The sequence below is a fragment of the Patiria miniata genome, unplaced genomic scaffold (assembly GCF_015706575.1).
Source record: "Patiria miniata isolate m_02_andy unplaced genomic scaffold, ASM1570657v1 HiC_scaffold_6, whole genome shotgun sequence".
Classification (NCBI taxonomy): domain Eukaryota; kingdom Metazoa; phylum Echinodermata; class Asteroidea; order Valvatida; family Asterinidae; genus Patiria; species Patiria miniata.
In genome coordinates, this window is record NW_024037073.1 from 25,994,461 (window position 1) to 26,066,549 (window position 72,089).

The window sequence follows — 72,089 nt, forward strand, 5'->3', positions numbered from 1 at the left end:
GAAGCAGGGTGCATGACAACTAACCTGTTGAAGGCTGATTGGATAGTATACATTTTAAGAAAACCGAGGAAATACATTCACTTTTTTGGGGTGTCTTGTAACTGGATTCCATTGCTAATGCATAATGTGCCGTGGACACCCTCTTTCAACACCACCTCAGTTTTCATCCACACGAAACAATTTCAGCTGGAATATTTTCAAAGGGTATTTGGTACCACTCCTATCTTGACTTTGAGCAGAGTTTTTGTCATTAAATCAATGCTTCTCCAGGTCATTGCAAATGATGCACATGGCTTTGAGTTAACAGTGTTTCAATTTTATCTGTGAATGTACATCGGTCCAGTGAATAATAGTTTCAGGTACTGTTGTCCACAAGATTTTCACACAAAATTTGAGCCCTGCTAACGAACTCATTGCACACAGTAAGATGTGACAATAGCTTGTACATTGACAACTAGTCTCTGTGGTTTCAGTAAAATATATAAAAAAAACATGTTTACATAATAAAATATGTATATTGCATTATTAATTTAGAGCACAAAATTGCATCATGACAAGTTCCATTTTAAGAGTACCGATTTCAACAATGAATTAATCATTATTTTTTTTTTAAATATAACACTGTCTCGTTATTTTGTTACAATTGTTATATTATAATAATGCAATATATTTTATAATGCACTAATCGTCGGTTTCCCTTTTTGGTTTATTGGAACATTTGTTTGTTTATTTGAACAATCCTTTGTACTGATCCAGTGTAACCGGCACAAATTTGGACACCATGCATTGGTTCAGTTGAGCTTGCCATTTGGGGTCGAGATGCATGTTGAGAAGATGCCTGGTGATAGATGTCTTGAGATCCTATGAGGAAAAAAATGACCAAAGAATATTCAAAATGAGATGAGCAAAATGGTGGTTAATCTAAACGCAGACTCAAAACGGCAGGCTCTTGCAGGCCATTTAAAGTCTGATACTGGCAAGCGCGTAGATTGTCAGATTGACCTATGATGCAGGGTTCAACATTATTTAAATATCTACAAGCGTACTAAATATCAGAATCATGAGGCCCTTGTATGTCCTCATGTACACGTGTCAGGTCAGATCTTCTGTTTAAACGGTGGTCCGACTGTCTGGGTACTTTCCTCTTCCACGCAATAAATATCTTTACGCAAAGTATGTACATGTGTATCACTAATTTTATTCAGTATTCATAAGATGGAATTTTGCGTCGGGGTGATGTAAATCAAATTAGGTTTTGCCCTTCACCGACGTATAAACGGTTGGTATAAACGGTCAGTGTGTTACCTCCCGAGTGAAAGTTGGAAAAAAATCACTCGGGTGGGACTCGAACCCACGACCTCCTACTTTCTAGTGCAGATGTCTTACCACTCAATCACTGAGCTAAGGGAATCAGTTGGCTGATTTGAATCTGATGTACATAGCAGCAGGTATAGCATTAACTATTCATAAGATGGAATTTTAAGTTGGGGTTATGTAAATTAAGTTAGGTTTTGCCCCTCGCCAACGTTTTTTTCCCAACTTTCACTTAGGAGGTAACACACTCATACAGTGTTTATACGTCGGTGTTTATACATTGGTTATTTGATTAGAGTTTTATTCAGCATGCAGAGTCCTGTGGTCAAAAGGTTCCTGTGTTTGACTCATACACGATGTTATGTTGAGTCGATCTTGACAGGGGACACGGTGCTGGTGTTCTTGGGCAAGATACATTACTACAATTGCCTCCATTGAGTACATGTACATGTGAGGGGGGGGGGGTGCAGACCAGATATTGCTGATCTCGAGCTTATAGCAGGAAAGTGTTCTCATGGCCTGATGAACAGGGGTAATAAGTGTGAGCAATCTGAGAGTGTTGTATAAGAGTGCTATATGAACACTGCACTATGATCATCAAATATCTTAACATCAGCACAAGGTGTTGGGCAACAATTCGTTCAAGAGTTCCACCTAAACCTTTTCTTAAGAGGGATTACTGGGCAGTGTTGTAGGACTCGAGTCTAGGACTCGGACTTGAGTTGGACTCTAGTCACATTGGAAAATGACTCGGACTTGACCATGACTCCTCGAACTCGATGACTCGCGACTCGAGTCACGTAATTTCATCAAAAGTAAAAACCTAACGTAGGGATGGGAAAGGATCATTGAGGAATACTGTTTGGATGATAAAACATGGAGGGAAGGGTTGGAGGAAGATTTTTTAGGGATGGGAATTAAAAGGAAAACACATTTTGGCTCTAAACAACATGTACAACCACAACTATATACACTGGGATTTACTTAAAAGACAGAATGGAGGATTAAAAAATAATTTTTAAAAACGATTAGTTCGGTGAACAACTAAGAACAAGTGACTTGTGACTCGGACTCGGACTCGAGGCTTATGACTTGAGACTTGGCCTCGGATTCGGACTCGACGTTGGTAACTCGACTACAACACTGGTACTTGGTCACAGAGTCCACTGCACCTACCAGGTAATTCTGGTTGACCACCCCAGGGTAGACAGGCAAAGGCCCCCATGAGGTGATGACATGAAGCTAGTCCCTCAGCTCAGGATGGCCCTTCATCTGTATGGCTAGGGTGTTGGAGTCGATGCCTGTACCGTCTGCTGTCTTATTAAGGATCATCTGGATGGACTTCAGATGGGAACCTGGGCAGGAAAAAAATAATTTATGAGATGTAAATTAGCCTTTTTTATATTTGATTTTTGTTTGCCCTTCGCTGACATATTTTGTAAACACTGTACACTTAGTGTTGTCCGAAGGCTTAGGTGGGACTCGAACTAATGACATGAATGACCTACACAAACAAAGTTGGGTTAAGCACTGCTTCATCAGACTCCAAACGGCCAGCTTGCCACAGCAAGCTCAGTGGTCGAGTGGTTAATGTGTCTGCACTAGGAAGCAGAAGGTTGGGGGTTCGTGTCCAACCAGAAGTAAGCTTCTTGCAAACCCTCGGACAAAACTCAATGTGTTCAGTGTTTGTAAAGGGCAACAAAAAAAAATACATATATGAAAAAGAAGATCAATAATTATATGGATGAAATCGAATAAAGTTGATTCCTACTTTCTAATTCACAATTTCGAATTTCACAACTATCCACATAGAATTGAGATGCAGACCAATGCAAATGAGTCTTCACAGATGTTTGTCTTACCTGACTGGATAATTTTACCGAAGAAACTGGCCTTGTTCTCTCCTATCTTTTCGAGTCCTCGATGGGTAATCCCGAATCCGCTCAGTGAATGGACGTAGTTGTAGGCCCAAACAGATCCACATAGGTCCTCAAACACTTTATATCTATCATTGAAATATCATCAATACAATTATGATTAGCTTTGAAATATTAACATAGAATCAGGGGCGGGGGGGGGGGGGATGTCAGGGGAAGAAAAGGGGTTGGGGATTATATTTCCCCCCCAAACAAAAATGGACAAACACACTTTCCCCTTCCCAATTGTCACATTTGTGGAAGACAGTGTTCTAGTGAAGATTTGCAGTTTGCAGTAACACCATGTAGGCATGCAGAGTCTCTTTTGGGAAGATGTGTGGTTCTGAAAAGAACCACACATCTTCCCACAAAAGACTTCTACATGGTGGTACCACAAACCTTTACTAAATCATGCCACCACGTAGTTAGACCAAGCAGTTAGCCCTTGCAAATTGTCTTGCAAAGATGTTCCATCAACAAAACTGAAAATATGACAACATCAACTTGATCGTCAGGCAAGGCAGAGACTGATTGCAAATGACAACAACCCCAGAAAGTGAAAAAAACTCTTATCAGATGACAACCAACATTTGCCCAGGAAAGAAAAAAAAGGCAACTGATGAACAGAAATCAAATTGTGATTTGTGAATAAAAACTTCCATTTGACTTCATTCCTTATCAGATCAAATTGAATATCAAACAGAAGGGAAGTACAGAATTGTTGTATGGGTAAATAAATCAACATCCAGGGGAAGAACACAATTCATTTTGGGGAAAAAAGACAACAAGGATTGAAAGAAAAGAAAATCTCCTCTTTTTTTGCTGTTGTCTACATCTACATATACCTTTGTACAAAGTAATATTAGTGCTTCAAAATGTTTTGAGTGAATGTTACTTTCCATCATCAGTAACATGACCAAATTGAAACCAACTACCAACTACCTGCTCCTCCGTCGAATAACATCCATATACTGTCATTATCCCCAAAGCCATTTTCAGGATGTATTCATCAAGTTTATTCCCACGTGACCGGTTGAACCAACTACAGGATGAGTCAAAAAGAAAGTGACCGAATTTGAAAAAAATGTTTAAGATATTTGGCTCGTTCTATGTTAATAAAAAAACACGGATAAAGTACATCTTATCAGACTTGTATGACTCGTGACTCGGACTCGAGTCCAACTCGAATCACTGGGACTCGAGTCACCTTGACTTACGATTCGGACTCGGGGCTACGGACTCGGACTTGGACTTGAACTGACTTGTGACTTGATGGAAATTACCACACTGCATACACGCACATATATAATTTGATCGTTTTCTTTACTGTGCAATACATGTACAGGGCGCTCGATGTGGTGCGTGCGTGGCCGTGGCCTGTTACCGATATATTGACTTATAGAAATCAATGTACTGAAACTTGTACCCCGCCATCAACACGCAATACTGCATTGGTGCAAGATTGATAGGGTAAAGTACCAGACTTTTCTTGTCAGAAGGCCTGTCATTCACACGTGTATTGCTGTCGCATCGCGATAACGCGATATGAATAGTCTGCTGATCTGCCCGTTTCGGTAACGTATGTATGCAAGTTGCAACGTACATGTACGTAGATCATGATGGCATCCACTCCAAAAATTGTCAATTTTGGATATCTTAACTTCAAGAGAAATGCCAATGGAAGATCAAGTGCAGAATGCAAGTTCTGCAGGAAGAAAATAGAGGAGCAAACCGGCACTACGTCCAACTTCAATCGCCACCTTTCACGTATATAGAAGTCTAAAAAAAGATATTTGAAATGCCTGAACTTTAAATGCAAAAGTTAGGCCAATACCAGTTTTGTCTGAACTGTTTTTGCAAATGAACTCCTCATTCCAAGAGAAAATTAGAGAAAAGCTGTGGGGAAAAATGAAAATTTACAGCACCTGAAATGTACGTATTTCCAATACTATATCAAAGGTGACTCTGAATCTCTGAATTCCCTAAAATGTACGTTTTTTGATACAAAGAGGTGACTCGTGACTCGGACTTGGACTCAAACTTTGTGACTCTCTGACTCGGACTTGACCTGGAGGACTCGGGACTCGGACTTGAGAAATGTGACTCGGACTCGGACTTGATGTTTTGTGACTCGAATACAAGTCTGCATCTTATTGACTATTAACTGTGAAAATTTCACTTAAATTGCAAACTCTATTCCCAATTCATGTCTATTTCAATAAAACGATCGCAAAACTTGGCTGTCCACCGCTTATCAATTACCGTGCTGCGAACTGATAATACATTTTTCAATGAGGATAATGAAACATCAATTATTTTCCCACCTCTATGAATGAACGAGAACTTGCAAAGGAAAAGATACAAAAATCACCATCGATATTTCAAAGAAAAAAGAGAGTTAACTTGCTTCTCATATTCAAAACACACAACCTGATAGTAAAAATTCTCTTGATTTCAATTATTAAAATCTCATTTGTATTTGAATACTTGTGTGTAATCTGTAATTCTCACTTAGCTCATTTAGCTTTCAATATTATCACATTCCTTGGACAGTTACACAAACGGGTTCTTTTAGTAAAAACATGCATAACTTTGGATGGCATGATCAAATTTAGTGATTGGTTTTGTTTAAGATGAGTGGAAGAACATGCTCTTTTAAGACATATTTCTTCGGTGTATCTTAGAATTTGATTGCTTAAGTAAAAAAAATCTTGAGTGCGGGTCACTTTTTTTTTTTATCACCTTGTATAAACACAATGTGAACATGCATCTCTCATACACACTAAACTTAATTGTCTTCATTTTCTATCATCCTCTTTCTTTTTCTGTCTTTCCTTCTTGTGGGGTAGCCCTCACATTGAGTGGCATTTATGCCTTGTAAAGGGCCGACTTGCATAAAAAAAAACAATTACATGTACACAATACGCATGTTTAATCTGGAGCCAATCATTAAAACTGAAATAAATTTAATTCTCAGATTTCATGTCAGTGCAAGTAGTGAAACTGACTTACATGCATCTGCTTTGGTTACAGGAACTGATACTACAAGATAGTCACATGCATTAAAATCGGACAGAAATGTTGGGGGAAAAAGAAGGAAAAGAACAAGAAACTTTCTGTTTCAATTCCACTTTGCTTAAGGTCTTACAATCCCTGTAAGTATAAATCTGGAGTGATCTTGAAATAGAGAAGAACATTCTTTGCTGCATCTGAACAACATGTGGCTCACGGAGCTCAATGCTACATTGTGCATGAACTATGGGTGATGGCTACCAAAACAGCTCCACTCCATCAACTGGGTGGAATACTGAAATTGAAAAGCATAGTGAGAACTTTTACATGAGTAGAGAAAGAACTAATCAAATAACATGGTTAAGTGTTGAAATCATTGCACCAATCGGCCTCTGCTTAAACTTTGTCTTTCTCTTCACAGTCATTCGAGTGAAGTCCATGCGTACAATCATCAACATCTACTTATCCAATCTGGCTGTGGCTGACTCCCTCTACCTTATAACTGACTTCATAATTGCACTGTTTTCACCTACAGAGTCCAACTTATTGGTCAAAAAGGCAATATTAAGTTTCCAAAGCACGTTCCTCGCTACTTCTAATTTCTTTGTGGTTACCATAGCAGCTGAGAGATTCTCTGCAGTGTGCAATCCTATAACGTTCAAAGAAAAAGCCTCTAAATCTCGAGCAGCAAAGATATCAGCAGGACTCTGGGTGCCAACAATTATTGTTGGTGTGATTCTGATTTTTTTACCATTAACAGACGCTGTCTTCAATGAAGTCAACCTTGGGATTCTTTCCATTATTAGCATTGCCTCTTTGATAGCAACTCTTGCTTTGTACATCTATGTAGTATGGAAAGTATGCAAGCAATCTGCCCTGTTGCCGAACCGTCCCAAGCAAGCAGGCAAGGTCCTCTGCATGGTTATCATCAACACTGCTGTTTTCTTCATTCTGAACTCACTGACCGTTGCAGCTACAATTATGGCAATACATGCACGTGTAGTGGCATCCAATTATACTTCAACTGCTCAGATTGTTGCCAATCTGGAACTTGCAGAGACAATACATATTCTGACTATATGCATTGTAATTTTGCTACTGACCAATAGCTCAATTAATTCCCTAGTCTACAGTGCCACAAATGCTGACTTTCGTGAAGCTGTAGTCAAGGCTTTCTCATTCCTGAAACTGTGCTGTCGTTGTTGCCCAAGACAGAATCCCAGCCGACCATCGCAACCAGGGAAGCAGATTGAGCTTCATGTGATTCCACAGGCAGAAAATGACCAAGAGCACCATGCTGCCAGGCCAAGCAGCAGCAAGCCACCAAGCCAAGGGCATGCACAACACACAGCGAGTCAGCAGTCACTGGACAGCTGTCAAGAACAATGTTCCAGGCCAAGCAGCAGCAAGGCATCCATGTACAGTCAGCAGCATGTTCAAGTGCATGTTGAGGTACATGCAGAACCAGCAGGGACCCCAGCGCTTGCAAGTTCTCATCAGGAACAATGCTCTAGTCTGACTGACTGCAAGCTATCCATGCAAGAAAAACAGTGTGAACATCCAGAACCAGCAGAGAGCCAGCAGTCACTTGCAAGTACTCAGGAACAATGTCCTGGGCTGACTGGCACCGAGCCATCAGCACAAGGGTAGCAGTATGCACATCCAGAACCAGAAGGGATTTAATCTTTGGAAAGTTGTCAAGAACAATGTTCACTGGTACCTGATAAGTGCAAGCTGTCTTTAAGGGCAGCAGTGTGTAGAGCGAGTGCTGCTTTTGAACTTGCTGTGTTCAAAGTGTAGAGCAGAAGTAGATTTGACATCGAGAAACATTAACAGCACATTATGCTGGAGTTGAAATGTGTTTTACTTCAGTGAATTGCCAATACCTGTACGCACCATGACATCAGTAATGTGCAGGCCCGCCCAGAGCAGATTGCAACCAACTATCAGTAAAGGGAACAGCTGGTATTCATGCAATGTATGTATGTAAAAGGTTCAGATATTAACAAATCCTAAATAGTTTAATTATTTGAATCAAACTTTTGTTCGTGTTTAAAGGTAGAGTAGATCATTTGCAGCTATCCAAAAAGTAACTGACAAAATTATTGTTAAAAGGCTTTTGGTTTTAACCCTTACTCTCTGAGGGTAGTTTACTGCATGTCAGTTGGTTATGCCAATGCCCTCCAGCTGCAGTTAATTGGAGGATAAACTATCTTGACTGTGAAGGCTCCAATTGGCAGGAGTTGGAGGCCCTGGAGGGTGCCTGATACTGACCAGCTGGGGGCACTCACTTTGTTATCAGAGGACTCTCATTGTTCTCTGTGGCATGTATTGGAGTGCCTGTCCAGTTACCCTTGAAATGACATGGCAGATATTGGAGGGCCATGCAAAAAACATAGGAGATTTTCTTGAGGCACATATTGGCATGCGTTGGAGGGTCTAGTAGGGTAAGGGTTAATGGCACTAAACTCCCTGTGAAATCATTCTTTCTGGCATGCTGTCATTTTAAAGGAAACAATGAAAGAAAGCAATTTTTAACGATGCATCATGTTAGTTCATGTAGTTGGTTTGTAAATTCGGTGAATCCATGAATATGTGCGCACAAGCGTCGACACGACGCACACTAGGTTGCTATTATTCGTCAGTTCAGTGCATGACATCGCGTAGCTGCAATTGACTGAATGAGAATGTGTCCCTGGGGCTGAATTCAGACACAGTATAAAACATGACTCAGCAACTTTTGAATTGAACCTGAGATCCTAGAATATATGTTTGGAATATACTGCATTCACAGAGCTAAAACTTCATCATGTTAGTTGTTAAGCACCTGTTTTTAGATTTTGAGCACTTTTGTAGCTTCAAATGAAAAAAAAAATGCACAAATGACAAATGATCTACCCTTCCTTTTAATGAGCAAGTTTGTTACTTTTTTCAGTGTGAAAATGTACAAGTAATGGTACTAACATATGGGTAACCCTGAAAGTTCGCTGGAAATAAAGAGGTTTTTTTAAAGTGCTTTTGAAACAGATTTGGAGGTTTTTATTTTAGGAAATGCACCTCTGTATTCCAAGTCTTTGGATGTTTCAGGCTTTTACATATTTTTATGATGGTGCCAAGATGCATGTTCATGAGAAATACAATGATGTCATGAGCTGGAACTTCAGTGTCACTGCTGTTTGAGGGGACAATATGTAACATAAGTGTTTTGATCAAGTTTGATGTGACTGTTGCATTCATTAGCACATAGCATGCAGCCAATTAGATACTTAAATGTACAAACCTTTACACAGTATGTACAATGCAATCAATTTTAGGTTCATAAATTATACAGAAAATCCCAAAGCTGTGAAGTGTAAAATACCTAAATCAACATCACAGCAACATTAGAAACAATTGTGAACATGTGCACGGGCATTGCAAAAAAGTGTGCGTAAAATGTGGTCATTACTTTCATACAAACACAGGGCTGGGATATTTCATGTTTTAGTGAAATTCATTTTACAGCCTTTTGATTCTGTTATTAACAGACCTTGACAAATCCCAAGCATGGAGCACAATACATACATACTCCTAAAATGGCACAAACTGTATGGTTATTCAAATTAGGTTTTGCCCTTCACCGACGTTTTTATGAACACTGTATACTCAGTGTGTTACCTCCCGAGTGAAAGTTGGAAAAATCACTCAGGTGGGACTCGAACCCACGACCTCCTGCTTTCTAGTGCAGATGTCTTACCACTCGACCACCGAGCTAACGGGATCGGTGAAGGGCAAAACCTAATTTGATTTATATCACCCCGACGCAAAATTCCATCTTATAATAGTTTATGCGGTACCCGCTGCTATGTACATCAGATTCGAACCGGCCAACCGATCCCGTTAGCTCGGTGGTCGAGTGGTAAGACATCTGCACTAGAAAGCAGGAGGTCGTGGGTTCGAGTCCCACCCGAGTGATTTTTCCAACTTTCACTCGGGAGGTAACACACTGAGTATACAGTGTTCATAAAAACGTCGGTGAAGGGCAAAACCTAATTTGATTTATATCACCTCGACGCAAAATTCCATCTTATAATAGTGTATGGTTATTGTTATTGAGGATTCAATGATAAGGGAGCAAACTCACCGCAAATCCAAAGTGTCTTGGGAGATTTTGGATCTCAATCTTGAAGATCTCTGAGGTGAAGTGCTGTTGTGTCCGATAGTGATAAGGATCCGTTATGGCAGCGCCAGTCACTGGTACGTCAGAGGTGCTGGTGGAATGGTTATCTTGTGGGTCAAGACCTGATGCACAAATGAACAGATTAAAAGACCAACTCCAATTAGAGAAGAAAAAAAGATTAAATTGGTATTTTTTTAGGTATATTAAAGTCTAATATGGGCAAGTGAGATGTCTATGGCTATTGTCTAGGTCTTCACCCAAAACAATTACATGGGAACAATCTGACAATAGCCGTAGCATAGCTCTAGAAGCCTGTTTCAGACACAGTCTAAGTAACAGACAAACAAAGTTGCAAGTTATGCATTAGGAGCATCTGATTCCAAATACATTACACCAATCTTTGTGCACACATCGTCGCTTTGCTCACGAAGTGACAAAAACCTCGAAAATCGATAATTATTCGATTTTGAGTTTTACTAGCCATTTTATTATAGTTGTCTCAAGGAACAATTTGACCAAGTTTCAAGGCAAAATATTGTTTACTTTCTTAATTATTGTAAACAAACAATTGACAAAAAGCCTGAAATCGCTGATTTTCATTTTTAAGTGTAAAAAAGTGTAAAATGTTCTCACTAAGTGACAAAAAGTCACCTCTTGAGCAGGGCCGGAGGAATTATACATTGGTCTACACGCGGCAGGATGGGAGCATACACGCACGCGCGAACGATGTTGAAAAAGAACAGACGCGCGCGCGCGCTCAACTTTCCTGACGCGCAAAAGTAACAAGTTTGTTGCATCGAAAAAAAAGTACAAATAAGTAAAGCCTCCGCGATTCATGATCCCACGAAGTGACAAAAACGGTGTACAAAGTAATTGGCAAAATATGGGAGCCAAAGTATTGATGTTCTCACGAAGTGCAAAAAAGTTTTATTAATGAATTACTGTTTAATTACGAACTATTTTTAACCAACAACTATGAATTAACAAAGAGCAAATCATATCCTATCGGACAATGCAAAAAATTCCGAATTCTGTTACTGCAAAGTGGTCGAAAATGTCTTTTGAAAAAATGAATAACTTCAAATGCGATAATCTCAGGATGAACTTTTGTCAAATTTTCAGGTTTTTATCACTTCGTGAGCAAAGCGATGACATGTTGCACAACGTGGAAAATGCTTTTTGAAGACCATTCTATCTTTAGCAAGGAGAAATCCATTGTATAGACTTTTTGCTGCAGAGCACAGATATATAATATACGAGACCATTGTAGGCTTTAGATGTACAGTATGGGATTTAAGTCTGGTGTATTAAAGGTGTTTACACAGCTACTAGCTGGAAAAAATGTAGTTGATAGTTAAAGTCAGCAATGTGTTCCCCACTTCTGTCAATAGAGCGTGCAAGTTGACCTCAAAAACCTAGGTGATTTTACTAGGTATATCCAGTCAAGGGCAAAGAATGGGTTCTGAACAAGAAATAAATCATTCCAATTTACAACACATTAAAAAAATTTTGCAAGTTGATTACTAAAGTAAATTGAAAAAAATGTGGACCTCCACTTCCTTTCATTGGGTGAATTGGGTGAATTCAAACACGGGAGTCTGTGGCTAGACTAGTCAGTGTTTGGTACCAAGATGTTCACATGAAAAGTGAATGTGAACTGGCGAGACTTGCATGCTCTATAATTGTACATAATCTGTGTAGCACCACTAGTCTGTTGTATTACATTATGAGCTCCATGTCTGTAAGATGTTTAAATGCAAAGCAATATTCTAATATTTCTTTTAGATGGACTCAAGGGTACTTCGAATTTGGGTAATTGAAAAAACAATGCTGTAAAATATGAATGTCGTTGTAAAGTTAGCATCATACAAGATGTATCTTAATTTGCACAGTATCCGAGGAATTGCTGCTTTTTATATGTTCATTAAAGCTGCTATTTCCTTGTGTAATTTAACACTCTAAACACAAATAATACAGAAATGTACTATCACCAAATCGGTGTTTGAGCTCTTACGTCTTTCTGATACCTAGTAATATTTGGAAAAAAAAGTTGCAGGGCAAACCATGTTTCTAAAAGTCACATACTTTTTATAGGACAAGCAAATTTGCATGTAAAAGCAAGATCAGTGATAAAATAAATAAAAGTGTACACTAGCAACATTTAAATAAACAGTGATTTTCCTGAATTTTGTATTGAAAACCTAATTCTTGCTTGTACAAATGTAATTGTTGAAAAATCCCTATTGAGTAAAAGAGCTTGCTGGTCAATGTTGAAAGTACAAACATATACCCGCAATATTCATGCCACAAAAGTAAGCCAACATATTGGTTAGCAAAGGGGATGACAAGGGTTTAAGTCTTTTGTGGCTTGTTTCTTTCTTTTCAATAATTAATTCCTGACAGACATAATAGACAATGCACAATATGTACACCTGTCAATCTTTCTGTGTGTTGCATTCTGATTGGTTGGGATTGATCAGCAGTAGCTACTAATAGGCCACGCCCCTCGACAGCCGATCCAATCAAACATAAAAGTTGATCTACGTCTTTTGCAAAAAGGAAACTTCAGAGGAAATACTTACCTTTGTAAGCGCCAAGCCGGAAACCAACAGTGTTATCTGTAAATGAAAATAATAAGACATGAAACTGAAACGTTTGCACAATCTATCCAGGGCCAAGTTTCATGTAGACCTGACAAAAATTTAGGGGAATAACTGAGAAAAAAAATTCCTGAAACTTTCAGTTGCGGTGTTCATAACACGCAGATTTTATGAAATGTTATGTCCATTCCAGGCAATGTGCACTTTTAATTTAATGATGCAGTGCCTTGAACACCAATACTGGTGGATACATGTAGGTGTGCTCTATCTTAAAAAAAAACCAAGAAAAGAAACGCTTTGATGTTAAACTTTACTTTCATTTAAGAGTGCCTAGGGTTGCTCTTTGCTTCTCTCAGAACTACAACTTCTTTGTAAAGTCATGTTGACAGGATTCAACAAGCAGCATTTTTCCCAACACATGATGATGCCATTGCCCATACCCCACCTCTGGTCAAAACATGGGAGGGTGGTGGGGATAAATCCCCCACCCCCTGGTGTTTATGCTGTATTAAACCATTGCTATGACGTCACACTATTGTTCAAAGTGTGGATTCGGATCTACGAATCTCTTACACTGGTCACAAAGTGTGGACTCGGAATTACGAATCCACACTTTGAACACGTCGGACAATTGTTCTCCATAATGAGCATGAATAGGACCGTCTGCGTGAAAATTTGCTTCCCGAAAATTACCACTGCATCTTCACTGTCAGAAAGAAATCGTCGTCTGAACTATCCATTTTAACGTAAGGAGCCTATATACACAAAATGACTTAATTGGTTGTACGGGTGTGTCGATACACATTTTAAACACGTCAGGAAACAATGTTGCAACCTGACGCCACTTCCGTGCTTGTGTACAACGTCTATGGAGAATCATTTTAAGTATTTCCTAACAATTTTGGAAACATTTATCAGTCCCAGATTCATGTCTTATCATTTTTGCAACGAATGGCCTTCATTGAGATGGTATATGAAGAAAAGAGTGGTGTCAGGTTGCAGCATTCTTTCCAATACTTCTGTTGACGCAATGGTTTAAGTCGAAGAATACACTCACAAGTGTGGATTCTTAATTTACGAATTCACTTGGCGCTTCGCGAATTCTTAAATTACATATCCACACTTTCTCGTGTATTCTCGTTAACAGAGAGACCCAGTTTGTCAGTAAGTCCAGGGACAGTTGGTCTCAATTTGCCCCTAAATGAGAGAGTTTCTATAAGCAGGGGGTTGGGGTTCACATCCCACCAATGACACTTCAGAGTTGCCCAGAAATCATCAAATCCAAAGGATGCAAAACCACAAAACGTAGAGGTTGGATGAATAAAAAAAATGAATGCCAGTTTCACTCACCGATGCCATAGACACTCTTTCCGATGGTAAACTCACACTTGTTGCGATAACTCTCTAATACTGGCTGTTGATGAGGAAACAAACAATGAAAATTAAAGGAACAAATCAGACATCTCCAATGTCGGGAATATTTATCCCACAAAAGATTCACACACCGTAATGTTAGTCTATCATAAAATCCTGGTTGAAATATTAATTTAGTTAAAGGTGACTCTATCTAGCTACCCAAGGTCACATCAGTCAAGCTAACCTAACACTAACTATGTGCCAAAGTAAACTTATGCTGAGATTTTAATTCATAGAACCATTCACTATACTACAGATGAATTAACATAAAAATCAAGTCTTTGTAGTCAACAAACATGATCTCTTAGCTTCCTCACCGATGGCTTAATTGGCTCCAACTCACATGCCATCCCACTGTGGTTCTTCCTGTCAATCAAATGAAGAGTGCACTATTATTAAACATGAGGGTGTGGGTTCAAGTCCCTGCCAAGCTAGCTTGTGAATTTGTTCCAGTGGTTCTCACAGCTATATACATACAAGATTCAAACTGGCTCTCCAACCTTGGCAAGCTCTTTTGTCAAGTTGTTAAAGGCCCTGTCACACTGTCACGTCCATGCATGGCGTTCATATTGCGTAGTTGAAATGCTTAAAAATGTAACAAAACACCATAAAGATGCAGGATTCATGGCACCAGTGGCTTGCAATGCGTTTCTGTGAAGTCCACCGGAAGTCTACGACGTCCGTGTGGCGTTCCATAGCGTCTATGCGGCGTTCTCTATGAGTTCCATTGAAGACCAATTAGAGGTCTGCGCAGCGTCCTCTGTGTCCTCGCTGTGTCCTCATGGCGTCTAATAAGTTCATACCATGCTCTTGGAGTTCTTATCGTGCGCTTGATGCGACCTTAAAACATACGTGTTACTTCAGCAGCCAGAAGCGCGTCGTGTATAAATACTCGGGCCACAATTGGCGATAGTCATTGAGTCTTCACATTTTGAACGGCATAGACGCAGGAGACGCAGAGGAAACGCGCAGTCCTGATGCATGCGCGTCCGTGGAGTTCTCGCAACGATGCTCACGTCTGCCTGCGCGTTGCCAGTACGTCGCGGCCATTTGTGAGGAGTTTGCGCAGAGTCCTTGCCGCGTTCTGGTCAAAACGCTGAGGTGCAACGTTTGTTTTGTGCATATCCAAAATGAACATGGCAGTTTGGTGTTCAGCGAAGTCCTTGGAATCTTCTGAAGTCCTCAACTAGTATCAATGAGTCCCCACGCCGTCATCTGCATTCCCACCGCGTTTTAGTCAATTTTCTTGGTAGCAGTACAAACTCCATGCCAGAACGTGACACTGTGAGAGGGCCTTAAGATGTCTGCACTAGTAAGCAGGAGGTCATGGGTTCATATCCCACCCAAGAAAGCTTTCAAATTTGCATTGGTGAATGGCAAACCAGATATTAACATTCACAAGTCCCCTACGTAAACAATCCATTAAACTCATTGGTTGTGGTAACTGCTATATCAGATTGGAACCAGCCAGTCAGCCCCAGCAAGCTTGGTGGTCAAGTAAGACATCTGCACTAGTAAGCAGGAGGTTGTTGGTGCAAGTCCCACTCAATCAGCTTTTGTAAACTTTTTCTCGTGAGCTTTTCCCTTCGTTTTGTGTGTGTGTTTTTTTTTTTTATTCTACAAGACTTGTGTGTGTGGAGAAGGGAGCTTATTTCGTAAAATTTGTTAAAACCTTAACTGATTCTCAAACAAATGGGCTACATTTTCTGGGGTTTTAACAAGTTTTCAGGGCAGCTCGCCATAAAACTGTGTTTCCAAACAGTTTCTTGTCAAGGAAGATCACATTTCCATTCTGGCCCACAACCATCCCGTGTCTTTGGTGAGTAGCTCACCTTTGTTGCTTCAGACAGGGAGGCATCTCCCCAATGTTCCGTTCCAGCATCTTGGATAAATTCCTCAGAAACTCCCTGGTGTTGGTCTGTTTGGTGGATAGCTGGTCCTCATAAGGCTGGTTCCATAGTGGAGTCACCATGTTGTTTAACCTGCAGATTGGGAAAAGAGCGAAAAGCTCACTCAGTATTTCAGAGTCTTAAGAATTTCACAATTGTGAATGCTTCAACCGCTATTACCCTTTTTGAGAGATGGCACAGACACAATCGAAGGGCGCCATTTGATTTGGGTAAATTTGGGGTCAATACAAAAGACTCACCCAAACCAAATATTACCCTTGTATTGTGTCCACCATATCTCATTATGGGTAATGGATAGTGAGTGGAACTTGTGATCTTTCTACATACAACCATTCTCATAACTTCAGTTCATAGTTCTGGTGGTGCATGTGCAAAGTAAATTTTAGGCTTGAAACACTTAGGGAAATGTGTTCAACTTGAAAAGTTTATCAGATAAAATAAGTGTCATTAAAAACGTGAATCACAAACTCTACACAGACCTGGAAGCTTTGATGCTCTCCCTTCAAGGAGAATAAATGACAAGGAAGAGAAAACTGACCACGTAACTATTCCACTCAACAAATTTCATGTTCACAATGTCAAATGAGCAATGGAACTGACTGGTTGGGCTCTTAAAATAGTAATCTCTGGATGTAAGAATGGTTTTCTTGTGATGATCATGAACTACTTGAACTACTCAAAAAATCTACTACAGTGAAGGAAATCACATTCTTTGAACTTCCACTTTCAAGGGGTATCAAGCCTAAATGGCAGTATAGGCAGGGGTCTACCTTCCTATATCCTACAAAATCCTCCAAAATAAATGGACAGAACAGAATTGATCAATTCCATCAAATGAGCCTTTTCTACACTTGCATGATTTTAATACCACAGAGCACAGTAAAAGAAATGAGTGTTGTAATGACTTCAGTTGGTTGAGAACCAGAGTACTTTTCTAATGGATGGTGGTTCGAATCCAGCCCAACCCTGCATTCTATCTCAATGTCTTCACCTCTCTTCTACTGGTCAGCTGTCCTCCTCCTTCCTCCTCTTAGCTTCTTGGGTGTTTTCATCAGATTCCTCTTGGCTTCTCTTCAGAGCGAGGCTCTTAGTGTACGGGTCCTCAACTGGCTTGGTAAGCTACGGAAAAGAGTTATTGCAGGAACATGAACCTGTAACCACAGCAATAGCAGCCACTAGACCCCTTGCACTGGTAGCCAATACTAAGACTGTTGATTAGTTATTTCAATTCATTGAAAGTGCCAACAGTTCTAAGCAAGTACTAATAGTAAAAACCACAAGTGACTTTGTGAATACCTTGGCTTTGAGCACTTGTCCTTTCCATTTGCGTCCGTTGAGTACTTTCAATGCCTCCTCCTTATCTTCTTGGCAGCTGAGGGATGAAACAAACAATTGGATTTCCATCAGTTAATCCATCGCAAGCAACCGAGTGCAACAGGAAAGGAGATACCGTAGATGGAATGTTTGTGTTGTGGGGGAGGATTTTTTCGAGTTTTATCCCAAAAAATTAGATTTCTTTTCTATTGTACATAACATTACATTGTACATAGCAGCGAGTACCGCATCTACCTATTCATAAGATGGAATTTTGCGTTGGGGTGATGTAAATCAATATTAGGCTTCGCTCTTCACCGAAGTATAAACACTGTATATTCATTTCTGAATTGCTTTTTTCCTAGCAATACAACAGATATTCACTTTTGAACACAAAACAATCAGTTAATGTTTAGTTATTGAATTATTACTTTACAATTTCAAATTATTGGCTGACAGAAGATATTTCTGTTCTCGAGAGGCTGCCTGGTTCCTGCCCCACAACCAGTATCGATAGTGCTTGGACGAGGAACCAGTCTGCCAGCAAAGTGGATCAGTTTGTCCCGAAACCAAAGAGAAAAGTTCATGGATGCTTTGTAAGTATAACAATTGAAAACAGAAGTCTAAGTACACTTTCCATTTCAAGGAGGAGAGTGTGGTTTCAATGCTATGTTGATGGAGTGACTATTTATATCTATATTTTAATTTTTTTTCTTGATTATCCAAACACCGAAACTAAATCTTGTATCAAGTTTCCCTGTGCTCTTATTTGTGTTGCATTACATCAGCCCACTCAACTTTCACCCTTTAACAAGCTCCCATGTCACTCACTCCTGACTAGGATTTTCTGGCGCCAGTTTTTCTTTCATGTCTCAAATATTCATCCCTATCTTGCTGGTTATGTGTGCTGGCAAGCACTACAATTTCCAACTCTGTGTAGTAAACCCATAGCACAGTCTTTGCAATAATCATCATTAAATGAAAGAAAAATTAAGAGATTCACTTTTTGCTGGTGAAGTACAAAAACAAAACCTTTTCCCCTCCGTTTTGTCAAGAATAGAAAAATTAAGCTACATTGGACATTTGTAAAGATTTAGTACAGCTTAATCATGTTGCTGAATCATATCATAAGTTGCTGAATCATGTTTTGAATTGGGCCTGAATTCAGCATCCGAGACACGTTCTCACTGAGCCGATTGCAGCTATGCGATGTCGCACACTGATCCGACGAATTGTAGCAACCGTGTGCACGTGTGTGTCATGCCAATGCTTGCGCGCGCTTTGCCGAATAACAAAACAAACTACTAAGTTGAATTTCCTACGGTGCTTCTTAAAAAGCACCATTGGAAAGGCCTTCTTTTATTGATTTCTTCAAAATGACAGCTTGCCAGAAAGAATAATTTCACATGGAGTTTAGTTATTTCAACCAAGTATGTTTATCAACCAGTGTTGGAGGTCTCGAGGCCGGCTTGGCCTCGAGGCCGATTTTCATGGCCTCGGCCTTGGCCTCGGAGGTGCAAGGCCTCGGAGCCTTCCGGCCTCGGCAATCGGTCGAGGCCGGCTCGAGGCCGCCCATTTTGATTTGTTTTCTATTCTAATTAATTTTAAGTTGTTTCCGAATCAAACCCTCGAGATTCTGCCACAGTGGGTTCCGTGAAACGAACGCATATACAATGTACGCACGAATGAACTGGAAATGGTTGCATTTAACGTACTCACGTACGTAGCATCTTCGCCTATCCTGCGCTTCAGCTTTCCACGTGTGTGTAAGCGTTATACTTGTTACCGCGTGCCAGACTACATAAGTCTGGCACCAATCCCATTTGCGTACAATAACATGTGGAAGTAGACTAGTCTGGTTGCAGTGTTGTACAAAATTTTCTCGTTTCATCTCTGTACCCCGACCTTTTAAAAATGATTTGCGGCAAGGTGCGGCAAGCTTAATCAATTTTTTTTATAGGCCACTGTTTCAGTAAAAATCTGAACTTTCTGGGTACGATTGAGTGTACTAGTCCATACCATTTTTTTTTTATAAAGATATGATAAAAACAATTACGATTTATCAGGTAGATTTTATTTTTACACGGTGATTTAAATGAAAGTTCTGGCTCACACGGTAATGTTTGGCGCAAATGGTCGATATGGAAAGCGCGATTTCAGAATTCGTTTTTCCATCCAAATGAATGCAAAGTTCTGAATGAATATTTTAATAATAGGAGTCAGTATTCCTCGTGGTACCAGGAAACTTTTTTGTATTTTTAGAGCCATGTTGATACTTATTACATGTATAAGCACGGTTTTAAATTGACTAATTTTGCGTGGTTACAGATATACGGCCAAAACCTCTGGACTCCCTACCTCTTGCCATGATCTTAAAATTCTTCGAAGCCATTGGACTCAAATCGGATGATCCGAGAATTCATGGTCATTTTGATGAACTGAGTGATTATCATGCACGCATGTTCCGTGTTGCCGTGTTGTGTGGAGCGGGATTGGAACTATGCTTTGCCAGTGTGTAACGGCGGGCCGTCTGGCATTGTCTGGTCGCATCGCGGTGGTTGCTCGGCGCGCGCCTGGACAGTGCGAAGGTCGGGGGGGGGGGGTCGTAAATTTTTGGTTATGAGTGGTAAAAACCTGATTCAAAAATCAAGTTGTTGTTTATTTAATGGGGATTCCTATGATATTAAGCATTTTGATAGGTTTTGAAAATAAGATTTATAAAAACATGCTAAAAGTAAATGATGTAAATCCTACAGAATAGAAACTCAAAATTTGGCCATTTAAATTGTTGTATCTCCAAAGGGCAAACACATATGAGCCTGATTCAAACGCCATTGATTTTGTTGTGTAATTTGCTTTCAGTAATACAAAACTTGAGATTTCTTTCTTTAAAAAATAAAATTCGCCGGACTCCCTACAAAAGGAAACCCATTGCAAGCTGTAAATTTGTAAGCTAGGCACTCCGAAACTCAGTGAATTCAACTAAAAAGATGTTAAAACTCCAACCTAATCTTAGCCTTGTTTTAGTGATGTATATTTTATTACCTGTTTTGATAGCTGGCCTCGGCCTTGGCCTCGGAGGTGGTGGCCTCGGCCTTGGCCTTGGCGTCAGAGGTTGTGGCCTCGACTACAACACTGTTATCAACAGTAATTACGCCAGTTACTTTTTGGATAGCTGCAAATGATGGACTCTGGCTTTAACTAATTCATTTACAACTCAGTTTCAGTTTACCATCTTTTCAAATATGGACACTCGACTGGATGTAGATGCCCACTTGCATTGGCAAGCAACAATTGACCTTGGCAGCCAAAATCAATAGAGAGTTTGCATTCTTTACCTGAATGTCACAAAAGCATAGGTTGCCTTGTTGACTGCCTTGACTTTCTTGGGTTTCAGTTGCAGACCAGTCAATATCTTCTTCGGTTGCTGTAAAAAAAAAAAAAAGGGTACACAATTGAGCGTGCAAGACTTGCCAGTTCAATCACAGTCACTTTTTCTTGGTTTCAAGCATTGGCTAGTCTTGTCACGGATTCCCATTGTTTGTATCTGTCAAATTCTCATTGTCAAGATTGATCAATTGCATTGAAGTTCAGGATGAAATTTTTATAATTATTTAGTCACCAATTTGCAATATTTTCAGTATTGGGTTTTTGCCCTTCACAGACGTACTATAGACACTGTATATGCCGAGTGTTGTCCCAGCGCTTGTGAGAGCAAAATGCACATTCTATACTCGGTTGAGACTCGAACCCAGGACCACCTGCTTACTAGTGCACACAGCTTACCACTCAACCACACAGCTTGCCGGGGTTTGGCTGGCTGGTTTGAATCTGACCTAGCAGCAGGTACTGTAACCCAACCATTTATAAGATGACATTTTGGGTTGGGCTGATTTGAATTCAATAGTGTTGTACAGGGCGCGGCAAAAAGAAGGAGACCTGCAGCCGATTTCACGAAACGCTAAGACGCGTCCTAGGAAGGATAACTCGTCTTAACTCGCGACTCGTCCTAGGATCGATTTCACCAAACTTAAGACGCATTCAACACGTCCTAACTTCCTTAGCAACGCGGCCGAACTCGTCTCAACTTAGGATCGGTCCGAGGGTCGTCTTATCTCCGCGAACACGTAAAATTTACTGAAATTCACAATGGCGCTTATGCTTCTTGCAGATCGCGAAGCTCGGCGGGCAATAAGGCGAGAAAGGTTATTCCGAGACAGGAGAAATCCACTAGACAGTCTCAATGACGAGGAAATCCTCACGAGATATAGATTCACGAGACATGGGGTATTCCAAGTTCTAGAAAGGGTTGCAGATGAATTGGAGTCCGACACCCGGGTGAGTTAATTAGCATTCAGTAAAAACTTTACTAACAGACTTAGGCCTAATTTTGTAGAAAGCGGACAGAAAAATAGTAAGCAACCGTAACAGCCGGGGATGGGATCCGGGAATAAAGCCTGAATAAATTTTGGCGTAAGAGAAGAAATTATTCAAGTATTAGGGAATTTGTTTCATACCTAACGATTTAACCTATGAAAGCAAGGTTGTTTCAGGGAACATCTCTATATGTTCCTACATTTACGAAGCGTTTATGATTTTAAAAAAGGCCTATATACAGAAAACAATTAAACGGCCGTATAATTATTTCTCAACAATGAAATTATTCTAAACGGACATTTTTTTCTTTGCACATTAACATCCCAGTCAAAAAATGGTCAGAATAAAATCGATACATTACATTTTACATTACATTACACAAAGGCCTAGGCCCTGTTTGATAATGTTTTCAACTGTTAAAAACACACAACTAATCGGATCGTGTTCACAACTGCAAAACTAAATGGCAGATTCCGGAATTAGTTTGCTCCAAATAAGCATTTTTACAAAATACGGAGATTTGTAAAACCTTATTTATAGAAAAGTGACTTTCGTGATTTATTTTGACCATCGCGTTGGGATCCCCATACTGTTACCTTTTTAGGTTTACTTTCCGATTGAGGATTGCTAGGAAGGGATTGTAATCGGGGAGAGTGATTTAAATTAATTCCGAGTGGTTCCACTAATTTAAAATAATTTGGGTGGCGCAAAATTTTTTGGTTGTCTCAACAATATCAAAATGTTTTATTTGCAACACAATTAAATCGATTTCAAATATATGAGACAATGTTTTTACAAATTATCAGATATTTACAAAAGAATTAAAGTATAAAGAACTTGGGTATATAGAACGACGGTCAAAAGGGAATTGAAGCTGTCTAGATCTATCCAATGATCTGAAATTACAAACAATAAATGACTAATAAATTATGGGAAAGCTTTCAGATCATTAAAGACATCATTAAATTCAGAGTAATTTGGGGAAACACTGTTTTCTTTATTTTTAAATAAAAGAATACTTTTTATGAATACATACATCAGTAAGTGAAAGTTGTTACCATGTTGCCCAAATAGAAGAATTATTCGCAATTAGAAGAATTATTTGCGATGGCAACTTTACCATATAAGACTAAGAATATTGTATATACAATAGTGCAATTTTAATTCCGAAAATAGAAATGAGTTCTTCACCAAATAATGTTATAAAATAATGAAGTAAGAATATATACCATGTTCTAATAACAAATTTCTGGGGGGAAAAGGGTAGGCCTATCCCGTTTTTGCAGCTCACAATCATTTTCTAAAAGGTAAACCCGTGTTCTGCACGGAAAATTGTTCAAAATGTTACCCCGATTTAATTTTAAAAACTTGACATTTGAAATATAAATATTCCCCATAGTACTTATGATAAGTCCCAATTTCTGAATCATTGAGCGGTCATACTGATTCGGAAATATTTTGAATTTGTAGGATTGTCTGGGTGCATTTTAGTGAAATTTCAAACGTACGTCGAACTAGAGCAACAAGTATAGAATAGTATTCTTCGCGAACATTCTACAAAATAATTTGTATTTTCAAAAACGCTTTTCATATAGTTAACAATTAAATAAAAAAATCTATGAAAGGGCAAGCAATAATGGCATTGTTTCTTTTCAACATTTTAATCCTTATAAAGAGAAGCAATGCAATATCGCCACTGATGCAACTGCTCACTACCCTGCGGTTCTTCGGTACCGGTGCCTTCTACACCGTTGAAGGTGATCTCCATGATGTCAGCGTCCCGTCCGTCTGTCGCATCGTTCACCGGGTTGCCAACTCCCTCGCAAGATTGACCGATCGCCACATACGATTTCCTGTCGATATACAAGATGTGATGAAGACCAAGCAAGGGTTTTTCGACAAGGCAGGCTTTCCCGGGGTAGTTGGTGCGATAGACTGCACCCACGTACGACTGTACGGAGCACCACTCGGTGATGACGAGCCTCTGTATGTAAACAGAAAAGGTTATCACAGCATTAATGTTCAAGCTGTGTGCAATGCGTCATTTAAGATGACGAATGTCGCCGCACGATGGCCAGGCAGCACCCACGACAGTGCGGTTTTGCACGGGAGCCTTCTCGGAGAAATGTTCGAGAATGGAAGGTTTGTACTAGAAGCTTTAGGCACCTTTGAGAATGAAATAAGTATGCACGAGTGGTGACCATAATAGGAATCTTTGGAAGTAAAAAATGCAAACAATTCTGTGTAACAAATTTGAAGAAACACGCCATCGGATTTGAACTGTTTACTAGAAACATCAATGATACATAATGATAGGCTCTGATAATATTCAATAAATACATTTAATAAAAAAATCCCCTTAATTTTCAGACTCCAAGGAACGCTGATAGGCGATACCGGCTACGCCCTACGACCGTGGCTGATGACACCTGTCGCTGAACCGACAACAAATGCCGAGAGACGCTACAACAGGTACTTTTATCATTTATAATTATTTGAGACTTGAGTGATTTTTTCCAACTTTCACTCGGGAGGTAACACACTGAGTATACAGTGTTTAAACGTCGGTGAAGGGCAAAACCTTATTTGATTTATTTGAGACTTGAAGCCAATAAATAATGTACACAGCAAAGAGAAAACAACAAGTAAGGATTCAAACTGTATCAATACATTTAATTCAATTCAACAAAACGTTTGTTTTTTATTGTTATATGTATATTCATGAAATCTGCAAAAACAAATTCAAAACTGGGTACTGCTCGACTTGAGCGATAAATATTGCAAAATGAAACAAAAGTTTTGCGAATTTCGTAAGAAAGTATGTACACAAACATTACGGATATACATGTAAGGAGGTTAGGAAGGTGATATTTTCTTTATTCGATGCTGTTAATCTAGTGTTCCACCCAACTGATGTTTCATCAGAAAATAGTTCAGTTGGTCAGGCTATTTTTTTCAATTTTTGAAACGTTCATGTATGGCACAAAGAGAAATCTATTTACAGCTGATGTTTCATCAGAAAATATTTCAGTTGGTCAGGCTATTTTTTAATTTTTGAAACGTTCATGTATGGCACAAAGAGAAATCTATTTACAGCATGGTTTTAAACAAGACAAACTGAACAACGTATAAAAAAAATAAACCTATTATTTCTTCTTTTTATTGCAGGAGCCACAGAAGAACAAGAGTGACAATTGAACAGGTTTTCGGTCAACTGAAACGCAAATTTCCCTGTTTGTCACTCGGGCTCCGTGTCGCCCCCCGTAGAGCCTGTCAGATCATCAAGGCCTGTTGTGTGCTGCATAACATTGCCAAAGAATTGAGGGAGCCGGAGATAGAGGGAGAGCTGAGAGAGGATGAGGGAAACGATGACATACCCTATGATGGGCACATCCAAGATGGTACGATACAGAGGAACAGAATAATTAATGCATACTTTTGAATACTTTTTATCAATCCCACTTGTTGTTTTACAATTTATCAATCCCTCTATGTTGCATAAATATTTACAGGTTGTTGTTTCCAGTACCAATGAACCTTTATGTTTTTCCAATCCATTCTAATACAGAGTTCCAGTAGAGTAAATCCATTTTATTGATGTCACCAAGTAGCAATCAATTGAAACTGAAAACAGAACCATCCAACATATAATTTGACTGTAAGATTTGTTCATTTATCTTGGTATTTTGGTAACCTATTTCATGTATTAAAATTTCAGCAATCCTACTCACAATGTTTACAGGCACTGAAAATGCTTGTGAATAAATTTTTACACATTAGAGATGTCGAGTTAATTTTGCACGTTTTTCAAGCCTATAATTAGTTTCTTCAAAATATCCTCATGCAACACAATAGGATTGAATGGATTTATTTCTTTAACTATTTGACAATTTCTTCATAAGTTTCAGTTTAATGATTCTTTAGACCTAAATAATTATAGGGCTCATGCAATGTAACTTGTTTTTATGCAATCCTTCAAAATGCACATTTGTATCCCCTTAAACCTTATATTTAACTTTTGTTTGCCATTTCTAAGGGCATTTTGGTGCCTTTTGATTTTGAGGCTCATACAAATTGCCACATAAAAGCAAAAGTATAATGTCATTTCAGGCAGAGACCTTAATGTTGCATCTAGATCAGCACCAACAGGTGCCCGAATTTGGATACTTTGCTGTTGTAAATTCCTTTTCTGTGGTGGTCCATTGTTGCGTCAGCAAGACAATGAGCAAATTTATCTCAAAGATGTTTCCAATATGCAAATATTTGGGTTCATAATTTGAACAGAACATCCCTCAACTGACAAGTGTCTTCCTGAAATGACATTATGACAACAGCGCCCTCAGTTGGCCGGAAAAGCTTGGAACATTTTAAATGTTTAAAGAAGTGCAGTTTTCAACAAAATAACCAAAAAGGGATGTCAAATAGTTTTTCTCTTGCCAGTGATATTATATCTTCATGACGATGACGGGGCTACTGTGCAGTGAACTGAGAATGTGGATCGCGACGCTGCTTGACCGGCAATGATAGATGTGAATGTAGCAGAAAGTTGCACAAAATATGTACCTGACAAAAATGCATTGTAATTTTCATGAGCCCTTTAATTAGTTTGATCCCTCAGCAACAGGTTGGAAAGGAACAGTTGGAAGTTGTGGCTGATTTCACCCAGTGAACCTGAAATCTGCCTACTAACTTCCAGCTGCTCCTTAGCAACCTGAAGTCTCTCATGTTCCAGCGCCAATTTCTGTTTCTCTATCTCCAAGATGGAGTCCACCTTTGTAGTTTTTGTCGTCACTTCCTCTGATTCCTGAACAATTCCAGGATGTCGATGATGTGCTTCCTCTGATGGAGGGGCAGGGTTGGACTCAGCAGGTGCGACTTCACCTAGACTGATGGCTTTAAACAAACAAAACAAAAACAAAACAAAAATGTTTGCTTAAAACTGAATAACATTCATTAAATCAAGAGTCGTTACTAATTGCCAGGAAATATTGAATTACTGTACATACTTTTTCTTTTGTGTAAATAGTTTTGATACAATGTCATTTGTTTGTATTTTCACTGCACAAAAATTTCCTTCAGTGCTGAATTAAACCTAAGTTAATATTACTTGAACAATTTCAGATTCCAAGAGCATTGCCTCTGTGACTTGTATTACTAGGACTCGAGCCAGACTTTTTTTTAAATTGTATGTATTTCCAGTTCATTAAATTAGAGAAAAGCTGTGAAAAAATGGAAACATTTACAATGAGAGGTTTTAGCAGTACCTCAATTTTTTTCCCAAACAACTTTTAAAGGCGACTCGCAACTTGGACTCGACCGGAGTCTCTTGTGACTCGGACTCGACCTGCAAGACTTGGGACTTGAGCAGTCCCCTGAAAGCTTGTTTTCCTTTAAAATTGCATCACAAGGCCTCCATTTTGTTTTACATTTTAACAAATTTCGACTGAAGATCCAACGACTCTTTGTTGAATATCAAACGACTATTTCAGGCATGCAACTGGGAAATCTCAAAAAAAAGAGGAAATTCAAATTTTCCCAGACTTTGTACAGTGTTTTTCTATTTTCAATGGCACACATGTGAAGTAAAAAAAGGGGAAATCAGCTGAACCGAGGAAAAGTTGCATGCCTGCTATTTACTGTACACTGATTAAATACATAAAATAGTCACCAAGTTGTGCTATAAATACACCTTCGACGCGTCACACTTACGACATGTTTTGTGAAATGGATCGCAGAACGCGTTGCAGCAGACGCATCGTAGAGATACGGCACGTCGCAAGCGCTGCGATGCATCGTAAGTTATGATGACCTTCATGAAATCGAATGCTTGTATGACTGCACACTAATTAAAACTACTTACTATTTGCCACCATGTCTAGCATCAATTCCTCAGCTGTGCTGTCCTCAACTGGTATTGCAGCTGCTGGGTCTGACTCACCATCATCCGCCGACAGGATGCCATCCTTGGCAACTGGTGCAAGTGCATCTAGCACGACTTCGAATGTTGGATTCAGATCCGGCTTTTCTCCTCCACCTTCATAAAAAAAGGAGAAAATCTAGACTTGTAATCATCATGAAACAAATGATGGAAGGGGGAAAAAAATACTTTTCATAGAAAAATGTATTAAATTTAATTAAGTTCTAGAATTAAGAAAGCAAAAATTTCCCCTTCAGGCTTTGTATGTTAAACTTCGAAGAAAACCACATGAATGAAGATCCCTTTTTAATTGAAATTTTTTATTTTGTCTAAGTTGGAAAGTTTTAGATTCTTTTTGTTTGAACGATTAAAAATGTTAACACCACATGCTTAGTATTATTTGGAAAAAAAGCCAACAATGATGCACAACCAACTTTTTTTAAACGTTATTAGAAACGGCAGTGTTGTTTGGCCTTAACCTTATATTGAGCTGTGACAAACATATCCATTGCCCATTGAACATCTATTTCACTTCGTCAGATGCCGATGTTGCAAGTACAATGGACCAATTGTACAATTTCCCCTCCACCTTCATAACAGTTTACTACCATGTTAAGTTATTTTATGTGAGAGGCCTAGCGAGGTCTATAGAAAATTACAAAAGGATGACTATTGGGGTCGAGACTGCATGAATAATGAAAAGGAAAGCATGTATTATCCCGTCGCCACTTCTTTGTTTGTGTACAAAGTCTATGGAGAGTTGAGTGCATTTTCAACATATTTTTTTAACGAAATTGGAAATGTCTTCTAGGGCAAAATTCATGCCTATTCAACAGTTTTGCAAGGACTGATCTTCATTGAATAATATACAATGAAAAAGTGGCGTCAGGATGGAACATTCTTTCTGTAACTGATCCATGGTGTGAGGGCAACATGTACACAGACAATCACAAAACAAATGTACAAACTATGATGTAGGACAATCGCCCCCCCCCCAAAAAAAAGAATAAATAAATGAAACAAATAAATACAAATTAAAAATAAACTATTTAATAAATGTTTGTTTAACTAAATGAGCTTACCCGTTCTGTTACATTCTCTATGGTATGACCGTGCTTGACTGGTGATGGTTTGCCACTTCTTTCTAATTTTTTTCCATGGTCGCTCCACCCCTCCATTTTCCACCAATACTCTCCCTGCCATTTTCCAGTAGTGGATTTTAACCTTTTCCACATTGGCTGTGGATTTGCTGCTCGTGCCCATCAGCTGGTGCTTGTAGGCCCGCACAAATTCGCTCAACACTTTGATTTCTTCGTGAGACCAATTACTGGCCCTAGACCTCCCCGTCCCCCCACTTTCGTTGACGTTCATGCTGCTGCACGTTGCCGTTGGCTCCATGTGTACGTACACAAGTACACGGTACACCACAGACGCATTCGATGTTGCGACTCAAAATGCGTTTTTACAACCCCCAAAAATGACCTCGTTGTGTAACTTGTACAATGCAAAGAACCAAAATTGACCAATTTTCCTAGTTACGTATATACTTACGTGTTAAACGAGCTAGCAGACGTTTTTTTAGCAGACGAATTTTTCACTCCAAAACAACCGCCAATCAGCCATCTTGATTTTACTGCAAGCGCGTGTACATTTCCGACGGCTGTTGCATGAAAATGCCGAAGTTGCATAAAAATGCCAAATCGAACATGATACAGCCGTAGCACGCAAAAGGTCATCCTCGTTCAATAATTAGCGGTTTGTAAAACTGTATTTCGGATGCGTCTTCCTTAAGATGCGTTTGGTGAAATCGATCTTTGGACGCGTCTTAGCTAGGATCGATCTTAGAGGGGGGACTCGTCCTAAGTCCTAAGATAAGTTGTAAGATAAGACGAGTTTCGTGAAATCGGCTGCTGGATTCAAAACATTTTCTTAAAAGCAACAAGTTTGATACACCAATGTACGTCTTAAAAGAGCATACTATAAGATTTTGTGTTATGAAAAAGAAGAAAAAGTCAACTCTTTTTTTTCCAGAAATATTGATAGCGAATATTGTTCAAATTTGGTCACTTTTTTTGCCTTACCCTGTAGGCCTATATTCATGTATTTCAGAATTTTCAAATTTGTATTTTTTCCTTATTACGGAACCCATTTATTACTCTTGACAGGATAAGCTGAATCAGGAAACAAAAAAAATGCAAAATATACCAGGGCCGTGCATCGGAACCGGGTACCCGAGTACCCGACCGTCGATGTCAGGAACCGGTTCTAGATTAATTAGGCCGAAAAAATACTTCTGCTTCCGATTACATGCCTTTCAAAAATAGGGTCGGTTGGTCGGAATATTTTTTTTTGGCCAAATTTTTTTTAATGCAGATTGAATGGGGTGTTCAATTATATGCGAAGTTTTAGCCTGAACTATTTCCATTGCACTATGAATTAAAAAGCTATACACAAATTGGCCACAAAATGTGAAAAAAAAACCCTACATTAATTATTGTCAATATATTTACGTTAGATAATTCTCAAAAAATAATGGAAAATTCAGGTCGTTCGCACCATATGCACAATGCTAGTCAAGACGGGAAGCTGGCCAAAACTCCAAAGTGTGTGATGCCCTGTGCATGTGTGACGTGCGGCCGTCAGACCTCGTTTTTACGGTCGAAAATTTCAGGAAACACGCTGCATTGTATCACTCCAAATACAAGTAGTGGGATCTCCAAATGAACTCTTGAACACGGAAAATAAGCTACATGTAGATCAATTCTGTGAATTAACTTGCAAAAATTTGTTCTTTCTCCATCGGTGTTTTCTTGGCATTTTACGATGTCGAATCCGACCAGTTGACAGTGCACGTGCCTGCAATGCATAGCCATGCTAGCGCTATCGATCGCATAGCCATGACAGACTGGTTACCGCATTTCCATCATGTCTTCTAAATTGGTCCCTGCGTGGCGCGGCGGGAACCAGTTGTCGCTGCATTGAGCTAGGTTTAGGTACGTGATTATAGTCACCGTGACATCGAATTGCGAAGTAGTTATATCGCAAAGCGAATTTTTAAAAATAACGGTTTCTTTTTAAAAAAAAATAGCGAACATAAGTAAGAAAACTAAATACAAGCATATTTTGATGCAAAAGGGTTGTTGAGAGGTATTTTGAGAAGACAGAAAAAACAACAAGATTTTATTTTTATTTATTCAATCATTCTTTTTTTTGGAACTGCCGATAAAATGTTTAGGGTCGCAGACTAAAAATAGGGTGGGTCGGGTAACCGGAAGCAAAAGTATTTCTTTTTTTGGCCTTATGGTATCGGGTACCCGTAACCAACTTTCCAAATTACTTAATTACAGTAATTACTTAGCTGCAGTTTACAAAACCGTAAAGCTATAAAGTTCACTGTACTTGTATCTTGCTGTACTGATGTGCCGATGCGGTTGTAGTTAACAATCTCAACAGCAACTTCCGAGATTTGAATTTTGGCATGTTTGGCATTGGGTTTCCTTAATGGGTACCCAGGTACCCATGTTTTTTTTCAATCGGGTACCTGGTTCCTGTATTAATCGTATTTGCACACCCCTAAAAAATACATCATTGCACAGGTTATACCACCGACATGTTGAGCTGTAAAATACTGAATTTATGAATTCTTTATGAATTCTCCAAAATCCAACAGACTAAACTAATATCACATTATATGTTCATCTAAAGCTACGATAATACATGTGTTCTGAAATTCTGAATCCATCAAATCAGGGGCTGGGATTGTGAGGATTTGGGATACTTGGAGTTGGAGAACTGTATACAATGTATAATGTATGGGAGGGAAAGAAACAAAACTAAAAGGATGTCTACACAAACTCAAACAAAAATGGCAACTATCATGCCAATGTCAATTATGAAACTGTGTTGATTGTTTTTGAAACACTGCTGCTAAAACAAAACCAATAAAGATTAAAAATGCGGACAAATATGAAAGAGCTTTAGTTTCAACTTAAATTTCTCATGGTCTTACAAATGTACAGTGTACATTCTCTGTTAGGCAAAACAGTAGTAATCTTCCACAAAATGTTGGACATGACGATCAATACAACACTGTAAATGAACTATGGGTGATGACTACCAAAACAGCTCCACTCCATCAACTGGGCATGCTGGGAGGGAAAGTGAAATTGACAAGCTTCGTGACTACTTTGACGAGAGTGTACATGGACTTCTTCAAATAAAATGGTCACGTATTGAAATCATTGCACCAATCGGCATCCTCCTCAACATAGTCTTTCTCTTCACAGTCATTCGAGTGAAGTCCATGCGTACAAACATCAACATCTACTTGTCCAATCTGGCTGTGGCTGACTTGCTCTTCCTTACATATAACCTTCTATATGTACTGTTTATTCAACCAATAGACTCCTTGCAAGTTGCAGCCCGGGGCGTTCGTTATATGTTTCTCACGGTTTGTAATTTATTTGTGGTTACCATAGCAGCTGAGAGATTCTCTGCAGTGCGCAATCCTCTGACACACAAAGAAAAAGCCTCTAAATCTCGAGCAGCAAAGATATCAGCAGGACTCTGGGTGCCAACAATTATTGTTGAGGATTCTCATATTCTTACCAATAACAGACACCGTCTTCAATGAAATAATCTTTTGGATTTCTCACATTATCAACGTTGTCTGTTTAATAGCCACTCTTCCTTTGTACATCTATGTAGTAGTTAAAGTGTGCAAGCAATCAGCTCCGTTGCCAAACCCTCCGAAGCGAGCAGGCAAGGTCCTCCGTTTGATAATCATAAATACTGCTGTTTTCTTCGTTTGGAACTCACTAGACATTGCAGCTGCAACTATTAGAATCGTACGCAACAGTTATACCAGGCCGGCTCAAGAGGCTATATACCTAAAACTTGCAGAAAAACTATATGCTGTGACTATTTGTTAATAAACATTCTGCAACTTGTCAACAGCTCAATCAATTCTCTTGTCTACAATGTCACAAACACTGACTATCCCGTGCAGCTGTAGTCATGGCTTTCTCATTCCTCAAACTGTGCTGTCATCGCTGCCCAAAACGGAATCTCAGCCGCCATTAAACCCAGCGAAGCAGATGACCAAGAGCACAATGCTGCAAGGCCAAGCAGCAGCAAGCCACCAAGCCAAGGGCATGCACAACACACAGCGAGAAAGCAGCCACTGGACAGCTGTCAAGAACAATGTTCCAGGCAAAGTAGCAGCAAGGCACCCATGCATAGTCAGCAGCATGTTCAAGTGCATGTTGAGGTACATGCAAAACCAGCTGGGACCCCAGCGCTTGCAAGTTCTCATCAGGAACAATGCTCTAGTCTGACTGACTGCAAGCCATCCATGCAAAGGGAACAGTGTGTACATCCAGAACCAGCAGAGAGCCAGCAGTCACTTGCAAGTACCCAGGAACAATGTCCTGGGCCAAGGCCGTAGGAGGCGGTACGACGGCTATAGCCGTACCAATAATAACAGGCCTATTTTTTAAAAATGTATACAAGGCCTTGCATGGCCGGCCCCAAGGGCAGATCCAGATCACATTTTGTTTGGGGGGGGGGGGCGGATTTGGTTCCCCAAAAAGTGGGTCCTAAAAAGGGCCCCCAATTTTTTTTAATTTGTTTTTCGTTTCTAGATGCTCTGCGGTGCGATCTGAGGCAATTTCTGACCATTTGAACCATTTTTTTTAAAGGAAAAGATGGTGGTGTACGCAGTGTCTGCCTTTATTGCGACGCCACTAAAAAAAAAAAGGTTCATTTTTTAGGGGGGGATGGGCCCCGTTACCCTCCCTCACATTTATCTTGTTTTCTTTTTGTGTTTTGTTTTGTGTTTGTGTTTAAAGGGAAAGCGTAATCATACATGTTGCCACTAGGCCCACATGTTAAGTTAAACGGAATGGCGTTTGGCCGCCACCGTGAATTTTAGTTTTCCTCAGACTTGTACTTGTGTTTTCTTAAAAAGAAGTGGTTTTCTAAATGAGAAAATAGCAAGGAAGAACCGGTTTTGTGCAAGCAAAATTCAGGGAATAATCCGTTGAAGTTAATATCTTGTTGGAAAATTCCAAAATCATTCAAAGAAAGTAATAACCGCTGTGAATCAGAGTTTATGAAGGGACGGAAAGTGGGATTTGCTATCAACAAGGCCGTTTGTCATTCTTTACCTTATGGGATGTGAATCAATTGGAGAACGAGAGACTCTGGGAGCTGATGTATTTTTCTTAAAAAGAGAAAAAAACTTAACAAATACGCTGGGAAGCTCAATCATTGTACATACACTGGTATCCATACCGGTGAATTAAGTCTTAAATAAACGGAAATCTTCCCTACAAGCTGGTTGCAAAAAAAAAAATCAAAAAAATACATCAGCCCGCAGAGCCTCTCATCCTCCAATTTGATTCACATCCCATAAAAGGTAAAGAATGAGGAACGGCTTTGTTGTTGCTGATAGCAAATCCCACTTTCCTTCCCCTTCATTAACTCTGATCACGGCGGCAACTTTCTTGAAATGATTTTGGAATTTTCCAACAAGATATTTAATATCAACGGATTATTCCCTGAATTTTGCTTGCACAATACCGGTTCTTCCTTGCTATTTTCTCAGCTAGAAAACCACTTCTTTTTAAGAAAACACAAGTACAAGTCTGAGGAAAACTAAAATTCATGGTTAAATTCCATTTAACTTAACGTGTAGTGCATGGCGACATGTATGATTACGCCCTTTCCCTATAAACACAATCATGGATCAAGCTAAAGAGCACAAATCTAGAAAGAGAGTCAAGCTACAGTTTTGATGTGATGCTTGTGATGTATTTTATCATCTTTGATGACCCACCCACCAAAACACGAATACATTTCATTCAAAAAGTCAGGGGAAAGTGGCCAGGAAATGCCTCAGATGCACTACAGAGCATTTAGATCCAAAAAAAGTTTTGCGAGGAGCAAATGTCCAAAACTTTTCACTACGATAGGCCAAATTTTGACGATTTAATTTTGACGATTTATGTAAAGTTCATAAAGTGACATTTACTGGTTAAACTTGCAGTTGTGCAGTGCTCCAAAATGTGTCTTGTACAAATTAGTGAAATTAGGAAGAATAAAATTCCTATATTCATGCACATGTATTTCTGTACAAATATTGATAGTGTTGGGAGGGGGAGTGGCTTTTGATTACATTTAATTTGGGAGGGATTGGGTCAAATCCTGGATCCGCCTCTGCAGGCCTGCCAACTCTCACGCATTGAGCATAAGACACACATATTTCAGGTTATTCTCATGCTTTAACGCCGACATGGAGTTTCTCACGCTAAAAAAAATTAAAAAGATAATTGACTCCAAACTTGAAAATGATGTTTAAATGATGATAGCTCAAAAAAGGTTAAAGTGGTCAGAAATTGCCTCAGATCACACCACACAGCGTCTAGAATCCAAAAATTTACCCCATGCCGTTAGGGCTTCGCGCTGCGCGCTCGCATCAACTGAGCTCTCTGCCCTGAGATGAGCCTGACCAATATTTTTTAGCTTCCTACGGGCCTGTCCTGGGCTGACTGGCACCGAGCCATCAGCACAAGGGCAGCAGTATGCACATCCAGAACCAGAAGGGAGTCAATCATTGGAAAGTTAATTGTCAAGAGATGCATTAGAGATGGATTGGAGATGGATTGCAGATGGATTGCAGATGGATTAGAGATGAATTGGAGAGGGATTGGAGAGAGATTGGAGAGGGATTGGAGATGGATTGGAGATGGAGTTGGGATAAATTGGAGATATGGATTGCAGATGGATTGGGGATAAATTGGAGATGGATTGGGGATAAATTGGAGATGGGTTGCAGTTAGATTGGGGATAAATTGGAGATGGAGTTGAGATGGAGTGGAGATGGAGTGGAGATGGAGTGGAGATGGATTGGGGATAAATTGGAGATGGGTTGCAGTTGGATTGGGGATAAATTGGAGATGGATTGAGATGGAGTGGAGATGGATTGGAGATGGATTGGGGATAAATTCGAGGTGGATTGGAGATGGATTGGAGATGGGTTGCAGTTGGATTGGAGATAAATTGGAGATGGATTGAAGATGCATTGAAGATGGATTAGAGATGAATTGGAGATGAATTAGCTTCCTACGGGCCTGTCCTGGGCTGACTGGCACCAAGCCATCAGCACAAGGGCAGCAGTATGCACATCCAGAACCAGAGGGGAGTCAATCATTGGAAAGTTAATTGTCAAGAGATGCATTAGAGATGGATTGGAGATGGATTGGAGATGGATTGGAGATGGATTGGAGATGGATTGGAGATGGATTGGGGATAAATTGGAGATGGATTGGAGATAGATTGGACATTGATTGGGGATAAATTGGAGATGGAGTGGAGATGGAGTGGAGATGGATTGGGGATAAATTGGAGATGGGTTGCAGTTGGATTGGGGATAAATTGGAGATGGATTGAAGATGCATTGAAGATGCATTGGAGATGGATTGAGAGATACATTGGAGATGATTTGGAGATGGATTGGAGATGGATTGGAGATGGAGTGGAGATGGATTGGGGATAAATTGGAGATGGGTTGCAGTTGGAATGGGGATAAATTGGAGATGGATTGGAGATGGATTGGAGATGGATTGGAGATGGATTGGAGATGGATTGGAGAGGGATTGGAGCGGGATTGGAGAGGGATTGGGGATGGATTGGAGAGGGATCGGAGAGGGATTGGAGAGGGATTGGAGATGGATTGGGGATAAATTGGAGATGGATTGGGGATAAATTGGAGATGGGTTGGATAAAGATTGGAGATGGATTGGAGACGGATTAGAGATAGATTGGAGATTGATTGGGGATAAATTGGAGATGGAGTGGAGATGGAGTGGAGATGGATTGGGGATAAATTGGAGATGGGTTGCAGTTGGATTGGGGATAAATTGGAGATGGATTGAAGATGCATTGAAGATGCATTGGAGATGGATTGAGAGATACATTGGAGATGATTTGGAGATGGATTGGAGAGGGATTGGGGATAAATTGGAGATGGATTGGAGATGGATTGGAGATGCATTGGAGATGGATTGAGAGATACATTGGAGATGATTTGGAGATGGATTGGAGATGGATTGGAGATGGAGTGGAGATGGATTGGGGATAAATTGGAGATGGGTTGCAGTTGGATTGGGGATAAATTGGAGATGGATTGGAGATGGATTGGAGATGGATTGGAGATGGATTGGAGATGGATTGGAGAGGGATTGGAGCGGGATTGGAGAGGGAATGGGGATGGATTGGAGAGGGATCGGAGAGGGATTGGAGAGGGATTGGAGATGGATTGGGGATAAATTGGAGATGGATTGGGGATAAATTGGAGATGGGTTGGAGATGGAGTGGAGATGGATTGGGGATAAATTGGAGATGGGTTGCAGTTGGATTGGGGATAAATTGGAGATGGATTGAAGATGCATTGGAGATGGATTGAGAGATACATTGGAGATGATTTGGAGATGGATTGGAGATGGATTGGAGATGGAGTGGAGATGGATTGGGGATAAATTGGAGATGGGTTGTAGTTGGATTGGGGATAAATTGGAGATGGATTGGAGATGGATTGGAGATGGATTGGAGATGGATTGGAGAGGGATTGGAGAGGGATTGGAGCGGGATTGGAGAGGGATTGGGGATGGATTGGAGAGGGATCGGAGAGGGATTGGAGAGGGATTGGAGATGGATTGGGGATAAATTGGAGATGGATTGGGGATAAATTGGAGATGGGTTGGATAGAGATTGGAGATGGATTGGAGATGGATTAGAGATAGATTGGAGATTGATTGGGGATAAATTGGAGATGGACTGGAGATGGAGTGGAGATGGATTGGGGATAAATTGGAGATGGGTTGCAGTTGGATTGGGGATAAATTGGAGATGGATTGAAGATGCATTGAAGATGCATTGGAGATGGATTGAGAGATACATTGGAGATGATTTGGAGATGGATTGGAGATGGATTGGAGATGGATTGGAGAGGGATTGGGGATAAATTGGAGATGGATTGGAGATGGATTGGAGATGGATTGGAGATGGATTGGAGAGGGATTGGAGCGGGATTGGAGAGGGATTGGGGATAAATTGGAGATGGATTGGAGAGGGATTGGAAAGGAATTGGGGATGGATTGGAGAGGGATTGGAGAGGGTTTGGAGAGGGATTGGAGAGGGATTGGAGATCTATTGGAGATAGATTGGCGAGGGATTGGAGATGGATTGGATAGAGATTGGAGATGGATTGGAGATGGATTGGAGATCGATTGGAGAGGGATTTGAGAGTGATTGGAGATGGATTGGAGATGGATTGGAGATAGATTGGAGATGGATTGGGGATAAATTGGAGATGTATTGGGGATAAATTGGAGATGGGTTGCAGTTGGATTGGGGATAAATTGGAGATGGAGTTGAGATGGAGTGGAGATGGAGTGGAGATGGATTGGAGAGGGATTGGAGAGAGATTGGAGATGGGTTGCAGTTGGATTGGGGATAAATTGGAGATGGAATGGAGATGGAGTGGAGATGGAGTGGAGATGGATTGGAGAGGGTTTGGAGAGGGATTGGAGAGAGATTGGAGATAGATTGGAGATGGATTGGGGATAAATTGGAGATGGAGTTGAGATGGAGTGGAGATGGAGTGGAGATGGATTGGAGAGGGATTGGAGAGGGATTGGAGAGAGATTGGAGATGGATTGGAGATGGATTGGGGATAAATTGGAGATGGAGTTGAGATGGAGTGGAGATGGAGTGGAGATGGATTGGAGAGGGATTGGAGAGAGATTGGAGATGGGTTGCAGTTGGATTGGGGATAAATTGGAGATGGAGTGGAGATGGAGTGGAGATGGATTGGAGATGGATTGGAGAGGGATTGGAGAGAGATTGGAGATGGGTTGCAGTTGGATTGGGGATAAATTGGAGATGGAGTGGAGATGGAGTGAAGATGGATTGGAGAGGGATTGGAGAGGGATTGGAGAGAGATTGGAGATGGGTTGCAGTTGGATTGGGGATAAATTGGAGATGGAGTGGAGATGGAGTGAAGATGGATTGGAGAGGGATTGGAGAGGGATTGGAGAGGGATTGGAGAGAGATTGGAGATGGGTTGCAGTTGGATTGGGGATAAATTGGAGATGGAGTGGAGATGGAGTGAAGATGGATTGGAGAGGGATTGGAGAGGGATTGGAGAGAGATTGGAGATGGATTGGAGATGGATTGGGGATAAATTGGAGATGGAGTTGAGATGGAGTGGAGATGGAGTGGAGATGGAGTGGAGATGGATTGGAGATGGATTGGGGATAAATTGGAGATGGGTTGCAGTTGGATTGGGGATAAATTGGAGATGGAGTGGAGATGGAGTGGAGATGGATTGGAGATGGATTGGAGAGGGATTGGAGAGGGATTGGAGAGAGATTGGAGATGGGTTGCAGTTGGATTGGGGATAAATTGGAGATGGAGTGGAGATGGAGTGAAGATGGATTGGAGAGGGATTGGAGAGGGATTGGAGAGAGATTGAAGATGGATTGGAGATGGATTGGGGATAAATTGGAGATGGAGTTGAGATGGAGTGGAGATGGAGTGGAGATGGATTGGAGAGGGATTGGAGAGAGATTGGAGATGGGTTGCAGTTGGATTGGGGATAAATTGAGGATGGAGTGGAGATGGAGTGGAGATGGATTGGAGATGGATTGGAGAGGGATTGGAGAGGGATTGGAGAGAGATTAGAGATGGGTTGCAGTTGGATTGGGGATAAATTGGAGATGGAGTGGAGATGGAGTGAAGATGGATTGGAGAGGGATTGGAGAGGGATTGGAGAGAGATTGGAGATGGATTGGAGATGGAGTGGAGATGGATTTGAGATGGAGTGGAGTCCACGACTTGCGCAATAATTTGTGGAGTAATTTGCGCAATCATTTTAAGTGGCGTAAGTTGTGGCATAGCGACTGAAAATGGCATATTTCACCAGCAAATCGGGACTGTCGTGGAGCCCATTATTGCACAACCTTTCAAGGTAGATACAAGACATTCATAAACGTTATGTTTGAAGTAAACAAATTTCTAATTTTTAGAGTTGCCGATCCATTTCTGAAGAAAGTCAGACAAAATAATTTTCGAAATGGCAGGCTGAGGTGATCCAACAACAAATTAACACACAAACAGCCTTCATAAACGAACAAATTAACACACAAACAGACGTCGTGTGCTGCTTTTATCCTCGTCCAAGATGTTTAAAATTATTTAAAACGTTACGCAGCTACACCAAGTTTCGTGAAATCGATCATAAGTTTATTGCGCAGCTGCGCAACATATTTGTTGGGTATAAAGTCTTACGCATGGCGCATCACTTTTTTGTGCAATCAGCTGCTGCAGTTTTAGCTTAGGGTAGCAGCTCAACAAATCATCATGTCTCTCTGTTAGTCCGTTAGTCTGTTAGTTAGTAACAAACACTGACATTGTCTATTGGTCCAACATATTTTGACCGATTTCAACCAAACCTTAAAAGTCAAAAGTATCAGGAGCCTAGCCCCAACAACATGTCACATGACCAGCTGGGGTTAAAGGTTATCCTGGGGTCAAGGTCAAAATTGTTCAAATTTCAAAGGGAAAATGGCAAAACAGTCATCAATATGTTGACCTTGGTCAAACACTAAAAATGACTTCGACAACTGACCTTAAGCTATGGGGCCAAAGATCAAAATCAGGCAAACACAAATGTGTTGGCCTGAAGCTTCTGAGATCCGTTCAAGCTTGTTCCACTGCAAAACTTTTTCAAAAAAGTGCCTTTGAAACAGATTTTGAGGTTTTTATTTGATGAAGGCGTACGACGCTTCACGTTTTTAAACATTTCTGTGAAAGTGCCAAGTCATGAGCAATACAGTGATGTCATGAGCTGGATCTTCAGTGTCACTGCTGATTGAGAACAAAAAGTTACTAAAAAGTTTTGTTTGAGGTTGATGTGACTATTTTGTTCATTTAGCATGAGGCACAGAGTCAGTGCGATACTTTAATGCAAAAACTGCTATGTGTACTTAATGCAAAGAAGCTAAAGTTCATAAATTATTTAGAAAATCCCAAAGCTGTAAATGTTACATCCTAAGGCGATATCACAGTAATATTAGAAATAATTATTAAAGCGTACATGGAACAAGTGCACTGGAAGAAAAAAAGATTACAAGTATCTAGTTGTCTACCATTACTTTAATATCGACACGAGGCTAGGATATTTGCATGTTTCTTTGTGAAATTCATCCAATGGCCTTTTAATTATGCAAATAAATTATAATTATGAAATCCTAACCATGGAGCACAATATGAACTCTCAAAGAGCACAAACTGTATGATTATCGTTATCGAGGGTTTAGTGCTTAGAGAGCAAACTCACCGCAAATCCAAAATGTCTTGGGAGGTTTTGGATCTCAATCTTGAAGATCTCTGAGGTGAAATGCTGTTGCGTCAGATAGTGATAAGGATCTGTTTTGGCAGCGCCAGTCACCGGTACGTCAGAGGTGCTGGTGGAATGGTTATCTTGTGGGTCAAGACCTGATAGACAAAAACGAACAAATTAAAAGACCAACTCCTACCGGAAGAAAATAAGTTTACTTTGATATTTTTAAGCATGAGATATTTGTAAGTTTAATTATGAGTTTCCAAGTGAGATACTGCACAACAAAAACAGTTCACAATAACAACCAGATTGATCAATAAATTTCAAATTTTGAATAAGGAGCATTCCAAAGTTGTCTTAATAATAGTCTCAACACTGTAAATTTTAATTGAAAAATCAATGCTACAAAATATGAATGTATTTGTAAAGTTAGAGATAAACCTGTACAAATCTTCATTTGGTTGGTTCCCCAAAATGACCAATTTCTACAGTTCATGTAAGCTGGTATTTCTTGTATGCGTAATTAAAAACTACCAAATACATATATGTACAAGTAATGCTTTGTTCAATCACCAGTCTGGTATTTGAGCTCGGGGTATGGTTCTCTGATACTTGATACTTTGTTGATGCCTCATAATATTGTGATTTTTTATTTCCCTTTTTTTAATGGGCTTTGTATTAATCAATCAAAGAATGAATCAATCAAAGAATGAATGTTTTAAGATATGAATGGCTTTGTAAACTTGGATTCATTCATCAGAAACTGACCAGTTTGACAGTTCAACAAGGGGCACATTTTTACGAAATTGAAACAATGAAACCGTCTTGCAGCAAATTAAGTCATTTGGCCAAAAGTATCAAGTTTTGCAACTGGGCAATTCCACGAAAAAAGAGGAAACTGTATGAAATCTTCCAAACTACAAGCATCACAACGTCAAATGTGGTGTCAAATTAAAAGGTGCATATCAAGATCTTTCATTTGAGTGGTGTGCCGATGAGATGAACTGTAGTGAGTGATTTTTGGACAAAAAACTGGATTTTTGGTGGTCATTTTGGCACTTTGTTTTAACATGCAAAATGTGACTGTTATTGAGAGTTTTTGTGCTTAAGGCAGAGACAAAGGTTCATATATTATAAGAACAGAGTTTCATTACGTTGCAGTTCATCAAACTCAGATTTATGCTGTGTTAGAAACCATGAAGAGGAAGTAACATGAGTGACGTAACGTGAGTGATGGTACCTCCCTGAAATCTAATGTCCCTTACTTCTAAAACACACACTTATTTGATTTGCGAAATGATAGTATGCGCATGCGTACAAACCGAAAATCAACAATCAACCATAATGCCTGCACATTTCAAGTGTCAGGTTGGCTCACTGCGGAAAAGGCATATTCTTCATAATTTTGGTCAAAAAACCAACAGAATCCAGCGATGTTTGCTCTACGCACATTACGTGAGTATGTCATTAGGTACAGTATGGAGTTTAGGGGCAAACTGTGAAGTGGTTCTGTGAAAAATGTCTGTGTTTTGATGGACATTTTTGTATTGCGGAGTTCTGTGTCTATGAGACTCAGCTCACGCGGAGCGTCATAGTTCTAGGAGTACAAAAGTCAGTTTTGAACAGAACTCGTAAAAATAGAGGTGTCCTACAGATAAGGATTACCATATGTTCTCAATGTCACCAACTAGTTGGGGTGGTCGGAAAAAAATCCATACTGGGCCACCACTCAGAGCTCCTGCACAAAGTCTATGGGCCATGACAGAACACATATTACGGTTCGTTTTCCTAGTTCCAGATAGCAAACATCATTTAGGCTGCTTTCAGCTCAATTACTCCACAAATTCAAGAAACGTGAAACTTCGTGAAACGTCCGGTGATGACAGCCATTTTGAATGTGACAAGAGATGACCTCAAGCTGTGACGTCGCGTTTATGCAAATTGCTTGTGGAGCGCGCGAGGGCACGAGGGCAAATGCGACGGCTGTTTCCTGTGCCGTAGATCCTAAATAGAGATCAGTGCACGTGGCCCCCAGACGATAAATGCATGGTACAGGAAACAGCCGTCGTATTTGCAACTCGCGCTTTCATAGTGCATATGGGCTCCAGAAAGATTCAAGAATATCTCGGAAAATTGAACATCATTACACCTAAGCATACCAGAAGTGATAGATGGGCCATCGTAGAATACAACCATATGTAAGAAATTCCCTGCAAATTTTATGAAAACGTCCTCAGTAGTGCGCGGACCACGGTGTGTGGCCTTAGGTTCAGCGCAGCATACCGACGGCCACACTAGTACGGGCTAATAACACACGACGAAACATCATAACAAGTTACGCTATAAACGCAGTGCGTCTACGGCTACTTCTGCAGTACATTTCACTAAATAAAATAATGCAGATTTCACAAATAGCTATTAAATTCAACCAAATTAATGTTACCTTTAATGAAAACAAACTTGTAGTACTGATACTGACGTAATACTAATAAATAAGAAAGTTTTCAGCCACTCAGACCAGAGTCAGAAGAATACGGGTAGCGGCAGATTTACACGAGTCGCGTGTTTATGTTGTTGAATGCTGCCCTCATGTGTCGCTCGATTGGCAGCATGCAAGCTGTTTCGAAACCTCGGTCTTCATCGCAGACGCGCATCCGTCTTTTTTTTTACGAGACGCATACGTCTCCCGTAACGGAAGCCTAATAACACCTATTTGTCTCTTCTTATTAGACAACTCACGCTTTCTGCATCTGAGTAGCTGTGTGGAAATTTCATAATCTTCAAATAATTATAACAGACGAAGCCGTAGCTGGCTTCGAATTTTGGAAAAACCCTTTAAACCACTTTTTGCCTGGAGGGCGCTGTTTAACTTTACGCTGAACACTAGTTATAGTTTTTCAACTTAAAGGGAATATACACCATTTGCAAACATAGAAAAATAAAACTACCAAGTTTTTACGAAATACCTTACTAGGATGTTGGTAAATGACAGTCTATAGCATCCTGTAAAATCATGGCGCCTGGTGTGAAGTCATTTTCAAGAAAATGGTATTTTTGTATACATTTCCAACGGTGGTCGGCCGACCACCATTGGAAAAACCTAACTATTTTTCAACTACTGCTCCAACTTCATACTAACCCCTCAAATAGTTCAATTCTGAAAATTACAGCAAAAGCCAATGATGTACCTCCCCTTTAATATTTTCCCCCAGAATTTATTTATGTGATTATTCAAGGCAAAGGAGTTATTGAACATGGCTATTCATTGACATTGGTAGGTACCCAAGAGATTCTGAAAAATTATTTATATTTTGTAGTAGGACTAGGACACCTCGTCGTAAAAATAATTAAAAAAACAAAAAAGCAAAATGTTAAATCGCCCAGTTTGAATGGCTGCAGCTCGCTATGGCTAGTGCTAGGATTAGGAGGCTTTTTCGGAAAGATTCCCATATTTGGCCATCACTAATGTTTTCCTTCAGCGACCTATCAGCCATCAGAAAGTGATAATAATAATATGTCCTATAAAGGGCGATCGTGAATTGAAGGGTCCGGTTCCTATATAAGGGAACATTCCACTTTAAAAATTATTAGACCTACCAAACTAGTTTGCGACATTCTCAATCAACAGGTATGTCATAGATAGAGGGCAGGGTTTTTTTTTTTTTAGGGAAAAACACACGACCTGAAAATCAAGATGGCGATCACCATGCGATGTACCGTGAGCACGCACGGTGTGCCGAATCGCAAGGCACAAACTGCGCAGGAAAATCATGTTTTCTACCCCTAGAATCTGTTCACAATTGCAAAACGGGTCTCACTAGAATGAATTGAGAAAAGTCTGTGTTGATTGTAAATGTGATTTTTGAGCAAAAAAAACATATTTTTGACTCTAATTCGATCAAAATAAAACAGGGGCCCTTCACTTCAAGATCGCCCTTAAAAAGTCAAATTTAGCAGGGAATTTATTGGGGTATTTACTGAGAAAACACACATTTTCAGACCAGTCTCATTCTGCACAGGATGACATTGACAAGTGATGGCCGGATACGAGAATCTTTCCAAAAAGAACATGCTTAGGGGGAGTTAGGGTCCTGCTTTTTGAAAAAAAAGGAAGCGAGAGGCCCTTGTTTTTCTGTCCTCCAAAATGGTCGCCCGACAGGGCTATTGTTCAAGATGGCTGCCATTTGGGTTTTTTTTAAATGGCTGCCATTAAACTCAGAAAATTAAATACCAGCTTTATATCGAAATGTGTTTATAGCTCCATGATCAACAGATACAATGCAAGAGGCCAAAATTAAAAAAAAAAAATTGGTAAAAAAAAAAAATAAAAAATAAAAGGAGCCCAAGGCCAAAAAAAAAAAGTCTCCGGTTTCTGGTATGCGCACGCGTCGCCGTAGCCATGCGCGTCGGCAAAATGAAAAAGTTTTTTTTCAATGAAAGATGATGTCTCAAAACCGCCAAACTTACTGGTTTGACTGGAATCCGGCTGCTGCACAATTTTAACGTGTTTTTAGATTGGGTTATGGTCGAGAATAAGCTTTATGTGGCCTCTCTGGACTCCCATATATTTGCACTAAGTTTAGTTGGGCACCATTTGCAGTCATCAGCCGACATTTGAAGCAAAAAAAAATCAGGTAAAAAAAAAAAAAGCCGCGTCGCCGCACCACTTTTTGGGCAAGCTCCATACCAGAAACCGGAGACTTTTTTTTTTGGCCTAAGGTGGCAGCCTCCAAAAAGGAAGCAGGCAGGGACGCTTAACATGTTTTTGTTTTTTATTTGGCCTAATTTGTTCCCCCCCCCCCCACTTTGAAAATTTTTGTGAAGGTTTTGATTGAGTAGAAAATGAGGTTTTTTTACTGATTTTATTGGCATTGCTGTTTTATACATTTACATATTTTTTTTTACATCATACATATAAATTTGATTGTTGACATTTTTTCTCAATTGTGTTTTTTTGCAACTGTAGGCGCATCCATCAGTGCGGATGAAAGGCGCTGAGGCAGACTGGACGCCCATACAATGCACAGACAGGGAGTGTAGCCACTGTTTTACTTTCTCTTCACAGGTCATGCTACAAGATGACTTTTACGGTCCATGTTTTTGAAGAGATTTGTGAGTTGAATTAATTAACCCTCCATGTTATTTTGGCTAGAAACCCTGCCAAACGCAGCAACATGCAACACTTATCTAAGTGACAAGCCTGCCCAGTGCAGCAAGATCCATCAGGTCAAAAGTCTCAAAGCCAAATTGCCTCGGAGTCTGTGGTCCTCGAACGCAGCAGGATACAACTGAGGCATTGTTCAATGGGATTAGCTCTCATTGTTTCAGAACTGGCTGTTAATGCACTGGTGTTGATAGCTGAAATGCAGCAAAGTGAACCAGACTTTTCCACCTGATGCACTGTGCTGCATGTGGCAGGGTTAGGGTTAATTAAGGTAGGGTTAATTAAGATAAGTTGAAGGTAGTGGACAGCAGGACAAGGTAGTGGCATTTGTGGTAGTTTTATGAAATTGACAGATACCTGGGCTGGTTATTCTTAGCAGATACCAGTGTTTGATAGACTCAATTGTCACAGGCCATGCCCAAGCGCCGGCTGTGTCTCAGGAAAAACTTTGCATCCGGCCTGCCTGAACAAGAGTCCTAACTCAGGTCAATAGCTTACTTGTGCCTGTTACAGCAAGAGAACCATATAAAAAGATCCATAATTCATGTTTTGTCAAAGTGAATATAGCTGTCAGCTTTTGTCGAAATTGCCAAACCAATCCTCTCCTGTATCCCTCCCCAGGTCTTAAAATGTTGCGGTGATGTAGATCCTGCATCGTCCACGGCATCATTCACGAGCAGAAATACTTCAAGGGTGCCCACTCGCACTGCTACCACTGTCACAACGGGTTCAGCAGGAGGGACGAGGCTATGAAGCACTACCAGCAACACTTCCGTAATCCAGAGACCACAATACAGATAGTTATTACTCGGGTACAGTATGTCATGGTCAATGTTACAATCATGTACTTCATTTGATCCCAGTGGGCACATCAGACTGCACGTACAATACATGTAAACCACAATTCATAAATACCTATGGCAGTTTATCCATTCCTATTGGTCGAGAAGCCGCCATGTGGCCGGTCTTAAACGGATGATAAAGACATGGCTGGCTGGTCTTCAACTCTTTTCCAGTCTCACTTGAAATTTTGGCTCCTATGAAATCCAGTGCCTCTTTCCATTTTATTGGTCCTCACGTAGGCATGCGCAATGCTACCAGTGAGTCAGTATTTCATAGTCCTAAATTCACAACGCAACGCCCCAGGTGCGTTTTGCATGACATCGCGCAGTATGTGCGATGCGTGCGCCAATCTCCATAAAAGGAGTTGTTAACATCTTACTCGCGAGCTGGACACTCCATTATTTAGCTATAGAGGGGTGTTAAAAAAACATGAAGTGAACTTGTTGAGCAAAATCAGGTTTTTTTTACCAAAAGGTTTGGATTTTTTTGACAGAATAGGTATTTATGAATGGGAATAAAGATGTGCTTGGTCGGTATTTAAGTTTAAGACCGCTTGGAGTCTGGGTGCTGATAAATACCATCGCCTTCGACTCCAAGCGGTTTTAAACAGAGTGATTAAGACCTTCCAAGCATACTTTTATTCCCTTTAAACTGCATCAACAGTGATAAGCTATTAAACATTGGCACAGGTGGGTAAACTACCATGGTTCACTCAGAAAATGTTGTAAATTCCTGATGCTTGAATTCCGGAGCTCATTGGACTTATGTATAGCTTTAAAGACTCTCTGCAATAAATTTCACAATCAAACATTTGACTCAAGTATTTATTCTTTTGAGAATGATTAGAGACACCTTTTTGGCTTAAACTGTTTGAAAATGCACTTTAGTTTTTAACCTTCGCAGTTTCAGTGCTGTTTCAAGACAACTGAGTATGCCGTTGCTGTAATGTAATGGTCCCCTTTAATCTGCATGAAAAAAACCAAAACAATGAAATAAATTTAATCAGTTGAAATTGATATACCTTGTGAGCAGGTGTGGTGGTTTACAAGGATTTTGGTGGATTTTATCAAATGCCAACACTTAGGGTCTTTTAAAATAATTAAGTTTGAACTTTAATTTTTCCCTGTACATTTGCGGTGTAAATTGAATCTTTTGCAACCCTGCAGGTTTTGTCTCATTTTATCATGCTCAACCACTTCTCTCCACCATTTTTACCCAGGATGTCAACCAGATCTTCACCACATACACTGACCCAGCACCCAACAGTACCAGCCTGGTAACACACCTCATAGTCCCCCAGTCACAGCAGCCATCGGAGACAGACACATCATCCCCGGGGCTATGAGCAGACTAATGGGCAGCAGCCGCAGATCGAGTACCAGTGATGCCTGCATCAATGATCCGAGCCAGAGCACTGCCAATGGGGAAGGTAAGATGGTAAGAATATTAACCCTGACCCTCCAAGAATCCTTCAGCATCTACCCAGAGGTTAAGGTGGATAATGCCACCAGCAGTGAAGGATAATTAGAAGAAGCTGACCAAAAAGCCAAGGGGGAGGCATTTGATGCAAGAAAGAACTCTTCCCCCAACCCCACCCCCCCCCCCCCCACTTTGTTTTCAATTGATATATCGTGAATCCATATGGAAGAAGGGGATGGGTAGACAACAGCATGTTTAATACAGTTGTCTTCACTCCTGCACTTGTTTAGTCAATAAAATAAATAAAACAACAACCAAAAGTTCATCATTTTTTTAGGGGGTTGGGGTGGATGAGGGCCAATATTGACAGTGGATTTTACAAATTGAAATTACAAGATGCAAAGGGTGGGCCATTGACGTTATTTAAGTTGATTGAATTTTGGAGGATTCAGGAAGGTTCTAAGCAAAAAAATAAAATCTAATAAGTCAGGGTGGCAGTACATTTTGAGAGCTGACTTCAACAATTAATTAAATATTGGCATTTGTCCTTCACCTTGCCCACCTCATGTTAGGAATAAGGTTAAAAAATGAGTGATTGCTTACACCCACTTACAGATGTACATGAAATTATGTGTTCTTGACACGCACGGCATCTCTTGGGACTTCCTTGCCTGTATCCTGTTTTTAAGGCTACAGATTATCTGTCCCATTGAAGCGCAACATACATGTCTACATTTCTACTCTATAAACTCCTGTCTTTCCCCTCTGTGTAGCCCTCACCCGGAGTGGCCTGAGGGACTTTCTGTAATACAGGAATTAGTATCCAGGATAATTACTCAACCTTTCCCTCGACCATTCTGTCCTCTCGTAAACAGTTGTTCTTATTGAGATACCAGACGAAGGAAGCAAAGGGGATTTGGAGGACGAGACTTGCTACACAGAGCACAACTTGTCGCTGCTGCTGCAGGAGAAGGAGTGTCTGGAGAAGACTCTTGAGGAGGAGCAGACCACGTGGGCCCAGGTAGAGCACAGGATGAAAGGCAATATAGAAAGGCTTCGTACAAAGGTGAGTGGGCATTCCATCTGGTCTTGGTCTAAGAATGAGTTTGGATTTTGTTCCCTGAGTGCAACAGGTAGCAAGGGCGTCAATCGCTTCTCAATAACTGGGTGGGTGGGGGACATAACTTATCAGAACGAATGCAAGCGAGAAGCCATAACGGCTTGGGATAAGCTAAGGGCCCCAGAAAATTTTGGATTACAAAGGCTTTGTGGTGCAATCTGAGGCAAGTTCTGACCCTTATTTTTCAGCAAAAGATCATGAGTTAAACATCATTCTATTTCAGCGTTATTGAATCAGCTGTTCTGAGCTATCAAATCAAATGTAGGCTACAATTTTTATTCGGTGACAAAAAAAGGGGGGGGAGACAAACGCTATGATATTCCCCCCCCCCCCCACTTTAAAACAAAAAGGGGGGCATGTTCCCCCCCCCTCCCATATCGACACCCCTGACAGGTACACATACCTGACAAGTGTGGTCAAGCCACTGCGGTACCAGAGGACGCTGTCAAAAAACTTGGAATCAAATCCAGTAAACTTGAATCAAATCCAGTATTTGGATCTTTGTTACCTGGACTTGGAAATTCCCCAATATACCTAACTTGTACGCAAGACATACACTTGGATTTCCTGGGTTTGGATGCCAAACTTCCCAATATTTGACTTGATTTACCTGTTGACAGTGCCCTATAGCACCTCAATGGCTTCAACTTGAATGGCAGGGATCAGGACCAGCTGAATCAATGGAAAGAATCTGAGTCCAGTCTTGAACCAAGACAAACATCCATCTTGTTGCATTCATACATGTACTCTAGTTGCATTCATAATTGGGCAACAACACATGTGTGTCCTTCAGCTTTCATGCTCCAACTGCACACATCATAATGAAACTGCATCAATGTCGGACATTTCGTTGCGCTGTCATGGTTGTGATTGGTTACACATCATGGGGCAGAGCCTAATGGATTGGTCTATTAAAATTCCATCTGTAAACAAATAATTTCTCTGCCCATCCTTCTTGCCCTCCAGGTTGAGTATTTGTCCAACACAAACACGTCACTCAAGCAGCAGCTGTCCATGATGCACACGTCCAGTTTGAAACGTCTGACCAACGACAGCGAGAACCAGTCCATTTTGCAAGAGTTACTGCAACACATGTCTGAGGAGCACACCCAGCTGCTGCACCACCATCTAGCACAGCTACGACTGTACGCTCAGGCCTGCGCATTATCCAAATCAGCCCCCGAGGAATCTGCAGCTGAATCTACAGTCTTGGTACCAGACCTGGCTGACCAATCACAGGACTTTCACACATGGCCATGATGTCGTCCTCGGAGGGCACCCTTGGGAACATGGAGCAGACAGTCGTCATGACGATAACATCTGAGGAGGATTCGGAGCCGCTCGGCAACATTGTGGATAACCCCGGAGATACTGTGGGACATGACTCCTTGACTTTGGATAAGGACGTTCACTTGTCACCAAATGACATTCTGTACCAACTGACAAGCGAGGGACTGTCGCCAAGACATGCCACCTCTGAGTCGGGTCATGTTTATCAATCAGGTAGAACTCATTCACATCACAACACAGGCTGTGATGTCACGCAACAGGATTTTCACAAGAACAAAAGTTGAAAATTGGTTCTTTCCAACAGCATGCCAAAAATATTCTGCCCCGATGGCTTTGACAAAAGAACATTTGATGACAACATGTCAAATGAGGGACCACCATTAAAATGTGGGAGAACTAACAGCCTGAAAGCCACTTAACTAAATAAAACCGGACATATTTTGTAAACAGTGTACACTCAGTGTTGTCTTAGGGCTTAGTTGGGGGGGGGGGGACTTGAACTAATGAGTTGAGTCTTCATGGAAGTTTGTCTTACCTGAATGAAAAATTTTACCAAAGCAACTGGCCTTGGTCTCTCCTATCTTTTCAAGTTCTCGATGGGCAATCCCGAATCCGCTCAGTGAATGGGCGTCGTTGTAGGTCCAAACAGATCCATGTAGGTCCTCAAATCTATTACTGAAACATAAACGATGCAATTATGATTAACATTGAAACATTTGGTCGTATGTATAAAAACTAGCATTTGCCTTTTTTTTTACTACATATTTTTAAGCATAACTTTTATTTGCATGAATAAAAATGAGAGCAAATGCTTTCACTATTTGCTTCAAGCTAAAAGTATTTGCTTTTTTACTTTTTGGCTTTTGCTAGACTAGAAGTGTGGACTGGTTTCAAACTTGAAAAAAATATAAATTTCAATTGACCTCAAAATTAATAAAATTTTAAAATCTAAAACTCCAACTGTGGGACTTGAACCAGCAACCTTCAGAAGTTCAGATTTAGGGTCATCAGTCCGTATTACTTGATTAAGCACAACTTCACACTATTTTGTGGTTACAAAATTAACTGTAAAGTTTCAATTGACCTAAAAAGTAGTAAAATTTTGAAATCTAAAATTCCCAGCGTGGAAATGAACCTGCAACCTTTAGATTTAGAGTCAGCAGTCTGAACCACTGCACTAAGGCCTAAAAAAAAAGAAGTTATGTTGGCGTAACGGGCCAGAAAAAATAGGGTAGGTAGGTCGGTTATTTTTTTTTTTTTTTTTTTTTTTTTTAATCCCAGCAACGAAAATGACATTAAGCCGGTGAAGTACACGATAACAAAAGAAAACAAGGCTCATCATCAACCTTTCCAAAGGTACATATCAAAAAGCGGAATCCAAAATCAGACAAAATGTTAGCCGTTTCATCTGCATCAACATCTTCATATGGACCCGATTCTTCCTTTGAAGTTTGTATTTTTAGCACGGTGTAACCCGCTTTTACACCATCGGCACAGCTCTGGGCGATTACCCCGAACTCTAGCCCGACTGCGTCTGGCTGTACAGTACTATCGCAAGCTCGTACTACAGAGCTTGCGATAGTACTGTACGGCCAGACGCAGTCGGGCTACCCCAGCTCTAGACTCAAATTTGTCCGCATTAAACGGTCGAAAATGACCGAAGATCCCCATTTGCCCTTGATGGAAACACTGTACGCTTCGGTACCGGGCGCCATGATGCGACGGCGTACGCGCGTAACCTTAACCACGGGCCGAGGGCCGGCCGGGTCGCGTAATTTTTATTCCTAGGAGGGTTAGGGGCAAGGTCATGAATAATTCATGTTTATCCATGAGAACGGACAATGACATCAACAGCATAGTAGTTAGTTACTCAACTAGTTACAATACATTAAAGCATTTTAAAGAACGGTTGTCGTCGAGCTACCACACAGTAGCCTAGTGGATAGCGAGATGAGCTGTGGATACAAAGATCCCTGGTTCGAATCCACGTCGTCGCTGTTCATTTTCATCAGCTATTTTTCTTCTCCAAATTTATTACTGGGATAATTTTTAATTAAGGGGAAAATAGAACGAGAACCTAAGTCTTGTAATGATTCAAAGGAAAAACTGAATTATTCACGACATTGCCCCTAACCCTCCTAGGAAAAAAAATTACGCCGGCCGCCGGGGTTACAGAATAGTTTACCATTTTTAGAATAAATATATATCAATTGTTATCGTGTAAAATAGTGGAAAATTAATTAAAATAATTTATATTATAATGAACTATTTTTTTTTAACATCGAATAAATAGTGAAGTATTTTCAATAGTGTATGTAGCAGTTCGCGCCGTGCAACAGTCTAGGACGAGGCTACACGTGTACTGTACATGTACATGTGCATCTATCATGCATGCATGGTGCATCGATCTCCGCACGCGCACTGCCTGTATAGGCCTGCGCGATTTCTGCATGTTCGTTGTGTCATGGAGAGGAAGGTGCAAAACATTGTGCACTCCAAAGTTCCACGCGCGCTATCGTCAACGGTCAGAAATGGTTTCAAAACGTATTTAAAATTCATTTCTATAGATTTTAATTATATTTCTTCCCTTCAAAAAAAAAAAAAAATCCAGGATCGGCCGCATTTTTAGGGTCGGTCGGGTTACGCCAACATAACACTTTTTTTTTTTAGGCCTAAGCATAATTTCATGCTTTTTAGTGGTTACGGAATTAACTATCAAGTTTCAATTTACCCAAAAGAAATAAAATTTTAAAATCTAAAATTTCCACCCTGGATTTGAACCCACAACCTTAAAATTTAAAATCAGCAGTCCGTACCATTGTACTTAGCATAATTCCACTGTTTTTATTGGTTAAAAAATTAACTATAAAGTTCAATTTACCCAAAAAGAAATAAAATTTTAAATCTTTAATTCCCTTCCTGGATTTGAACCCACAACCGTCAGATTTCGAGTCAGCAGTCCGTACCATTGGACTAAGCATAATTTTACACTTTTTAAAGGTTACGAAATTAACTATAATGTTTTAATTTACCCAAAAAGTAATAAAATTTTAAAATCTAAAATTCCCACCCTGCATTTGAACCCACAACCTTCAGATTTCGAGTCAGCAATCCATACCATTGGACTTAGCATAATTTCACACTTTTTAGTGATTACGAAATTAACTATAATGTTTAAATTTACCCAAAAAGAAATAAAATTTTAAAATCTAAAATTCCCCCCCCTGGAATTGAACCCACAACCTTCAGATTTCGAGTCGGTAGTCCATACCATTGGACTAAGCCTAATTTCACACTTGTTAAAGGTTACGAAATTAACTATAATGTTTTAATTTACCCAAAAAGAAACAAATTTTAAAATCTAAAATTCCCACCCTGGAATTGAACCCACAACCTTCAGATTTCAAGTCAGAAGTCCATCCCATTGGACTAAGTGTAATTTCACAATTTTTAAATGTTACAAAATTAACCATGAAGTTTCAATTTACCCAAAAATATATAAAATCTAAAATCTAAAATTTCAAACCTGGATTTGAACCCGCAACCTCCAGATTGAGAGTCAGCAGTCCATACCATTGGACTAAGTGTAATTTCACACTTTTTAGTGGTTACGAAATTAACTATGAAGTTTAAATTTACCCAAAAAGACATAAAATTTTAAAATCTAAAATCTCCACCCTGGATTTGAACCCACAACCTTCAGATTTACTGTCAGTAGTCCATACCATTGGACTAAGTGTAATTTCACAATTTTTAAAGGTTACGAAATTAACTATAATGATTTAATTTACCAAAAAAAGTAATACAATTTTAAAATCTAAAATTCCCACCCTGGAATTGAACCCACAACCTTCAGATTTCAAGTCAGCAGTCCATACCATTGGACTAAGCATAATTTCACACTTTTTAGTGGTTACGAAATTAACTATGAAGTTAAATTTACCCCAAAAGACATAAAATTTCAAAAACCAAAACTCTACCCCTGGAATTGAACCCACAACCTTCAGATTTCAAGTCAGCAGTCCATACCATTGGACTAAGCAAAATTTCACACTTTTTAGTGGTTACGAAATTAACTATGAAGTTAAATTTACCCCAAAAGAAATAAAATTTCAAAAACCAAAACTCCACCCCTGGATTTGAACCCACAACCTTCAGATTTCAAGTCAGCCGTCCGTACCATTGGATAATTTCACACTTTTTAGTGGTTACAAAATTAACTATCAAGTTTAAATTTACCCAAAAAGAACTAAATTTTAAAATTTAAAATCCCCCCCTGGAATTGAACCCGCAACCTTCAGATTTCGAGTCAGTAGTCCATACCATTGGACTAAGCCTAATTTCACACTTTTTAAAGGTTACGAAATTAACTATAATGTTTTAATTTACCCAAAAAAGTAATAAAATTTTAAAATCTAAAATTCCCACCTTGGATTTGAACCCACAACCTTCAGATTTAGAGTCAGTAGTCCATACCATTGGACTAAGTGTAATTTCACAATTTTTAAAGGTTACGAAATTAACTATAATGTTTTAATTTACCCAAAAAATAATAAAATTTTAAAATCTCAAATTCCCACCCTGGAATTGAACCCGCAACCTTCAGATTTCGAGTCAGTAGTCCATACCATTGGACTAAGTGTAATTTCACAATTTTTAAATGTTACGAAATTAACTATGAAGTTTCAATTTACCCAAAAATAAATAAAATCTAAAATTTCCAACCTGGATTTGAACCCGCAACCTTCAGATTTAGAGTCAGCAGTCCATACTATTGGACTAAGCATAATTTCACACTTTTTTGTGGTTACGAAATTAACTATTAAATTTAAATTTACCCAAAAAGACATAAAATTTTAAAATCTAAAATTTCCACCCTGGGTTTGAACCGACAACCTTCAATTAGAGTCAGTAGTCCATACCATTGGACTAAGTGTAATTTCACAATTTTTAAAGGTTACGAAATTAACTATAATGTTTTAATTTACCCAAAAAATAATAAAATTTTAAAATCTCAAATTCCCACCCTGGAATTGAACCCGCAACCTTCAGATTTCGAGTCAGTAGTCCATACCATTGGACTAAGTGTAATTTCACAATTTTTAAATGTTACGAAATTAACTATGAAGTTTCAATTTACCCAAAAATAAATAAAATCTAAAATTTCCAACCTGGATTTGAACCCGCAACCTTCAGATTTAGAGTCAGCAGTCCATACTATTGGACTAAGCATAATTTCACACTTTTTTGTGGTTACGAAATTAACTATTAAATTTAAATTTACCCAAAAAGACATAAAATTTTAAAATCTAAAATTTCCACCCTGGGTTTGAACCCACAACCTTTAGATTTAGAGTCAGTAGTCCATACCATTGGACTAAGTGTAATTTCACAATTTTTAAATGTTACAAAATTAACCATGAAGTTTCAATTTACCCAAAAATATATAAAATCTAAAATCTAAAATTTCAAACCTGGATTTGAACCCGCAACCTCCAGATTGAGAGTCAGCAGTCCATACCATTGGACTAAGTGTAATTTCACACTTTTTAGTGGTTACGAAATTAACTATGAAGTTTAAATTTACCCAAAAAGACATAAAATTTTAAAATCTAAAATCTCCACCCTGGATTTGAACCCACAACCTTCAGATTTACTGTCAGTAGTCCATACCATTGGACTAAGTGTAATTTCACAATTTTTAAAGGTTACGAAATTAACTATAATGATTTAATTTACCAAAAAAAGTAATACAATTTTAAAATCTAAAATTCCCACCCTGGAATTGAACCCACAACCTTCAGATTTCAAGTCAGCAGTCCATACCATTGGACTAAGCATAATTTCACACTTTTTAGTGGTTACGAAATTAACTATGAAGTTAAATTTACCCCAAAAGACATAAAATTTCAAAAACCAAAACTCTACCCCTGGAATTGAACCCACAACCTTCAGATTTCAAGTCAGCAGTCCATACCATTGGACTAAGCAAAATTTCACACTTTTTAGTGGTTACGAAATTAACTATGAAGTTAAATTTACCCCAAAAGAAATAAAATTTCAAAAACCAAAACTCCACCCCTGGATTTGAACCCACAACCTTCAGATTTCAAGTCAGCCGTCCGTACCATTGGATAATTTCACACTTTTTAGTGGTTACAAAATTAACTATCAAGTTTAAATTTACCCAAAAAGAACTAAATTTTAAAATTTAAAATCCCCCCCTGGAATTGAACCCGCAACCTTCAGATTTCGAGTCAGTAGTCCATACCATTGGACTAAGCCTAATTTCACACTTTTTAAAGGTTACGAAATTAACTATAATGTTTTAATTTACCCAAAAAAGTAATAAAATTTTAAAATCTAAAATTCCCACCTTGGATTTGAACCCACAACCTTCAGATTTAGAGTCAGTAGTCCATACCATTGGACTAAGTGTAATTTCACAATTTTTAAAGGTTACGAAATTAACTATAATGTTTTAATTTACCCAAAAAATAATAAAATTTTAAAATCTCAAATTCCCACCCTGGAATTGAACCCGCAACCTTCAGATTTCGAGTCAGTAGTCCATACCATTGGACTAAGTGTAATTTCACAATTTTTAAATGTTACGAAATTAACTATGAAGTTTCAATTTACCCAAAAATAAATAAAATCTAAAATTTCCAACCTGGATTTGAACCCGCAACCTTCAGATTTAGAGTCAGCAGTCCATACTATTGGACTAAGCATAATTTCACACTTTTTTGTGGTTACGAAATTAACTATTAAATTTAAATTTACCCAAAAAGACATAAAATTTTAAAATCTAAAATTTCCACCCTGGGTTTGAACCGACAACCTTCAATTAGAGTCAGTAGTCCATACCATTGGACTAAGTGTAATTTCACAATTTTTAAAGGTTACGAAATTAACTATAATGTTTTAATTTACCCAAAAAATAATAAAATTTTAAAATCTCAAATTCCCACCCTGGAATTGAACCCGCAACCTTCAGATTTCGAGTCAGTAGTCCATACCATTGGACTAAGTGTAATTTCACAATTTTTAAATGTTACGAAATTAACTATGAAGTTTCAATTTACCCAAAAATAAATAAAATCTAAAATTTCCAACCTGGATTTGAACCCGCAACCTTCAGATTTAGAGTCAGCAGTCCATACTATTGGACTAAGCATAATTTCACACTTTTTTGTGGTTACGAAATTAACTATTAAATTTAAATTTACCCAAAAAGACATAAAATTTTAAAATCTAAAATTTCCACCCTGGGTTTGAACCGACAACCTTCAATTAGAGTCAGTAGTCCATACCATTGGACTAAGTGTAATTTCACAATTTTTAAAGGTTACGAAATTAACTATAATGTTTTAATTTACCCCAAAAAGTAATAAATTTTAAAATCTAAAATTCCCACCCTGGAATTGAACCCACAACCTTCAGATTTCGAGTCAGTAGTCCATACCATTGGACTAAGTGTAATTTCACAATTTTTAAATGTTACGAAATTGACTATGAAGTTTCAATTTACCCAAAAATAAATAAAATCTAAAATCTAAAATTTCCAACCTGGATTTGAACCCGCAACCTTCAGATTTAGAGTCAGCAGTCCATACCATTGGACAAAGCATAATTTCACACTTTTTATTGGTTACAAAATTAACTATCAAGTTTAAATTTACCCCAAAAGAACTAAATTTTAAAATCTAAAATTCCCCCCCTGGAATTGAACCCGCAACCTTCAGATTTTGAGTAGGTAGTCCATACCATTGGACTAAGCCTAATTTCACACTTTTTTAGTGGTTACGAAATTAACTATAATGTTTTAATTTACCCAAAAAAGTAATACAATTTTAAAATCTAAAATTCCCACCCTGGAATTGAACCCACAACCTTCAGATTTCGAGTCAGTAGTCCATACCATTGGACTAAGTGTAATTTCACAATTTTTAAGTGTCACGATATTAACTATGAAGTTTCAATTTACCCAAAAATAAATAAAATCTAAAATCTAAAATTTCCAACCTGGATTTGAACCCGCAACCTTCAGATTTAGAGTCGGCAGTCCATACCATTGGACTAAGCATAATTTCACACTTTTTTGTGGTTACGAAATTAACTATAAAATTTAAATTTACCCTAAAAGACATACAATTTTAAAATCTAAAATTTCCACCCTGGATTTGAACCCACAACCTTCAGATTTAGAGTCAGTAGTCCATACCATTGGACTAGGCATAATTTCACACTTTTTAGTGGTTACGAAATTAACTATGCAGTTTAAATTTACCCCAAAAGACATAAAATTTTAAAATCTAAAATTTCCACCCTGGATTTGAACCCACAACCTTCAGATTTAGAGTCAGTAGTCCATACCATTGGACTAAGTGTAATTTCACAATTTTTAAAGGTTACGAAATTAACTATAATGATTTAATTTACCAAAAAAAGTAATACAATTTTAAAATCTAAATTTCCCACCCTGGAATTGAACCCACAACCTTCAGATTTCAAGTCAGCAGTCCATACCATTGGACTAAGCATAATTTCACACTATTTAGTGGTTATGAAATTAACTATCAAGTTTAAATTTACCCCAAAAGAACTAAATTTTAAAATCTAAAATTCCCCCCTGGAATTGAACCCACAACCTTCAGATTTCGAGTCAGTATAGTCCATACCATTGGACTAAGCCTAATTTCACACTTTTTAAAGGTTACGAAATTAACTATAATGTTTTAATTTACCCAAAAAAGTAATAAAATTTTAAAATCTAAAATTCCCACCCTGGAATTGAACCCACAACCTTCAGATTTCGAGTCAGTAGTCCATACCATTGGACTAAGTGTAATTTCACAATTTTACAGGTTACGAAATTAACTATAATGTTTTAATTTACCCAAAAAAGTAATAAAATTTTAAAATCTAAAATTCCCATCCTGGAATTGAACCCACAACCTTCAGTTTTGAGTCAGTAGTCCATACCATTGGACTAAGTGTAATTTCACAATTTTTAAATGTTACGATATTAACTATGAAGTTTTAATTTACCCAAAAATAAATAAAATCTAAAATTTCCACCCTGGAATTGAACCCACAACCTTCAGATTTCGAGTCAGTAGTCCATACCATTGGACTAAGTGTAATTTCACAATTTTACAGGTTACGAAATTAACTATAATGTTTTCATTTACCCAAAAAAGTAATAAAATTTTAAAATCTAAAATTCCCATCCTGGAATTGAACCCACAACCTTCAGATTTCGAGTCAGTAGTCCATACCATTGGACTAAGTGTAATTTCACAATTTTTAAATGTTACGATATTAACTATGAAGTTTCAATTTACCCAAAAATAAATAAAATCTAAAATCTAAAATTTCCAACCTGGATTTGAACCCGCAACCTTCAGATTTAGAGTCGGCAGTCCATACCATTGGACTAAGCATAATTTCACACTATTTTGTGGTTACGAAATTAACTATAAAATTTAAATTTACCCTAAAAGACATACAATTTTAAAATCTAAAATTTCCACCCTGGATTTGAACCCACAACCTTCAGATTTAGAGTCAGTAGTCCATACCATTGGACTAAGCATAATTTCACACTTTTTAGTGGTTACGAAATTAACTATGAAGTTTAAATTTACCCCAAAAGACATAAAATTTTTAAATCTAAAATTCCCACCCTGGATTTGAACCCACAACCTTCAGATTTAGAGTCAGTAGTCCATACCATTGGACTAAGTGTAATTTCACAATTTTTAAAGGTTACGAAATTAACTATAATAATTTAATTTACCCAAAAAAGTAATAAAATTTTAAAATCTAAAATTCCCACCCTGGAATTGAACCCACAACCTTCAGATTTCGAGTCAGTAGTCCATACCATTGGACTAAGTGTAATTTCACAATTTTTAAATGTCACGAAATCAACTATGAAGTTTCAATTTACCCAAAAATCAATAAAATTTTAAAATCTAAAATTTCCACCCTGGAATTGAACCCACAACCTTCAGATTTCAAGTCAGTAATCCATACCATTCGACTAAGTGTAATTTCACAATTTTTAAGTGTCACGATATTAACTATGAAGTTTCAATTTACCCAAAAATAAATAAAATCTAAAATCTAAAATTTCCACCCTGGATTTGAACCCACAACCTTCAGATTTAGAGTCGGCAGTCCATACCATTGGACTAAGCATAATTTCACACTTTTTAGTGGTTACGAAATTAACTATAATAATTTAATTTACCCAAAAAAATAATAAAATTTTAAAATCTAAAATTCCCACCCTGGAATTGAACCCACAACCTTCAGATTTCGAGTCAGTAGTCCATACCATTGGACTAAGTGTAATTTCACAATTTTTAAATGTCACGAAATCAACTATGAAGTTTCAATTTACCCAAAAATCAATAAAATTTTAAAATCTAAAATTTCCACCCTGGAATTGAACCCACAACCTTCAGATTTCAAGTCAGTAATCCATACCATTCGACTAAGTGTAATTTCACAATTTTTAAGTGTCACGATATTAACTATGAAGTTTCAATTTACCCAAAAATAAATAAAATCTAAAATCTAAAATTTCCACCCTGGATTTGAACCCACAACCTTCAGATTTAGAGTCGGCAGTCCATACCATTGGACTAAGCATAATTTCACACTTTTTAGTGGTTACGAAATTAACTATGAAGTTTCAATTGACCTTAAAAGTAATAAAATCTTGAAATCTAAAATTCCCCCCCTGGAATTGAACCCGCAACCTTCAGATTTCAAGTCGGTAGTCCATACCATTGGACTAAGCCTAATTTCACACTTTTTAAAGGTTACGAAATTAACTATAATGTTTTAATTTACCCAAAAAAGGAATACAATTTTAAAATCTAAAATTCCCACCCTGGAATTGAACCCACAACCTTCTGATTTCGAGTCAGTAGTCCATACCATTGGACTAAGCATAATTTCACACTTTTTAGTGGTTACGAAATTAACTATGAAGTTAAATTTACCCCAAAAGACATAAAATTTCAAAAACCAAAACTCCACCCCTGGATTTGAACCCACAACCTTCAGATTTCAAGTAAGCCGTCCGTACCATTGGACTAAGCATAATTTCACACTTTTTAGTGGTTACAAAATTAACTATCAAGTTTAAATTTACCCAAAAAGAACTAAATTTAAAATCTAAAATTCCCCCCCTGGAATTGAACCCACAACCTTCAGATTTCGAGTCGGTAGTCCATACCATTGGACTAAGCCTAATTTCACACTTTTTAAGGGTTACGAAATTAACTATAATGTTTTAATTTACCCAAAAAAGTAATAAAATTTTAAAATCTAAAATTCCCACCTTGGATTTGAACCCACAACCTTCAGATTTAGAGTCAGTAGTCCATACCATTGGACTAAGTGTAATTTCACAATTTTTAAAGGTTACGAAATTAACTATAATGTTTTAATTTACCCAAAAAATAATAAAATTTTAAAATCTCAAATTCCCACCCTGGAATTGAACCCGCAACCTTCAGATTTCGAGTCAGTAGTCCATACCATTGGACTAAGTGTAATTTCACAATTTTTAAATGTTACGAAATTAACTATGAAGTTTCAATTTACCCAAAAATAAATAAAATCTAAAATTTCCAACCTGGATTTGAACCCGCAACCTTCAGATTTAGAGTCAGCAGTCCATACTATTGGACTAAGCATAATTTCACACTTTTTTGTGGTTACGAAATTAACTATAAATTTAAATTTACCCAAAAAGACATAAAATTTTAAAATCTAAAATTTCCACCCTGGGTTTGAACCGACAACCTTCAATTAGAGTCAGTAGTCCATACCATTGGACTAAGTGTAATTTCACAATTTTTAAAGGTTACGAAATTAACTATAATGTTTTAATTTACCCAAAAAATAATAAAATTTTAAAATCTCAAATTCCCACCCTGGAATTGAACCCGCAACCTTCAGATTTCGAGTCAGTAGTCCATACCATTGGACTAAGTGTAATTTCACAATTTTTAAATGTTACGAAATTAACTATGAAGTTTCAATTTACCCAAAAATAAATAAAATCTAAAATTTCCAACCTGGATTTGAACCCGCAACCTTCAGATTTAGAGTCAGCAGTCCATACCATTGGACTAAGCATAATTTCACACTTTTTTGTGGTTACGAAATTAACTATTAAATTTAAATTTACCCAAAAAGACATAAAATTTTAAAATCTAAAATTTCCACCCTGGGTTTGAACCCACAACCTTCAGATTTAGAGTCAGTAGTCCATACCATTGGACTAAGTGTAATTTCACAATTTTAAATGTTACAAAATTAACTATGAAGTTTCAATTTACCCAAAAATATATAAAATCTAAAATCTAAAATTTCAAACCTGGATTTGAACCCGCAACCTTCAGATTGAGAGTCAGCAGTCCATACCATTGGACTAAGTGTAATTTCACACTTTTTAGTGGTTACGAAATTAACTATGAAGTTTAAATTTACCCAAAAAGACATAAAATTTTAAAATCTAAAATCTCCACCCTGGATTTGAACCCACAACCTTCAGATTTACTGTCAGTAGTCCATACCATTGGACTAAGTGTAATTTCACAATTTTTAAAGGTTACGAAATTAACTATAATGATTTAATTTACCAAAAAAAGTAATAAATTTTAAAATCTAAAATTCCCACCCTGGAATTGAACCCACAACCTTCAGATTTCAAGTCAGCAGTCCATACCATTGGACTAAGCATAATTTCACACTTTTTAGTGGTTACGAAATTAACTATGAAGTTAAATTTACCCAAAAGACATAAAATTTCAAAAACCAAAACTCTACCCCTGGAATTGAACCCACAACCTTCAGATTTCAAGTCAGCAGTCCATACCATTGGACTAAGCATAATTTCACACTTTTTAGTGGTTACGAAATTAACTATGAAGTTAAATTTACCCCAAAAGAAATAAAATTTCAAAAACTAAAACTCCACCCTGGATTTGAACCCACAACCTTCAGATTTCAAGTCAGCCGTCCGTACCATTGGATAATTTCACACTTTTTAGTGGTTACAAAATTAACTATCAAGTTTAAATTTACCCAAAAAGAACTAAATTTTAAAATTTAAAATCCCCCCTGGAATTGAACCCGCAACCTTCAGATTTCGAGTCAGTAGTCCATACCATTGGACTAAGCTAATTTCACACTTTTTAAAGGTTACGAAATTAACTATAATGTTTTAATTTACCCAAAAAAGTAATAAAATTTTAAAATCTAAAATTCCCACCTTGGATTTGAACCCACAACCTTCAGATTTAGAGTCAGTAGTCCATACCATTGGACTAAGTGTAATTTCACAATTTTTAAAGGTTACGAAATTAACTATAATGTTTTAATTTACCCAAAAAATAATAAAATTTTAAAATCTAAAATTCCCACCCTGGAATTGAACCCGCAACCTTCAGATTTCGAGTCAGTAGTCCATACCATTGGACTAAGTGTAATTTCACAATTTTTAAATGTTACGAAATTAACTATGAAGTTTCAATTTACCCAAAAATAAATAAAATCTAAAATTTCCAACCTGGATTTGAACCCGCAACCTTCAGATTTAGAGTCAGCAGTCCATACCATTGGACTAAGCATAATTTCACACTTTTTTGTGGTTACGAAATTAACTATTAAATTTAAATTTACCCAAAAAGACATAAAATTTTAAAATCTAAAATTTCCACCCTGGGTTTGAACCGACAACCTTCAGATTAGAGTCAGTAGTCCATACCATTGGACTAAGTGTAATTTCACAATTTTTAAAGGTTACGAAATTAACTATAATGTTTTAATTTACCCAAAAAATAATAAAATTTTAAAATCTAAAATTCCCACCCTGGAATTGAACCCACAACCTTCAGATTTCGAGTCAGTAGTCCATACCATTGGACTAAGTGTAATTTCACAATTTTTAAATGTTACGAAATTAACTATGAAGTTTCAATTTACCCAAAAATAAATAAAATCTAAAATTTCCAACCTGGATTTGAACCCGCAACCTTCAGATTTAGAGTCAGCAGTCCATACATTGGACTAAGCATAATTTCACACTTTTTTGTGGTTACGAAATTAACTATTAAATTTAAATTTACCCAAAAAGACATAAAATTTTAAAATCTAAAATTTCCACCCTGGGTTTGAACCGACAACCTTCAGATTAGAGTCAGTAGTCCATACCATTGGACTAAGTGTAATTTCACAATTTTTAAAGGTTACGAAATTAACTATAATGTTTTAATTTACCCCAAAAAGTAATAAAATTTTAAAATCTAAAATTCCCACCCTGGAATTGAACCCACAACCTTCAGATTTCGAGTCAGTAGTCCATACCATTGGACTAAGTGTAATTTCACAATTTTTAAATGTTACGAAATTAACTATGAAGTTTCAATTTACCCAAAAATAAATAAAATCTAAAATCTAAAATTTCCAACCTGGATTTGAACCCGCAACCTTCAGATTTAGAGTCAGCAGTCCATACCATTGGACTAAGCATAATTTCACACTTTTTATTGGTTACAAAATTAACTATCAAGTTTAAATTTACCCAAAAGAACTAAATTTTAAAATCTAAAATTCCCCCCCTGGAATTGAACCCGCAACCTTCAGATTTTGAGTCAGTAGTCCATACCATTGGACTAAGCCTAATTTCACACTTTTTTAGTGGTTACGAAATTAACTATAATGTTTTAATTTACCCAAAAAGTAATACAATTTTAAAATCTAAAATTCCCACCCTGGAATTGAACCCACAACCTTCAGATTTCGAGTCAGTAGTCCATACCATTGGACTAAGTGTAATTTCACAATTTTTAAGTGTTACGAAATTAACTATGAAGTTTCAATTTACCCAAAAATAAATAAAATCTAAAATCTAAAATTTCCACCTGGATTTGAACCCGCAACCTTCAGATTTAGAGTCGGCAGTCCATACCATTGGACTAAGCATAATTTCACACTTTTTTGTGGTTACGAAATTAACTATAAAATTTAAATTTACCCTAAAAGACATACAATTTTAAAATCTAAAATTTCCACCCTGGATTTGAACCCACAACCTTCAGATTTAGAGTCAGTAGTCCATACCATTGGACTAAGCATAATTTCACACTTTTTAGTGGTTACGAAATTAACTATGCAGTTTAAATTTACCCCAAAAGACATAAAATTTTAAAATCTAAAATTTCCACCCTGGATTTGAACCCACAACCTTCAGATTTAGAGTCAGTAGTCCATACCATTGGACTAAGTGTAATTTCACAATTTTTAAAGGTTACGAAATTAACTATAATGATTTAATTTACCAAAAAAAGTAATACAATTTTAAAATCTAAATTTCCCACCCTGGAATTGAACCCACAACCTTCAGATTTCAAGTCAGCAGTCCATACCATTGGACTAAGCATAATTTCACACTTTTTAGTGGTTACGAAATTAACTATCAAGTTTAAATTTACCCCAAAAGAACTAAATTTTAAAATCTAAAATTCCCCCCTGGAATTGAACCCACAACCTTCAGATTTCGAGTCAGTATAGTCCATACCATTGGACTAAGCCTAATTTCACACTTTTTAAAGGTTACGAAATTAACTATAATGTTTTAATTTACCCAAAAAAGTAATAAAATTTTAAAATCTAAAATTCCCACCCTGGAATTGAACCCACAACCTTCAGATTTCGAGTCAGTAGTCCATACCATTGGACTAAGTGTAATTTCACAATTTTACAGGTTACGAAATTAACTATAATGTTTAATTTACCCAAAAAAGTAATAAAATTTTAAAATCTAAAATTCCCACCCTGGAATTGAACCCACAACCTTCAGTTTTTGAGTCAGTAGTCCATACCATTGGACTAAGTGTAATTTCACAATTTTTAAATGTTACGAAATTAACTATGAAGTTTAATTTACCCAAAAATAAATAAAATCTAAAATTTCCACCCTGGAATTGAACCCACAACCTTCAGATTTCGAGTCAGTAGTCCATACCATTGGACTAAGTGTAATTTCACAATTTTACAGGTTACGAAATTAACTATAATGTTTTCATTTACCCAAAAAAGTAATAAAATTTTAAAATCTAAAATTCCCATCCTGGAATTGAACCCACAACCTTCAGATTTCGAGTCAGTAGTCCATACCATTGGACTAAGTGTAATTTCACAATTTTTAAATGTTACGATATTAACTATGAAGTTTCAATTTACCCAAAAATAAATAAAATCTAAAATCTAAAATTTCCAACCTGGATTTGAACCCGCAACCTTCAGATTTAGAGTCGGCAGTCCATACCATTGGACTAAGCATAATTTCACACTTTTTGTGGTTACGAAATTAACTATAAAATTTAAATTTACCCTAAAAGACATACAATTTTAAAATCTAAAATTTCCACCCTGGATTTGAACCCACAACCTTCAGATTTAGAGTCAGTAGTCCATACCATTGGACTAAGCATAATTTCACACTTTTTAGTGGTTACGAAATTAACTATGAAGTTTAAATTTACCCCAAAAGACATAAAATTTTTAAATCTAAAATTCCCACCCTGGATTTGAACCCACAACCTTCAGATTTAGAGTCAGTAGTCCATACCATTGGACTAAGTGTAATTTCACAATTTTTAAAGGTTACGAAATTAACTATAATAATTTAATTTACCCAAAAAAGTAATAAAATTTTAAAATCTAAAATTCCCACCCTGGAATTGAACCCACAACCTTCAGATTTCGAGTCAGTAGTCCATACCATTGGACTAAGTGTAATTTCACAATTTTTAAATGTCACGAAATTAACTATGAAGTTTCAATTTACCCAAAAATCAATAAAATTTTAAAATCTAAAATTTCCACCCTGGAATTGAACCCACAACCTTCAGATTTCAAGTCAGTAGTCCATACCATTGGACTAAGTGTAATTTCACAATTTTTAAGTGTTACGATATTAACTATGAAGTTTCAATTTACCCAAAAATAAATAAAATCTAAAATCTAAAATTTCCACCCTGGATTTGAACCCACAACCTTCAGATTTAGAGTCGGCAGTCCATACCATTGGACTAAGCATAATTTCACACTTTTTAGTGGTTACGAAATTAACTATAATAATTTAATTTACCCAAAAAAATAATAAAATTTTAAAATCTAAAATTCCCACCCTGGAATTGAACCCACAACCTTCAGATTTCGAGTCAGTAGTCCATACCATTGGACTAAGTGTAATTTCACAATTTTTAAATGTTACGAAATTAACTATGAAGTTTCAATTTACCCAAAAATCAATAAAATTTTAAAATCTAAAATTTCCACCCTGGAATTGAACCCACAACCTTCAGATTTCAAGTCAGTAGTCCATACCATTGGACTAAGTGTAATTTCACAATTTTTAAGTGTTACGAAATTAACTATGAAGTTTCAATTTACCCAAAAATAAATAAAATCTAAAATCTAAAATTTCCACCCTGGATTTGAACCCACAACCTTCAGATTTAGAGTCGGCAGTCCATACCATTGGACTAAGCATAATTTCACACTTTTTAGTGGTTACGAAATTAACTATGAAGTTTCAATTTACCAAAAAGTAAAAAATTTAAAATCTAAAATTCCCCCCTGGAATTGAACCCGCAACCTTCAGATTTCAAGTCGGTAGTCCATACCATTGGACTAAGCCTAATTTCACACTTTTTAAAGGTTACGAAATTAACTATAATGTTTTAATTTACCCAAAAAAGGAATAAAATTTTAAAATCTAAAATTCCCACCCTGGAATTGAACCCACAACCTTCAGATTTCGAGTCAGTAGTCCATACCATTGGACTAAGCATAATTTCACACTTTTTAGTGGTTACGAAATTAACTATGAAGTTAAATTTACCCCAAAAGACATAAAATTTCAAAAACAAAACTCCACCCCTGGATTTGAACCCACAACCTTCAGATTTCAAGTCAGCCGTCCATACCATTGGACTAAGCATAATTTCACACTTTTTAGTGGTTACAAAATTAACTATCAAGTTTAAATTTACCCAAAAAGAACTAAATTTAAAATCTAAAATTCCCCCCCTGGAATTGAACCCACAACCTTCAGATTTCGAGTCGGTAGTCCATACCATTGGACTAAGCCTAATTTCACACTTTTTAAGGGTTACGAAATTAACTATAATGTTTTAATTTACCCAAAAAATTAATAAAATTTTAAAATCTAAAATTCCCACCCTGGAATTGAACCCACAACCTTCAGATTTTGAGTCAGTAGTCCATACCATTGGACTAAGTGTAATTTCACAATTTTTAAATGTTACGATATTAACTATGAAGTTTCAATTTACCCAAAAATAAATAAAATCTAAAATCTAAAATTTCCAACCTGGATTTGAACCCGCAACCTTCAGATTGAGAGTCGGCAGTCCATACCATTGGACTAAGCATAATTTCACACTTTTTTGATGGTTACGAAATTAACTATAAAATTTAAATTTACCCTAAAAGACATAAAATTTTAAAATCTAAAATTCCCACCCTGGAATTGAACCCACAACCTTCAGATTTCGAGTCAGTAGTCCATACCATTGGACTAAGCATAATTTCACACTTTTTAGTGGTTACGAAATTAACTATGAAGTTAAATTTACCCCAAAAGACATAAAATTTCAAAAACCAAAACTCCACCCTGGATTTGAACCCACAACCTTCAGATTTCAAGTCAGCTGTCCATACCATTGGACTAAGCATAATTTCACACTTTTTAGTGGTTACAAAATTAACTATCAAGTTTAAATTTACCCAAAAAGAACTAAATTTTAAAATCTAAAATTCCCCCCTGGAATTGAACCCGCAACCTTCAGATTTCGAGTCGGTAGTCCATACCATTGGACTAAGCCTAATTTCACACTTTTTAAAGGTTACGAAATTAACTATAATGTTTTAATTTACCAAAAAAGTAATAAAATTTTAAAATCTAAAATTCCCACCCTGGAATTGAACCCACAACCTTCAGATTTTGAGTCAGTAGTCCATACCATTGGACTAAGTGTAATTTCACATTTTTAAAGGTTACGAAATTAACTATAATGATTTAATTTACCCAAAAAAGTAATAAAATTTTAAAATCTAAAATTCCCACCCTGGAATTGAACCCACAACCTTCAGATTTCAAGTCAGCAGTCCATACCATTGGACTAAGCATAATTTCACACTTTTTAGTGGTTACGAAATTAACTATGCAGTTTAAATTTACCCCAAAAGACATAAAATTTTCAAATCTAAAATTTCCACCCTGGATTTGAACCCACAACCTTCAGATTTAGAGTCAGTAGTCCATACCATTGGACTAAGTGTAATTTCACAATTTTTAAAGGTTACGAAATTAACTATAATGATTTAATTTACCAAAAAAAGTAATACAATTTTAAAATCTAAAATTCCCACCCTGGAATTGAACCCACAACCTTCAGATTTCAAGTCAGCAGTCCATACCATTGGACTAAGCATAATTTCACACTTTTAGTGGTTACGAAATTAACTATCAAGTTTAAATTTACCCCAAAAGAACTAAATTTTAAAATCTAAAATTCCCCCCTGGAATTGAACCCACAACCTTCAGATTTTGAGTCAGTAGTCCATACCATTGGACTAAGTGTAATTTCACAATTTTTAAAGGTTACGAAATTAACTATAATGATTTAATTTACCAAAAAAGTAATACAATTTTAAAATCTAAAATTCCCACCCTGGAATTGAACCCACAACCTTCAGATTTCAAGTCAGCAGTCCATACCATTGGACTAAGCATAATTTCACACTTTTTAGTGGTTACGAAATTAACTATCAAGTTTAAATTTACCCCAAAAGAACTAAATTTTAAAATCTAAAATTCCCCCCCTGGAATTGAACCCACAACCTTCAGATTTCGAGTCAGTAGTCCATACCATTGGACTAAGCCTAATTTCACACTTTTTAAAGGTTACGAAATTAACTATAAGTTTTAATTTACCAAAAAAGTAATAAAATTTTAAAATCTAAAATTCCCACCCTGGAATTGAACCCACAACCTTCAGATTTCGAGTCAGTAGTCCATACCATTGGACTAAGTGTAATTTCACAATTTTACAGGTTACGAAATTAACTATAATGTTTAATTTACCCAAAAAAGTAATAAAATTTTAAAATCTAAAATTCCCACCCTGGAATTGAACCCACAACCTTCAGATTTCGAGTCAGTAGTCCATACCATTGGACTAAGTGTAATTTCACAATTTTTAAATGTTACGAAATTAACTATGAAGTTTTAATTTACCCAAAAATAAATAAAATCTAAAATTCCCACCCTGGAATTGAACCCACAACCTTCAGATTTCAAGTCAGTAGTCCATACCATTGGACTAAGTGTAATTTCACAATTTACAGGTTACGAAATTAACTATAATGTTTTCATTTACCCAAAAAAGTAATAAAATTTTAAAATCTAAAATTCCCACCCTGGAATTGAACCCACAACCTTCAGATTTCGAGTCAGTAGTCCATACCATTGGACTAAGTGTAATTTCACAATTTTTAAATGTTACGATATTAACTATGAAGTTTCAATTTACCCAAAAATAAATAAAATCTAAAATCTAAAATTTCCAACCTGGATTTGAACCCGCAACCTTCAGATTTAGAGTCGGCAGTCCATACCATTGGACTAAGCATAATTTCACACTTTTTGTGGTTACGAAATTAACTATAAAATTTAAATTTACCCTAAAAGACATAAATTTTAAAATCTAAAATTTCCACCCTGGATTTGAACCCACAACCTTCAGATTTAGAGTCAGTAGTCCATACCATTGGACTAAGCATAATTTC

The 72,089-nt window shown here is 37.9% G+C and overlaps 3 protein-coding genes across 4 annotated transcripts; 2 read left to right on the forward strand and 1 right to left on the reverse strand.

The window, feature by feature from the left end:
- Nucleotides 1-12,814: 12,814 nt before the first annotated feature.
- On the reverse strand, nt 12,815-41,378 carry LOC119743395 (tRNA (uracil-5-)-methyltransferase homolog A-like). Its single transcript, XM_038219783.1, has 8 exons — nt 41,338-41,378; nt 20,980-21,068; nt 17,624-17,699; nt 17,319-17,446; nt 16,250-16,399; nt 14,735-14,783; nt 14,352-14,415; nt 12,815-13,019 (listed from the first exon to the last, which is right to left on the reverse strand). The coding sequence occupies exons 5-8, from the start codon at nt 16,387-16,389 to the stop codon at nt 12,967-12,969; spliced, it is 306 nt and encodes a 101-aa protein (XP_038075711.1). The 5' UTR covers nt 16,390-16,399; nt 17,319-17,446; nt 17,624-17,699; nt 20,980-21,068; nt 41,338-41,378; the 3' UTR covers nt 12,815-12,966.
- LOC119743394 (putative nuclease HARBI1) lies at nt 23,711-25,549 on the forward strand. Its single transcript, XM_038219782.1, has 3 exons — nt 23,711-24,160; nt 24,389-24,490; nt 25,187-25,549. Exons 1-3 carry the CDS (start codon nt 23,718-23,720, stop codon nt 25,458-25,460), a joined length of 819 nt encoding a protein of 272 aa, XP_038075710.1. The 5' UTR covers nt 23,711-23,717; the 3' UTR covers nt 25,461-25,549.
- A 4,923-nt stretch (nt 41,379-46,301) lies between the features above and the next one.
- On the forward strand, nt 46,302-51,605 carry LOC119743475. 2 transcript variants are annotated; one of them, XM_038219893.1, is made up of 5 exons: nt 46,302-46,452; nt 47,126-47,316; nt 48,567-48,776; nt 49,642-49,832; nt 50,853-51,605. In XM_038219893.1, the coding sequence occupies exons 3-5, from the start codon at nt 48,689-48,691 to the stop codon at nt 51,144-51,146; spliced, it is 573 nt and encodes a 190-aa protein (XP_038075821.1). In that variant the 5' UTR covers nt 46,302-46,452; nt 47,126-47,316; nt 48,567-48,688; the 3' UTR covers nt 51,147-51,605. The 2 variants fall into 2 exon arrangements, with proteins under 2 accessions (XP_038075821.1, XP_038075822.1); XM_038219894.1 differs by lacking the exon at nt 47,126-47,316.
- Nucleotides 51,606-72,089: the final 20,484 nt, after the last annotated feature.

Coding starts and splice junctions, on each gene's coding strand:
- LOC119743395 (XM_038219783.1), bottom strand. CDS start 16,389: ATGGTGACTCCACTATGGAACCAGCCTTATGAGGACCAGCTATCCACC. Junction 14,784..16,249: donor CCCTGTCTGAAGCAACAAAG/GTGAGCTACTCA, acceptor TTTGATTGACAG/GAAGAACCACAGTGGGATGG. Junction 13,020..14,351: donor AAAGAGTGTCTATGGCATCG/GTGAGTGAAACT, acceptor TTTCATTTACAG/ATAACACTGTTGGTTTCCGG.
- LOC119743394 (XM_038219782.1), top strand. CDS start 23,718: ATGCAACTGCTCACTACCCTGCGGTTCTTCGGTACCGGTGCCTTCTAC. Junction 24,161..24,388: donor GAAATGTTCGAGAATGGAAG/GTTTGTACTAGA, acceptor CTTAATTTTCAG/ACTCCAAGGAACGCTGATAG. Junction 24,491..25,186: donor GCCGAGAGACGCTACAACAG/GTACTTTTATCA, acceptor TTTTTATTGCAG/GAGCCACAGAAGAACAAGAG.
- LOC119743475 (XM_038219893.1), top strand. CDS start 48,689: ATGAGCAGACTAATGGGCAGCAGCCGCAGATCGAGTACCAGTGATGCC. Junction 48,777..49,641: donor GAGCACTGCCAATGGGGAAG/GTAAGATGGTAA, acceptor TCTCGTAAACAG/TTGTTCTTATTGAGATACCA. Junction 49,833..50,852: donor TAGAAAGGCTTCGTACAAAG/GTGAGTGGGCAT, acceptor CTTGCCCTCCAG/GTTGAGTATTTGTCCAACAC.